We start from the raw sequence: 72,089 nt of genomic DNA, 5'->3' as shown, positions 1-72,089 counted from the left end.
GTGAGGCAAACTGAGGAGCTACTAGATTGAGAAGCAGCGGCTCCAGTCTAGGAAACTGACATACGGTCGGGAGAGCGGTGTGCTGACCACGTGCCCCTCCATATCCACATAGAGTGACGCCTGTGGGCCGTGGATGACACGGCAGCCAGTCGGTACCTTTGGGCCTTCATGGCCTGTGCGGGAGGAGAGTTTATATATTCCTTACCGATTCTGAGGACAACCTCCTCAGTATACTAATTTTCAACATACTTCTGTAGCAACACACCTCAAGGGATCTCATTGTCTTCTATAGCGGTTTTCTCACAATCCATGTCTCACTATAATACAGTGCCGTGCTCCAAAAGCACTCTCGCAGAAATTTCTTCCTAAAATTAAGGCCTTTGTTTGATTCTAGTGGATTTCTTCCCGGCATTCACTCACAGCAATGCGCACCTTCCTCATGGCACTTAACGCTGTATTAACGGCTGTTCAATTCCGTTTTTCAGGCGGTGTGAGTTGTACGTTAAAAGTAATACGCAGTTTTAGGGATTGGTTACCTGGTGAAGAGTTCACTGGTATGTGCCCCGTGTACGGGTTCAGTGACTGCAACAAAAGAGCACGACGCTATGCTTAGTTGATTCGTCTGTACTTTGTGGCCTTTTCTGTGATTTGTGTTGTACCTTTTTGTAACTCCATATTACAGCCTTCTCTACGTCGTGAATAATTTTCGTCTGAACAAAGGTAAGTAGGGAACAAATGGTGTAGGTCGTCATTACATCATTACTTTCTAACGAGCCACCATAGACGTGTGCCAGAAATCAACCCTGATCATCGTACGAAATTTTGACGGTGGGGTTCGTGCTCAATTTGTACATATTTTGCTTGTAAATGGTGAACAGAGACATATGACGGATTCTTCGGCCAATACCGCAATGAGGCGCAGTTTAATGGTCAAATCAACGTTACAAGGCGATCGACGTTATAATCAGCCGGTGGCAGGAATATGTCGACTGATTTCCATACTGTGATACGCTGATTGATACCTAGTCCCTTTTGTACAACATGATCTAGACTAAAATCCAGAGAGTGTTTGTCATAATGCGAAACGCTGTAACCCTTATATGATACGAACTTCGACCGAACAAAGGAATCTGTATTACTAAATGGCTAGCTTCAAGGTTAATGGTACACTTTACCAGTTCCAGGCTGCCTACCTAATGGTTTTCAAGCGCAAAAAAAATTTGATTTTCAGTATTTTGTATGATTACGGATCGTATTTAAAAATTGTTTTGTCATAATCCGCTCATTAAGAGCTATAATCTCATGTCAAATTTATAACACAATAAGACAAGTATTACAGCTATAAACTGTGTGTGTATCTTGAGGTCGGCCGGGGTGGCACAGCGGTTCTAGGCGCTTCAGTCCGAAAGCGCGCGACCGCTACTGTCGCAGGTTCGAATCCTGCCTCGGGCATGGATGTGTGTGGTGTCCTTAGGCTAGTTAGATTTAAATAGTTCCAAGTTCTAGGGGCTGATGACCTCAGATGTTAAGTCCCATAGTGCTCACAGCCACTTTTTTGTATCTTGAGATACCGTAACACACGGTGCGTAAATTAACCAGACTATTTTCATCCGCGACGTGAGGATCAGAGCACTTAGAAACTTTCAACAAAGCGTTCGACAATGTAAAATGTTGAACGTGTTCGAAACCCTGAAAAAATAGGGATAAACCATAGGGAGAGATGGGTAATATCTAATACGTTCAAGAGCCAAGAGGGAGTAATAAAAGTGAACGATCAAGAACGAAATGCTCGGATTAAAAAGAGTGTAAGACAGGGGTGTAGTCTTTCACTCCTACTGTTCAATCTGTACATCGAAGAAGCAATGATGGAAATAAAAGAAAGATTCAGGAGTAGGATTAAAATTGAGGATGAAAGGGTATCAATGATACGTTTCGCTGATGACATTGCTATCCTGAGTGAAAGTGAAAAAGAATTACATGATCTGCTCAATGGAGCGTCAGTCTAATGAGTACAGAATATGGATTGAGAGTAAATCTAAGAAAGGCGAAATTAATGAGAAGGAGCAGAAATGAAAACAGGAGAAACTTAACATCAGGATTGATGGTCCCGAAGTAGATTAAGTTCAGGAATTCTTATACCTTGGCAACATAATAACCAATGACGGGCGGAGCAAGGAGGACATGAAAAGCAGACAAGCACTGGCAAAAAGACATTCCCGGCCAAGAGCAGTCTACTAGTATCAAACATAGGCCTTAATTTGAGGAAGAAATTTCTGAGAATATACGTTTGGAGCACAGTATTCTATGGTAGTGGAACATGGACTGTGGGAAAGCCGTAATAGAAAAGGATCGAAGCACTTGAGATGTGGTGCTACAGAGGAATGTTGAAAAATAGATGCACTGATAAGGAATGAGGAGGTTCTGCGCAAAATCGGAAAGGAAAAGAATATATGAAAAACACTGACAAGGAGAAGGGACATGATGAAAGGACATCTGTTAAGACATCAGGAAAGAAATTCCATAGTATTAGAGGAAGCCGTAGAGGGCAAAAACTGTAGAGGAAGACAGAGATTGGAATACAAATTGGAAATTTATGATACGTTCATATGGGACCAAACTGCTGAGGTCATCGGTCCCTAGGCTTATAAACTACTTAATCTAACTTAACTGTCTGACACTAAGGACAACACACACACCCGAGCCCGAGGAAGGACTCGAACCTCCGATGGGGGGAGCCGCACGGATCGTGACAATGCGACTAAGACCGCGCGGCTACCCGATGCGGCGATTGGAATACAACCAGCAGATAATTGAGGACGTAGATTGCAAGTATGAAGAGTATGGCACAGGAGAGAAATTCGTGGCGAGCCGCGTCAAACCAGTCAGAAGACCGATGACACAAAAAAAAAAAGAGTGATGTACTGCGTCAAACCTAATCAATTTCTTGTAAAAGTGATCGCATTGTGAACATGCCTTCAAATCGTCGTAGAGTGGAAATAGTACGTTTCCGGACATGGGCTTCAATTCAAAATACCATGTAACCTCTACAAGTCCTAGAAGTTTGTAACGGGAATTTCCGAACATCCTGTGTACGTCTGTCACGAGTATGATGCTAAACGGCCAAATTTGCCTTATAAATTGAAGACTATGCTTCTGCTCCGTTTTACGTCGTTAAAGAAATAAATATCTAGCTCGTTGTCAACGAAATGAGAGAGAATAGGAAAATGCAGAACATTTCAGCGCTAGCCCAAAAAAAAAAAAAAAATAACTGTATGCTATGCTGCTTGAGGCCCTTTTTCGTCCTGCTGTACATCGAACCAATTAACGTTTGGAATGCACTAGCTGTCGTTTTATTTGGAATAGTTGCGCCGGCCTCCCGGCGTGTTTCATTACGCGGCCGTTAAATAATCAGGGGTAGCGAGATAAACGACCGGAGGTGCCGCAGGGGTGGCCGGGGACAGGAATGGAATAAAGATGGCGCCCGCGCTAACCGTCCGAGTGCCGAGTGGCTATAAATTGGGCCCGCTCGCGTTAAATCTGGTCTGCACTTCGGGCGGTGTGTTGTCTCGTACTGCATAGCCGGCAGACTCTGTGCGTTCAACGCCTCCGTCGCTGACATCCATTCGTGTGGAGATAAACCGACATAACAGCTAGTGTACATCGATATACATTTCTTGTAACCATCGACTGCTAGCGACGTTGTTGTAGAGTCGCGCAGCAGAAATTGGCCCTTACCTGCACAGACGACGCGAAAGAGGAGGGGATAACGTTGCTGCTAAGGGTCCATCGGGCGGTAGGCGAGGTGCAGTTCGACAGTTGAAACCTGTACACAGACGTTCAGGGTGTCTACAATCAAACTTGCGCTGCTTGAGAGGGCGTCCGTGAAAAACAAGTGGTCGTGGGACAATGAAACGGCGCGGAAACATTTATAAGAACAAGAGGAAGAGAAATAACAAATAAACAGTTAAAAGAGCAACATGTGAGTTAACGAGCATTTTGCTCTGATTTCAGCATATGGCCGAAAGAGACAGCCTTCAGGAATAGTGAAATGAACCCTGTCGTTCAGGACCCTGTGCCACAAAAAGTGCAGATTCGCCACGAGGTGGGCAAATTCACAGGCATCTATTGTGCTGAATGAGGCGTAAGTGCCGTAGTGTGCGAGTGAGATAGACGAGAATCCATGTCATAGGGAAACAGTAGAAGCTAATCATAGCGTGTAGGCTTTCACGGTCGGCGTCTTCAGTAATTAAAACTTCCAGGCTAAGAGGCCGTGGTCCAATAGTAAAAACACTTCTCCCTGACGTTTCGTTGCCAGCTGCGGGCAACATAATCTGAGGTGAGTCTACGACTCACATGCTGCGGGCAACATCATCTGAGGTGAGTCGTAGACTCACCTCAGATGATGTTGCCCGCAGCTGGCAACGAAACGTCAGGGGACTCACCTCAGATGATGTTGCCTGCAGCTGGCAACGAAACGTCAGGGAGAAGTGTTTCTACTATTGGACGGCGGCCTCTTAGCCCGGAAGTTTTAATTACTGACAGTAGAAGCTGTTTGTGGCCAGGGAAGCATAGCAGTTTAAATATGGCGGACCTAAGATCGGCCATAAAGGGAAACATTTACAAATATTATTAAATTCTGTAGTAATTAAGGGAATGAAGCCAATATTAATTTAGCATCCTTCTTAAAATGTTCAATGTGATCCCAATAAAACTTGAATATTGATCATATCTATATTAGTTTACAATTTACTGCTAAAGTGAAATTAACAAGTTTTGTAACAAAGACCTGAATGCTAAAATCTGACTGCTTTGGTCGATCTTAACGAAAAATATCAACTCTGTAACTTTATTCGCAGGCCGGTGTGGTCGAGCAGTTCTAGGCGCTACAGTCTGGAACCGCGCGACCGCTAAGGTCGCAGGTTCGAATCCTGCTTCGGGCATGGATGTGTGTGATGTCCTTAGGTTAGTTAGGTTTAAGTAGTTCTAAGTTCTAGGGAACTGATGACCTCAGATGTTAAGTCCCATAGGTCTCAGAGCCATTTGAACCATTTTTTGTAACTTTATTTGTCTAACATATATAGTAAATTCAAGTTATCAGCATTTTCAGTGAAGTATCAGATCATCATTTCCCCCACACAAAACACAATGAACGATGACAGCATGACAACTTATTGAATCATTAGATAATAGACTATTTGTTGAAAAGTTTAGTGCGTAATAGTTACTTTTATTCTACAATTATTTAGCAGAAAACACAAAGGTGCAGGGCTACTGGCCATGACATTCAGAGTTAAGAGGGAAACTGCACTGGTTTAATGTAAAAGAATTTAACGTTTATTATGTAATAGATATTATTGTCACTTTATTTAAAATGTGAAAGTGGTCAATCCTTGATTATTTAAATATGTTAAAAATATGCAAAATAATGTAGAATAAGCTGTAGCCAATCAGATGGGCGGCTTCAGGAAAGGGAACTGCACCAGTCAGTTGAGCGAGGATGTTCGGCGCGCGGGAAACGCGGCCGGGGACTGGCAGAGGGACAGTAATGGTGGAGACGCGAAAGTGGGCGGTCGGTCTTTAGGTAGCTAGGAAGTGAAAAGTCTTAGAAAATTTCGCGTTGTGTGGTATCGCGGGACTTAGTATCTGAGCGGTGAACAGCCGCGCCCCTGGTGTGAACTCTAACTTTTCGCTTAGTCAACGAGGTGGAGTATTGGACTTGTAATTTGCGATGAAATTGTGATTGATTGAACTGTGTGAAACTGATATGCTTTTCAGTCTAATAGAAATTCTAAATACTAGCACTTTCTCCATTTATTTTGCTTTGACAATAAACATTATTCTAACGAAATCGCAACTGTGGATCATTAATTTTATTCAAATGGCTCCGAACACTATGGGACTTAACATCTGAGGTCATCAGTCCACTAGACTTAGAACTACTTAAACCTAACTAACCTAAGGACATCCATGCCCGAGGCAGGACTCGAACCTGTGACCGTAGGAGCAGCGCGGTTCCGGACTGAAGCGCCTAGAACCACTCGGCCACAACGGCTGGCGATCGTCAATTTAGCAACGAATATTATTATTACTTTTGTTATATGTTATATTAACGTTGCACGTTTCATACAATTTCGCAAACTTGCCATCAGCCAGACAATTTAACCAAATGCTCACAAGTGTCTATTTTACGACGTGTAATGCGAAACGTGCAGTTCAACCCCTAGATGAGTTTGAGCCAAGATATTTCGACGAAGAGAAACCGCATATGAGCCAGAACATCTTTGGAATGTTAGCTCGCAAACGTTTTGCTTTCAACGTGAGTGGATAACGTTTGTTAATTGCGTACCATGCTTACATTGCAGGTTACAAACGTTCCTGAGTGTGACGACCATCCGCATCCACATTAGCCTGGAAGTTTATACACATAAGATTTCACATCTGTTCGCAGCAATTTTTGAACGATGGACCATAGAGTGTTCAGCTGTCGCCACACAGCCCGTGCACTTAGATCGCACACTGCGTCCAGCATTCTCTGCTATGCCAACAGCACCTTCTTTAAACATTTGTAGCGCAATTCCCAGGAGCAACTGCCAAGTCAGCAAGTTAATTGTAACTTCCGAATATATTCTTCAACGCCAGTTTCGAAAGAGGATTTCTCTATATTTCTTTAATGCGTCGGTAGTCGTGAAGAGCGGCAACACTATTACTGATCTTTTGACAAAACAACTTTACGAGTAAAGCCGTGCTCACCTTGTTTAGATCCGTGTTGACTGGCTACAACTATATTGCACACTCAGGCTTATGTGCCAACACTACGTCGCCTTGCCAGTGCGGGCGCCTAATGGCAAGTCATGATAGCAACGCCACAAACAACGCAAAACCAGCAGCTTGCAGTCTGAGCACCAACCCTATAAAGTTGGGTACTATGGCGCTCTATTTGTGTCGGCTCGATGGTGATGGTTATCCCAGTCTGGTTGACATGGAACAGTGTCCGCCGATCGCGACGGCTCCGATCTGTAACTGTTAAAAAGAAACTCCTCGCTTGGTTGATTAGTTTCAGACAATATCTCCCTGAGACTGATATCAGCGTATGGATGGAGCAGCACGCCGGAATGTGTAAGCAGCCCTTGTTTAAATTTGAAGCGCTGGTCTGCCAGTATCTCGTCTCCTACCTTCCAAACTTTACAGAAGCTCTCCTGCGAACCTTGCAGAACTGGCAGAAGTAAAGCTGTGAGTCGTGCATCGGTAGCTCAGTTGGTAGAGCACTTGCCCGCGAAAGGCAAAGGTCCCGAGTTCGAGTCTCGGTCGGGCACACAGTTTTAATCTGCCAGGAAGTTTCATATCAGCGCACACTCCGCTGCAGAGTGAAAATCTCATTTTGCGAGGATGTTTGGTTTATTAATTAATATAGCGTCGTCAAGGCGTCGCTACGGTGTTAATTCAACAACTAATGCGACGGAATTCCCGAGATAAAATACTCTTCTGAGAATGTACAGAAAGCGTTGAATTTCGGCGTAAACTTGCTGTTCACTTTCAATAAAATCGCTAAATCACCTTTAACTTTCACGTTCCATCAAGAAATAGTTATTTTCACAATTTACACGGTATATTTCGATTAAATGACGTATCCGACACGAAGCATTTAGGTTATATATTTACTAAGATGGTATCTGTCCTTTCGGACCAAGCCGCTCGTTAGAATGAAATTACAATGAAATGAGCACCCTTAGCTGCTTACAGGCGTTGACATACGTCAACGGGGACAGATGAAAATGTGTGCCTCGACCCGCACTCGAACCCGGGATCTCCTGCTTACATGGCAGACGCTCTATCCATCTGAGCCACCGAGGACACAGATGATAGCGCGACTGCAGGGATTTATCTCTGGCACGCCTACCGCGAAACCCACATTCTCAACGTATTGTCGCGCACTACATTTGTAGTGCTCTCGCCCATTATACTCATTACTCGCGGCGTGTTGCCGATTCCCGAAGGCTAAGTCCCAGCGTTAATAACGTATCACACGATTTACTCTTCCTTCACATATAGTTATTGTCAATCCGTAAACGTTATTTTACTTCAGTTCGAAATTCTGACTAATACGTCAAGTCGATACTGGATAAGTTTTAAAACTAGAGATCGGTTTGAAACAATCTAGTAGCGTTCAATAGGCTTACTACTATTATGACGTCTACAAGAGAGACTGAGTTAACATCTCCATTGCAGTGTTACATTGTAGTCGGAACGAACTTGCAGCTCGATGCGGCTACAACTTTCTTCTTGCATAAATGTTGCCTCTGATGTATTTATGGTCTGGGCTTTAACCTTTGTAAAGAATTTGTTTTGAATCATTTATTTAAAGTTTCAGGCTTAGTGTATCGAATAGTATTTCATTTAGTCCTTCGTTTATAATAAACATTATTATTTACATAGTATTCCTGTTAGTCAAACTAGCAATAGTGTGAATTTTGTTGTGAGTATCTCCCATCAATGTCAGGACAACTAATTTTGCTCTTTCTTTACTACCAAAGGGCTTTCAGTAGGGGTTACATATTTGGGGTGTTACAGTACTGTTTCCGTAAAGACGAGGGCGTGGTGAAAAGTAATGCCTCCATTTATATATGTGTAAACTATTAAAGCTTTTTAAATAAACCTTATTAATGTTCTTCATCTGCCAGCCGCGGTGGTCTAGCGGTTCTGGCGCTGCAGTCCGGAACCGCGCGACTGCTACGGTCGCAGGTTCGAATCCTGCCTCGGGCATGGGTGTGTGTGATGTCCTTAGGTTGGTTAGGTTTAAGTAGTTCTAAGTTCTAGGGGACTTATGACCTAAGATGTTGAGTCCCATAGTGCTCAGAGCCATTTGAACCATTTGTTCTTCATCTGTATTCTTCGTGTCTAGGAATTAATTTCTCAACTTATTCACCATGACTATGAATAATTTCCGGCGGCAAGATAAGAGTTCGTTGGTAGCATCAATGTAGAATGACTTTCTTGACAGAGCCACTACCTTACCTGTGGTTGCTCGGCTTCCTCACTATTCAAGTGAAGTCCTCGATAGTGTCCTTTAAGTTTTGGAAACAGATGAAAATCGGATAGTGTCAAGTCAGGACTGGAGGATGATCGATGACAGTCAAGCCAAGGCGTCTGGTTGTTGCAGATCTCGTGTGAGGTCTGGCATTGTGATGCTGAAGGAGAGAGTCCTCCAGGTATGGACGTTAAGAATAAATATGTAGAATGTTAAAAATATTTGTTTTACTTGAAAAGCTTTAACAGTTTTCACATAAAACATTTGGAGGCATAGCTTTCCACCATGCAATGGTAATTTCCAGTCTACAGAGACTTAAGTAGCGAAATTTTAGTTACAGCCTCCCTGTATTTATTGCGTAACTTCTGACCTACAGTTAATGAGTCCGAAAACGAACGTATAAATGATTCAAATGACTCTGAGCACTATGGAACTTAACTTCTGAGGTCATCAGACCCCTAGAACTTAGAACTACTTAAACCTAACTAACCTAAGGACATCACACGCATCCATGCCCGAGGCAGGATTCGAAACTGCGACCGTAGCGGTCGCGTGGTTCCAGACTGCAGTACCTAGAACCGCTCGCCCATAGCGGCCGGCCGAATGTATAAGCAGGTTGTGGCATCATGACGAATAATCCGATAAATGTAGATGCTCAGAATCAATAGTTTCTCATTGGAGCACTGAAAAACATAAGTCGCACAAACAATAGATCAACCGAAACGAAACGACAGCGACTGCGTGCTGACAGGACGATATCTCGTAAAATAGGAAAGGGGAAAGAAACTGAGCATAGCCGGCAATGATACTTACTACGGTACTAGCGGTGGGAAACACAGAACATGCATCACACGGACAATACATGTCAGTTCCCTGACGAACTGTACAGGAATATTAATTAAAATAAAATTTTCTTACCCTTATTCTGTGTCTAACGGAAATAGTGATCCCTTGGAAAGCGCTTCTAGCTATGTTTCCCCACCCTTCTTTATTCACTTTACTGAGCATATGGAATAGCTAACGGTTCCTGTAAACCTCTCAGCCACGGTTTTCAATGAGATCTTTGTTCCTTAGTTAGCGTCTTTAGACAAAAAATTAGCAGCACTGCACATAATCAGATGTGCCATATTTTGAAGAACTATCCCTGAAGTTAGGATGCAGGAAGACTGCGATGTCATGTTACAATGTGCAGCTACGTTAATGTGACCGATTGTGAAAAGCCTTAAAAGACAACTGTTGCACCGCGGACCGCTGTAAGTTCGAGTGTGCAACTGGGCAGCGTTCGTTGTAGTGGAAAGTGACGCATCATCAATTGTTGTTACATTTACTGTGGACATAATTATATCTATTGGCTCTTCGTTTAAATTTGAAATGTTACTGGTGGTTGACACGCACTGATTGTCTAAGATGGAAGAATTAGAACTGTGAGACTGAATATCTCTAGTATAATCAGTTAAACTATTCAAATCGTCGTTTTCATTCATTGCACTTCGCGGTATACTGTTTGCAGTTTCTCGCGGCATTTTCATAAGTAAAAACTGGACACAAAATCAAACAAAGACAAAGCGGACACAAGGTGAAGTAAGTACAATGACAACAAACAGCAATAATTTGCCGATGATCTGTGAAAAAATATGACAAATTAGCAAATGCGTTGCGCCAGATTCAAACTACACTTACCACTAGATAAGTAAGAGCAGATATATAGCTGACTACTTCTCAGAAAATTCTCAAAAATACAATCCTGGCCGGATGTCGCCAAGTGTAACCTACCAGTATATAAAAATTTCCGTTACAAAATTGACTGAGAATTGAAACTAATAAATTTTGGACGTACGCAGCGCTACGTCATGGCCCTGTGAAAGCAACCTGAATAAACTGAAAAAATCTTACCTCATGAAGGTGTCGCCGGATAACGCCGTCTATATATCTGCTCCTAAATGCCACAGACTAATACAATGCTGGCCTATCTACTACTACTGAACGACATTTGTCTGGGATTTGCGTCATTAAGAAAACCTGACTTTGCTTGTTGACACAGCTGCATAGCTGGTCCTCTGATTATTAAACAACACGTGACTTCGATCTGGGAAAATTTGTAAAATATTTAAATTCAAGTAAATGACTGGTAATAAATTATGTTCTGGAAAACCTTATTATTGAAAACATTTCTGCAAAGCAATACATAAAAAATTGAACATTACAAGTCTGACTTAATTAATGCTGACAAATCACAAAAAGATCGAAACAAAACTTCCTGGCAGATTAAAACTGTGTGCCCGACCGAGACTCGAACTCGGGACCTTTGCTTTGGCGGGCAAGAGTGCTCTACCATCTTTTTTTTTTTTTTTTTTTTTTTTTTTACTAATGAACCGCTGCAGGAGCAGGACGACGGGTAGGGCAGGGGTCGACACCCGAAGCCTGGCCATCCCGCCGCCACGCCCAAGCAACGTGTTCGAGTTCGAGGATCGAAGGATCAGGAAGAGGATGGAGTGGGTTTGTCGATGTTGTTCTTTTTATTTATTTAATTTTTATAACATCTTTTTGTATTATATATTTATTTTTGTTTCATTACAAAGAAAGATCCTACAACTGCCGTAGCCGAGCGTCCGAGTCGTCTTCTCGTCTGTTGGGAGGGGTTCCCCCGTATTCCGTCCGTAGAGGATCAATATGCTCCAGGATTCTTCTTCATTTTCAGCGTCTCATACCCGGAACGCCCCAGTGAGCAGGAGGATCCGCAAATAATGAACCTAAATAATTTGCGAAACGAGTTCTGTACTTCGGGTGGCGGCTGAAAGCTGCATGTGTCGTCATCAATAGGGACCAAAAGTCGAGTGTGCCTTTGGGAGCATCGCAAAATATGTAGTAAACGGCCATGCCTTTTAGCCAGTTAACGGCGTTCGTTCTGGTTGATGGAAAGTATACGACGTCGGGGCGCAATACGTCATCAGGGGAGATAGACTCCGGCAATCGCCGCAAGAGTAATGCCAGCATGCGCTGCGTCAGTAGCCAGCACTCGCTGGTCGCGGCACACGTCAGACGGTGTGCATCCGAGTCAGCGACTGAGCATGTCGGACACAAGGGGTCGTCCGTCAGATGTATAGAATGTAACCTCTGACGAGTAGCGAACTTCCCATTCACAACTACGTACCACAATGAACGCACCGTCGTAGGTAGAAAAGGCGTGTGTACCGCTCGCCACACCGTGTTCCAGGCAACTTCAGGGTGTCTGTGGGTGACCGTATTTACAGGTTGCCGCTGCTGATAGAGGCGATAATAGTCTTTTGTGCTGGGCTTCCGTGTCGTCGGACGTTCTGAACGTAAGTAGCTGAAGTCAATAAAGAAGTCTCTGATGTGGGTGAGTGCCGGTGAAATGTGTCCTACAGAAACCGGGGGATGCAGAGAGTGTGGTGCCACTTCCGCTATCAGGGTGCCCGTCAGAGTGGCGTGGGCAGAGGTCCACGTGCGACGCATAGTGTTGAGATAAAGCGATCGCGCACGGTTATATATGTGAATTAAACCGATACCGCCCGCCCGCTGCGGCAGTGTCAGGGTGGCGTATCGGACTTTAAAAACCAGACCGGTGCTTACGAAATGTCCATATGCTGCTTGAAATCTGTCGGCCATCGTAGCTGTCAAGGGAAGGATATGCGCAAAATAGTTCAGTTTTGAGACAAGATAGGTGTTGACATAACGTGTTCTGAGGAGCATATCCAAGCGACGCAGTTTGTTGTCCTGCAGCAGGGCACGTGTCTGGTGTAGGAGCCGGCGGTACGTAGCCGCTGCCGTGCGGCGGACGTTGCTATAGAATTGCACTCCTAAACACTTGAGTACGGGCACCTTGTCAAAGGGCACCGCCTTTGTGTGGGAAATCCCCCCTCCGACATCCATGTATTTTGTCTTCTTCACGTTGATGACGCTCCCAGCGACCGCCCCGTACTGGCGTAGCCACTGTAGCGCCATATGCATTTCATCCTCTGATCTGGCCAGGAACACCACGTCATCGGCGAATGCACCACAACAAAAGGTCACGTCCCGCAAGGAGATACCAGTTAATCGCTGCCGTAGACCATGTAAAGCTGGTTCAAGTGCTGCAGCAAATAATATGCCCGACAAGGGGCACCCTTGTCGCACTGACCGTCCAACAACAATGTGACCAGACTGATAACCGTTGACCATCATGCGGGAGCGCGCTCCGTGGACCAGTCGAAGGACCACCTGTGCAGACTCCGGAGAGAGGCCCATGCGATGCAAAACTGCGCGTAAGAAGCCGTGATCGACGCGGTCGAATGCGTGGTCAAAATCTACGGCGACAAGGGCGCCTCGTATTTTGCAGGCCGCCGTCAAAGCAATTACGTCGCGGTATGCTCCTAACGCCGTATGAATGTTGCTGACACCACCTAAACATGTCTGATCGGTGTGGATGGCTTTCCCGATAGCGGTGTGGAGACGCGCGCGGAGGATACGGGCGAAGATCTTGTAGTCGTTGTTGAGGAGTGTGAGTGGGCGAAAATCCTGCCACCTACAACCACCATTCGGTTTCGGAACTGGGATCAGAATGCCTTCTGTGAATTCTGTGGGGACAGTGAAATCAGGGCGGATCAGGTCTTGAAACATTTGGAGCCACTTGTCACCCATAAGGTGGTAAAAAGTGCGGTAGAATTCCAGGGGTAAACCGTCCGGTCCAGGCGACTTGTTCGGTGCTCCACGTGCCAAGGCCGATGTCAGCTCATCGGGTGTAATGGGCAACAGCAGACTGTCATCGGTTGCCACGTCTCGAGGGGCGGGAAAATCGTGTAACAGCTCGTCATAATCACGTACATTTCGCGGATCTTCCATGTACAAGGTCCCATAGTGTCTGGCGAACGTGTGCGCGATGTCCGTTTGTGTCACTGCGCGCCCGCCGTCCTCCGTGTTTACCGCCGTAATGAGCTGACGTTTGCGGTGGCGCCTCTCGCGCACAATGTGATACACTGACGCTGTTTCGTTGGGGATACAGTCTTGCATTCGCGCACGGATGCGGACACCGTCTAGCTGCTCTGTCCTGATGCGAAGTAGACGAGCTTTGATGAGTTGTACGGACATCTGACGTTCGGGAGACGGCGGTTGCGTCGCCAGCTCACGTAACGCTGTATAGTAAAATTCCGATGTTGCCCTTTGCCAGTTCGATCTGTCACGCCCGTAGGCCATCAAGGTCTTTCGGAGGGCAGGTTTGACACATCCCAGCCACCACAGCAACGTGGAAGCATACATAGGCAGGCGCCTGATACATCGACGCCACGTGTCAGTGACTGCTCGCCGACACGCTTCCTCGCGAAGGAGGGAGACGTTCAGCGTCCACGGACCCCTGCTGCGTCTTGTGAGTTGTCGGGGCAAGGTGACAGTGCAGATGTACGCGAGATGGTCCGTGAAGGCCGTCGGCCAGAGTTCTGCATCACGGGTTGCTGTGCGGAGGGCACGCGAGACGTATATCCGGTCCAGACGACTGGCAGAATGGCTGGTAAAGTGCGTATATCCACTCTGGGTCCCATGATGCAAGAGCCATGTGTCGTGGAGCGCGAGGTCACGTATCAATGCTTGCAGAGCCGGGCATGGGACGTAATGCGGTATCTGGTCCTCGGGCCGCAGAACACTGTTAAAATCGCCGCCCACTATGTAATGGTCCACATTTCCTTGCAAAAGTGGGGCCAACACCTCCGAATAGAAGACATGCCTGTCACCACGGTGCGAATTACCGGAGGGAGCGTAGACGTTAATGAGGCGCACTGCGCCAAGTGTGAGTGCGATGACTCGTCCGTTCGGCAAGTACGTCGCGTCCGTCGCGTCTATGCCATCTCGGAGAAGGATGGCCGTTCCTCCTGCGCCATCCATCTGAGCTACCGAAGCACGACTCACGCCCGGTCCTCACAGCTTTACTTCTGCCAGTATCTCATCTCCTACCTTCCAAACTTTACAGAAGCTCTCCTGCGAACCTTGTAGAACTAGCACTCCTGAAAGAAGGATACTGCGGAGACATGGCTTATCCAGAGCCTGGGGGATGTTTCCAGAATGAGATTTTCACTCTGCAGCGGAGTGTGCGCTGATATGAAACTTCCTGGCAGATTAAAGCTGTGTGCCCGATCGAGACTCGAACTCGGGACCTTTGCCTTTCGCGGGCAAGTGCTCTACCATCTGAGCTACCGAAGCACGACTCACGCCCGGTCCTCACAGCTTTACTTCTGCCAGTATCTGCCAGATGGTAGAGCTCTTGCCCACTAAAGGCAAAGGTCCCGAGTTCAAGTCTCGGTCGGGCACACAGTTTTAATCTGCCAGGAAGTTTCATACCAGCGCACACTCCGCTGCAGAGCGAAAATCTCATTCTGGAAACATCCCCCAGGCTGTGGCTAAACCATGTCTCCGCAGTATCCTTTCTTTCAGGAGTGCTGGTTCTGCAAGGTTCGCAGGAGAGCTTTTGTAAAGTTTGGAAGGTAGGAGATGAGATACTGGCAGAAGTAAAGCTGTGAGGACCGGGCGTGAGTCGTGCTTCGGTAGCTCAGATGGTAGAGCATTTGCCCGCGAAAGGCAAAGGTCCCGAGTTCGAGTCTCGGTCGGACACACAGTTTTAATCTGCCAGGAAGTTTCATATCAGCACACACTCTGCTGCAGAGTGAAAATCTCATTCTAGATTGAAATATATTCATATTAACATCTCAGACAACAAAATCTTGCATGGCGATGAAGAATAATAAAGTTAACCTTACACTACATGTCAATGAACTGCGCTACGCCAGCGGCGACTGCTATTGCTCTTACATGGCTAGCAACTGTACTGTAGCGGTGAGCTACTACGACTTCACCGTAACAGCGAGCTATTGCGACTGCTCCACAACAACGAAGTATTTCGACTGTTCTGTAGGAGTGAGCGATTAATACTGCTGCCGACATTGCTCTCACCTGCGATTCTATTGAAGCAGAGATGTTTTATATCGCAGGCAGCGTGTGAGCAATACATCGAAATTAAATTTGCTCCAGTAGGGTAGTGGACAGTAAACCTCTTACATAATTAACTCCTTACATGTTGTATTGTCCTGCTGGGATATGCCATCGCACCGAGGAAAAATAAACTGTGTCTAGGGAGGATATGGTCCCCAAGGATAGATGCATATACACTCCTGGAAATTGAAATAAGAACACCGTGAATTCATTGTCCCAGGAAGGGGAAACTTTATTGACACATTCCTGGGGTCAGATACATCACATGATCACACTGACAGAACCACAGGCACATAGACACAGGCAACAGAGCATGCACAATGTCGGCACTAGTACAGTGTATATCCACCTTTCGCAGCAATGCAGGCTGCTATTCTCCCATGGAGACGATCGTAGAGATGCTGGATGTAGTCCTGTGGAACGGCTTGCCATGCCATTTCCACCTGGCGCCTCAGTTGGACCAGCGTTCGTGCTGGACGTGCAGACCGCGTGAGACGACGCTTCATCCAGTCCCAAACATGCTCAATGGGGGACAGATCCGGAGATCTTGCTGGCCAGGGTAGTTGACTTACACCTTCTAGAGCACGTTGGGTGGCACGGGATACATGCGGACGTGCATTGTCCTGTTGGAACAGCAAGTTCCCTTGCCGGTCTAGGAATGATAGAACGATGGGTTCGATGACGGTTTGGATGTACCGTGCACTATTCAGTGTCCCCTCGACGATCACCAGTGGTGTTCGGCCAGTGTAGGAGATCGCCCCCCACACCATGATGCCGGGTGTTGGCCCTGTGTGCCTCGGTCGTATGCAGTCCTGATTGTGGCGCTCACCTGCACGGCGCCAAACACGCATACGACCATCATTGGCACCAAGGCAGAAGCGACTCTCATCGCTGAAGACGACACGTCTCCATTCGTCCCTCCATTCACGCCTGTCGCGACACCACTGGAGGCGGGCTGCACGATGTTGGGGCGTGAGCGGAAGACGGCCTAACGGTGTGCGGGACCGTAGCCCAGCTTCATGGAGACGGTTGCGAATGGTCCTCGCCGATACCCCAGGAGCAACAGAGTCTCTAATTTGCTGGGAAGTGGCGGTGCGGTCCCCTACGGCACTGCGTAGGATCCTACGGTCTTGGCGTGCATCCGTGCGTCGCTGCGGTCCGGTCCCAGGTCGACGGGCACGTGCACCTTCCGCCGACCACTGGCGACAACATCGATGTACTGTGGAGACCTCACGCCCCACGTGTTGAGCAATTCGGCGGACGTCCACCCGGCCTCCCGCATGCCCACTATACGCCCTCGCTCAAAGTCCGTCAACTGCACATACGGTTCACGTCCACGCTGTCGCGGCATGCTACCAGTGTTAAAGACTGCGATGGAGCTCCGTATGCCACGGCAAACTGGCTGACACTGACGGCGGCGGTGCACAAATGCTGCGCAGCTAGCGCCATTCGACGGCCAACACCGCGGTTCCTGGTGTGTCCGCTGTGCCGTGCGTGTGATCATTGCTTGTACAGCCCTCTCGCAGTGTCCGGAGCAAGTATGGTGGGTCTGACACACCGGTGTCAATGTGTTCTTTTTTCCATTTCCAGGAGTGTATGTGTTGGTCCATTCCGCCTTACAGAATAACGAGATCACCCAGGGAAAGCCACGAAAAATTTTTTCAGACCATAACGCTGGACCCTTCCGACGATTGTTGCAGGGTCTTTGCTTTCAGACGTATCGCGATGTACACGATTGTTGCAGGGTCTTTGCTTTCAGACGTATTGCGCTGTACACGATTGTTGCAGGGTCTTTGCTTTCAGACGTATCGCGCTGTACACGATTGTTTCAAGGTCTTTGCTTTCATACGTATCGCGCTGTACACGATTGTTGCAGGGTCTTTGCTTTCAGACATATCGCGCTGTACAGGATTGTTGCAGGGTCTTTGCTTTCAGATGTATCGCGCTGTACACGCCAACTTCCGATGGGGCATAAAAAGTGATTCTTCTGAAAAGGCCACCTATCGCCCGTCAGTGGACGCCCAATTACGGTATTGGCTTCCGAATTCCAACCTTCGTCGCCGTTGAACGGCTGTCAGAGTGGGTGCAGGAACCAGGCGTCTCTTGCGGAGGCCCATACACACCTATGATCGCTGAACGTTCCTTGTGGAGACGGTGTTGGTAGCCACTTGGGTCGCCTGGGCGGTTACTTGCTCAACAGTTGCAGGTCCACCGCTGCGTACACATCTCCGCACTCGACGTTCACCTCTGTCGTCTATTAGCCGTGGTGCACCACAGTTGCTTCAGCACCGGTTTCGAATAGAACCATTTCCCATGCTCTAGTTTAACTACTGTGGCACGTGAACAGTTAACAAACTTCGCCGTTTCGGAAATGCTTTCACCTTTGGGCCGAAAGCCATTGATGATGCCCCTTTTGGAGATTAGGTGAATCGTTCCGTTTCCGCATTAGGACAATGACTGCACACTTCTCCGCGCCGCACGATACGCTTTATATATCCTTCACAGCTAGTTCTGCCACCTCCCGGGAGTGAGTGGTTAATGCACGTTGATGTCGACGGTCATATTAATGTGACTAGACCTTGTATGTAGTAGATAGATGGCAACAAGGATGCTCGGAGTACACAGGTTTGTAGCGACATGCAACTGAAGCTTTCACCTCTTGGAAACGATGGGGTGGAATCGCCTAGCGCTCATGACGCACGTGCGTTTTTGCGCAGGTGGCAGGTCATTTTGCGCGGGATGGACTGTAAGTGGTGTTTTCCAAATACGAAACTGCCTATTTGATTAAAATAACCCATGCATTCTGTTGTTCTGAACAGTAACGAAAGTAATATGAGATGCATCTGAGCGTAAATCGATGAAATAGCTGATATACTCAGTATAGACCGCTGGCCATTAAAATTGTAAAATCAGGAGGGATAAGAAATAATTCAATTTTCCTTAGTTGATTACAGTATTGTAGGGGGATTACAACTAAACTACTAAACTCCACCGGAACAGGTCATTAAGTCCCAACGGTACCGACCGGCCGCCGTGTCATCCTCAGACTACAGGCGTCAGTGGACGCGGATACGGAGGGGCACGTGGTCAGCACACTTCTCTCCCGGCCGTATGTTAGTTTACGAGACCAGAGACCCTACTTCTCAATCAAGTAGCGCCTCAGTTTGCCTCACAAAGACTGTGTGCATCCTGCTTGCCAACAGCGCTGGCCACACCTCTATGGTCGCCTATACAAGTAGTAGCCCAGCACGACTGCGCTTAACTTCGGTGATCTGACGGGAACCATTCTGGCAAGGCCGTTGGCATTTTAGGGCGTTTACATGATTAAATCTGTAGGTGATTAGGGGCATAGAGAATCCAAAACCTGGTACACAGAGCTACCACTTGTGCAACCAACCACCGCCTTAACCTGGCAACGTTGGCATTGTAGGGAGTTTATGTGATTAAATCTGTAGGTGATCAGGGGGATTCAGAATCCAAAATCTGGTACACGGAGCTATCACTTGTGCCACCAACCACCGCCTTAACCCTGCAACGTTTGCCTTGTAGGGATATTACGTGATTAAATGTGTAGGTGATTAGGGGGATACAGAATCCAAAATCTGGTACACGGAGCTACCACTTATGCCACCAACCACTGCCTTATCCCGGGAACGTTGGCACTGTAGGTAGTTTACGTGATTAAATGCGTAGGTGATTAGGGGCATACAGAATCACAAATCTGGTACACGGAGCTACCACCTGTACCATCAACCGCCGCCTTAACCCGGCAACGTTGGTATTGTAGGGAGTTTACGTGACTAAATGTGTAGGTGATTAGGGGGATACAGAATCCATAAGCTGGTACACGGAGCTACCACTTGTGCCACTAACCACCACCTTAACACGCTAAGGCAGAGATGTTTATGGCACTTGGATGATAGGTAAGTGTGTCTTTCCATGCTGCTTCAACTCCATCGCAGAGATAATGTCTCTTGACCGACAATGATAAGATGGTGTCAGTGGGTGAGAGCGTGGTGGCTCTGTCAATAGCTGAAGCTAATCTGTATGGAGCTGAGTCAAGACAGCACGGATAATTGGCGGTCGTGCGAAATCTTGTTGAAAGATAATGTCACGCAGACTTAGAAAATAGGGAAAAATGACTGGCCTTATTACGTCGGAAATGGAATCGCTGTTGCCCAAATTACCAGTTATGCTAACCAGATGTGATAGTGTGGTGTACCTACAGGCGCCGCATTTACCATCCCGGTAGCAAATGTTTAGTATAATTCGACACACAGTAAGACGGTGACCGGTGGAACAAACAGCAGTCACGAGCGGTCGGTGACGACTAAGTTTTCGTAGCGAACATCTATCTAGAAACGGGGTAAAAAGCGCAACAAGGTTGTCCTAAACGTACAAAATCAGTCGAGAGTAAATACCGAAAGACATAAGACCGTGAAACAAAGAACTGTCGAACACTGAATGAAATGGTCAGTTTGACGACTTCAGGTGCTAACAAGGAGGTTTGAGCCATCTGCTTAGCCGCAGGGAACGTATCTGCTTGCCAGCTGCAGTATCTCAGACTCCACATCGCTACAGCGACTTGACGGGAAATCTGAAATAATGACGGATAATGATCGTATGCCATCATGGCATGTGCTTGGCTGGTCGGGTGTAAATACCTGAAAATTCGAAACTTAACTTTAATTACTTGCCAAGTCTACTAGAATCAAACGCAGGGCTTAATATAAGAAAAATGTTTCTGAGAATGTTCGTCTCGAGTAAGCACTGTATTGTAATGAGACTTGGACTGTGGGAAAACCGGAACAGAAGAGAATCGAGGTATTTGAGGTGTGGTTCTACAGAAGAATATTGAAAATTAGGTAGACTAGTAAGGTAAGGAATGAGGAGATTTTCCACAGAATCGGCGAGGAAAGGAATATATGGAAACGGTGACAAGAAGAAGTGACAGGATGGTAGGACACCTCTTAAACATCAACAAATATTTTCCATGAAACTAGATGGAACTGCAGAGTGTAAAAACTGTAGATGAAGACAGAAATTGGAATACATCTAGCAAATAAAAATAACAAAGGGTAAAAATAGTAGAGGACCATAGAAATTAGAATACATGCAGCAGATAATTGATGATATAGGTTGAAAATGCTACAGTGAGATGAAAAGTTTGGCATCAAACCAGTCGAAAGATTGTGACTCAAAACTACTAAAAAAAGGGAGAGAGAGAGGTCATATTTCCTATGTTTCTTCATTTAATGATAGTATTTGAACACGGGACAGGAGGAAAGCGATCAGCATTGTCGTGAGTGGAAAGCTATGAAGCCTGTATAGAGGAATGTCTTACGCAAGAACCTAAATAATATTGAATTACCATCTCCACATATTACCAATGGACCTAATGAAAAGCTTGAGTAAGCCTTATCCAAGGATGCCGAATGTTCGAAGTATGTCTGCGAGAAGTTCCCTCATCCATAATTCACAGTCCAGCTCACCATTAGTCACTGAAAATCATGCACACTACTCTGTCTCTCTCGCTGTCTTTTCCCTCCTCCCTCCTTCCTTCCCTCCCCCCTCTCTCTCCCTACCTCCCTCTCTCTCTCTCTCTCTCTCTCTCTCTCTCTCTCTCTCTCTCTTTCTCACGCACGTATACACACACACACACACACACACACACACACACACACACGCACACACTCATTCACTCTCTCACATGCCTGCGGGTACACACTGTTTTATCTGGCACAGAAGAAATTCGTCATTATTTCTCAGCTGTCTCTCTTGAATTTGAGTCTGCTCTCTGTGTAACGAATGAAATACTGAGCGTAGGTAAGTGTTAGTAAGTTCGTTTTAATCATCAGACGCTCGATTTTCCTACCATGTGCACTACATTATTGTCACACGATACTGTTTTATACAATTACAGATATTCTTTAACCCATTCATATTTTTACAACTTTCTGCTTCATAGTATCTAACTACTTCTCTACCGTAAATTTAAACCACATTTCAAATATCTCAACATTCGCAGTTTTCAGTTTCGTTTACTCCTTTTAAATCCACATGAAAATATGAGACAATGGAAATGTCAAAGCGGTATTATATGTCGTATGGCTTCAGTTATTGTTGGTAGTCAAAACATATAGCAGAATTTGACAACACTGTAGTATTAAGAATACAATGATAAAGGTGGATGGTTGTTTTCACAGTAGAAACTTGTGCAACTTGTCATGGCATTCAAAATGTTTTCTATTAGTTCAGAGAATTCAGTTCTTCTATCCCAGCAGAAGATCGTTTGCCACAACGGCCGCAACGTTTATTTCGTACAAAATTTATCTGTCGACTGGTACTGTGTCTTTGAAAATATCTGATAAACGTGTCAAGTGGAATTCTTATTCTGAGGTACATCAGTGTTGTACATATCACATTCCTAGAGAATTTTTAAGGACTGCAGACATTCAGTGGTGTGAACATATTGTATGAACTCATTTGTGTATATCAGAGTTAAGTATAGATACTTCAGTTATATGAACGAATAAAGATGTGATAAACTTTCGAGTTTTTTTCAGTCTTTTAGTTCTTTCATACAATGAAGCGAAAGTAACTACATTCTCGTGGGAAATTTACAGACAATTAAACGCGGAAGTACCGAAGTGCCATTAGAAGTAATGGTTCTCAAGGAGATAATTAAAAGGTTGAGGAGATAATGCAAGAGTGGGATGGAGGCGCTTGAAGAAGAAATTAAATTCATAATCTCTTCGTTGTGAAGCTGGCATAACAATCACTGCACTTAAGCTGGCGAAGTGCTTTCAGCGCTTTCGCACCAACATACGGCTACGCTGCTAGTTACAAGAACCTGAAGATACTACAGTATTCCGAGAAGTTGAACAGTTGTAGAAGACGACCAGTGTTGCTTTAGGAAAGGTAAATGCGCCATAGAGGCAATTTTGACGTTTCGACTGATAATGGAAGCAAGACTACAGAGAAATCAAGACACCTTCCCAGGAGTTTTCGACCTGGAAAAAGCGTTCAACAACGAAAAATGCTGCAAGATGCTCGAAATTCTAAGAAAAATAGGGATAACTATATGGAAAGACGGGTAATATGCAATACGTACAAGAGTCAAGAGGGAATAATAAGAGTAGACGACCAAGAACGAAGGGCTCGGATTAGAAAGGCTGTAAGGTGGTGATGTAGTCTGTCGCCCCTACTGTTCAATTTGTACATCGAAGAAAGAATGATGGAAATAGAAGAACGGTTCAAGAGTGATATTGAAATTCAAGGTGGACGGATGGCAGTGATACAATTCGTTGATGGCGTTATTGTCCTAAGTGAAAATGAAGAAGAATTACAGGATTAGCTGTGTGGAATGAACAGACTAATGAGTACAGAATTTGGATTGAGAGTAAATCGAGGAAAGACGAAAATAATTAGAAGTTGCAGAAATGAGAATAACGAGCAACGTAACATCAGGGTTGACGCTCACGAAGTAGATGAAATTAAAGAATTCTACTACCCAAGGAACAAAATAACCAATGACGGAAGGAGCAAGGAGAACAAATAAAGCAGACTAGCACTGGTAAAAGGGCCATTCCTGGCAAAGAGCAGTCTACTAGTATGAAACAAAGGCTTTAATTTGGGGAAGAAATTTCTGAGAATGTACGTTTGGAGCACAGCATTGTATGGTAGTGAAACATGGACTGTGGGAAAAACGGAACAGAAGAGAATCGAAGCATTCGAGATGTAGAGCTACAGTCGAATGTTGAAAACTGATTCGGCTGATAAGGTAAGGGATGAAGAGTTCAACGCAGAATCGGAGGGGGAAGGAATATATGAGAACATTGACATGAAGGAGGGACACCATCAGGGAGTAAATTCCGTCGTACTAGAGGGAGCTGTTGAGAGAGACATAGTGTGGAATATATCCAGCAAATAACTGATGACGTAGGTTGCAAGTGCTACTCTGAGGTGAAGATTTTGGGATAGTGGCACAAGGGAAAAAATTGAACTTGGAGAAATCCAGTGTTTCGTGTCCAACGGCGGAGGTGATTTTCAAGATGGTGTACAGCTTCTGTGAACGTCAGCTGCACACCTACGCCCACTGCTTACTGTTTACATGAATGTAATCTTCTTTCACGTAAGAAAATAATGTCGAGCGTGCTGTAAATGACTTGTCATAAAGTGTGATCAGTGCCGAACTTTAATGAATGTCACAGTTCACAGATGAAATCAAAGAATACTGGAAGTGGTTCACAGCCGTAGTTTTCTGCGGTCAGCAGCGACTTTCTGCAAATATCAGGGAATGAACTGCGAGAGGCCTTTAATAAATAATGCAACACGTTTTTTTCTCCACCAATTTCAGTTTAAAGATGCGGTGTTTCTTGTGGGACATGGTGGAATATTCCCACTTTGTCCCGTATAGTTTCATAAAATTCCGCTAGGTGACGGCCTACGGACTACGAGAGGCCTTTAATAAATAATGCAACACGTTTTTTTCTCCACCAATTTCAGTTTAAAGATGCGGTGTTTCTTGTGGGACATGGTGGAATATTCCCACTTTGTCCCGTATAGTTTCATAAAATTCCGCTAGGTGACGGCCTACGGACTACGAGAGGCCTTTAATAAATAATGCAACACGTTTTTTTCTCCACCAATTTCAGTTTAAAGATGCGCTATTTCTTGTGGGACATGGTGGAATATTCCCACTTTTTCCCGTATAGTTTCATAAAATTCCGCTAGGTGACGGCGCTGTTCTAGCCTTTAAAATGGCGTCTATAACAGAGGCGCGTTCAAGCAGAGAGCTGTCATTAAGTTTCTTTTGGCGGAAAACCAGAGAATCGCAGGTACCCATAGGCGTTTGGATCAAGACTACATAGGCGAGGCAGTGAATAAAAGCACGTCGAGTCGTTGAGCAGGGAGATTGTTGTCATCGCAATAAGGTTGCGCAAACCTGTCCGAACTCCCGCGAGCCGGCCAGCCGCACACAGCTGCGACCCGAAAGTGTTAAAACTTGCGGACACTCTGACACACTCGTCTATCAATTCGGGTGCTCAAAGGTGTGTGCCCGCTGGTTTCTTAACAGAAAACCATAAAGAGCAAAGAAGAACCACCTTTGCGGTATTGGTTGCGCTTTATGAAGCTAATAGTGACAGTTTTCTGCCGTACTTCGTCACAGGCGATGAAACTTGGGTTCATCACTTCGAACCGGAAACAAAATGGTAATCCATGTAGTGGCGCCACACCACCTCTTCTCGGGACAAAAAGTTCAAAGCCGCAAATTTAGCCGGTGTAGTCATGGTCTTCTGAGACCCTGAAGGCACTATTGTGTTTGACGGCTTGCATCATGGTGCAACTATCAACTCTGAAGTATGCTGAGGTATACCCTCAAGTATACTCAGGGAATTTAAGAAACGACTTCAGCGTGCTAGTCGCCACAAAAATGCAAACGAAGTTCTCGTTTTTCGTGACAATGAACGGTTTCACACAAATCTGTGCACCCCAGGGGCACTGTTCCACTCCACATGGTTTTGTAGCCAAAAGAGTGCGGTACAATATGGTGTAACGAAATCCTGAATGAAACGAACCTGCTCTCATGCTTCCAGAAAAAATGTGTGGCGTTATTTACGGAACGTCCCTCGTATTTATGCGTATTCTCTGTATCCGTGCTCCGAAAAGCTGTGAGTGGTTGGCAGGAGATAAATCCCGTTGTCCGATGTTTTCTAGCTTCTTCACGTCGCATTCACGTATAGAGCCCGAGAAGAATGTCGCTGCGCACACTGTATTAATGTAATCTTGTCTGTACGGACACTACGAGAGGGACTCGCAGAACACTGGTTGTTGGGGGCAGCTTTTCGCTGGATAGTGGATGTTATCCTCAAGCGTCTGCCACTTCAGGTTTTTCAGCACTTCCGTGACACTCTGTTGTAGGTCAGACGTATGTGTGACCTTGTGTGTTGCTAAATGATAATTAATTGCAACCCTCAGCTGCCGACAGGTGTTGCTGATATACCTCGATGGTGACAGCTGAAATTGTATGCCCCGACCGGGACTCGAACCCGGGATCTGGGTGGGCAAATGTCTATTATGAACATTACGTATGTAGATTGTGGACAGTTGGGAATGTGGGTCTCCCGGGAAGCGTGCATGGGATAAGTCCCTGCAGTCGCGCTGTTTATCTGTGTCCTCGGTGGCTCAGATGGACGCCCGGCACGGTAGCTCAGCGTGTTCGGTCAGAGGGTTAGCTGTCCTCTGTAATAAAAAAAAACTGAGTTAATGGATCAACGACGAACTGAAACGGATGTCTTGCGAAGTCCGCCCAGAGCAGATGCCTCGAACTAAAAAAAAAAAAAATGGACAAAATAAGATTAAAACAAAAAAGATGGATAGAGCGTCTGCCATGTAAGCAGGAGACCCCCGGTTGGAGTCCCGGTCGGGGCATACATTTTCAGCTGTCCGCATCGAGGTATATCAACAACACCTGTCGGCAGCTGAGGGTTTCAATTAATTATCATTTATTCTGGAGAAGCGGCACGGTCATCATTGGTATCTGTTCTTTCGAGAACAGTTATTACCTTCATATATTGTGTGTTGCTCTTCTTTGTATACGTTCAATACTCCCTTTTGTTTCTGATTGTTATGAGTCCCACAAACTTCCGCAGTATTCTAGAATGGGTCAAACTAGTGTTTTGTAAGCAGGTTCCATTGCAGAATGAAAGCATTTTACCAGTGAACCGGACTGCTTCCTAATTTACCTACGATCTTATCTAATTCTTCAGTTTCATATCCCCACAGATTGTTACACCATGGTACTTCCATGCCTTGAGTTACACCAATTGTGGTTCACTGATGTTACAGTCACGGAATGTTACGTTCTGTGTTTTGAGAAGTGCACAATTGTCCAACCTTGTGCCTGATTGCTTCCTTACAGGTTTGGCTCTGAGCACTATGGGACTTAACATCTGCGGTCGTCAGTCCCCTGGAACTTAGAACTACTTAAACCTAACTAACCTAAGGACAGCACACACATCCATGCCCGAGGCAGGATTCGAGCCTGCGACCGTAGCAGTCGCGCGATTCCGGACGGAACGCCTAGAACCGCGAGACCACCGCGGCCGGCTTTACAGGTTTGCTTAGCGAGAGTGTGACCCAGAAATATTCACCACTCTCTACGAGTTTTTTAGATTTAGATCTGAGTGTGTTATTATGCGGCATAAACCAGTTACCACAGTCAAATAAAAAAATACTGATTTTGAAGCCATTTTGACTATCTTTCGACCGTGACTGTCTTAAGAAATATGTAAAAGTTCTTTAAATTATCACTACCAGTCACAAACTTTGTTAACTATTGTATTACTTATTTATTTAGCGACAAAACACCTCAGCGCATCACCACCAGACTGCCACGCCAGAAGAACATAGTGAGTGACCGTTACAAAACATTTTCATGCAAACATTAGTCCAGCTTCCGAAGCGACATCGCCTCTTACTAAGTTATCTCTTCTTCCACAGGATATCCACAGCATTTATGAAGAGACTATGTAACATCAGTATGACCTTATTGAAATATTGTTTTTTTTTTGTGCCATTTAGCCTGAAGATGAGGTATTCCGTCGAAACATGTCGGTAAATAAATACGTAATACAATAGTTAACGAAGTTTGTGACTAGTAGCGGTAATTTAAAAAACCTTAACAACAGTGATTGTTTTGTTCACAATAACCTCACTACAAAACGCTTACAGAAAGGCGCATTGTAGCCCGGAAGCATTTACTTCCTTTCGTTATTTAACCTGATCTACACTCCTGGAAATTGAAATAAGAACACCGTGAATTCATTGTCCCAGGAAGGGGAAACTTTATTGACACATTCCTGGGGTCAGATACATCACATGATCACACTGACAGAACCACAGGCACATAGACACAGGCAACAGAGCATGCACAATGTCGGCACTAGTACAGTGTATATCCACCTTTCGCAGCAATGAAGGCTGCTATTCTCCCATGGAGACGATCGTAGAGATGCTGGATGTAGTCCTGTGGAACGGCTTGCCATGCCATTTCCACCTGGTGCCTCAGTTGGACCAGCGTTCGTGCTGGACGTGCAGACCGCGTGAGACGACGCTTCATCCAGTCCCAAACATGCTCAATGAGGGACAGATCCGGAGATCTTGCTGGCCAGGGTAGTTGACTTACACCTTCTAGAGCACGTTGGGTGGCACGGGATACATGCGGACGTGCATTGTCCTGTTGGAACAGCAAGTTCCCTTGCCGGTCTAGGAATGGTAGAACGATGGGTTCGATGACGGTTTGGATGTACCGTGCACTATTCAGTGTCCCCTCGACGATCACCAGTGGTGTACGGCCAGTGTAGGAGATCGCTCCCCACACCATGATGCCGGGTGTTGGCCCTGTGTGCCTCGGTCGTATGCAGTCCTGATTGTGGCGCTCACCTGCACGGCGCCAAACACGCATACGACCATCATTGGCACCAAGGCAGAAGCGACTCTCATCGCTGAAGACGACACGTCTCCATTCGTCCCTCCATTCACGCCTGTCGCAACACCACTGGAGGCGGGCTGCACGATGTTGGGGCGTGAGCGGAAGACGGCCTAACGGTGTGCGGGACCGTAGCCCAGCTTCATGGAGACGGTTGCGAATGGTCCTCGCCGATACCCCAGGAGCAACAGTGTCCCTAATTTGCTGGGAAGTGGCGGTGCGGTCCCCTACGGCACTGCGTAGGATCCTACGGTCTTGGCGTGCATCCGTGCGTCGCTGCGGTCCGGTCCCAGGTCGACGGGCACGTGCACCTTCCGCCGACCACTGGCGACAACATCGATGTACTGTGGAGACCTCACGCCGCACGTGTTGAGCAATTCGGCGGTACGTCCACCCGGCCTCCCGCATGCCCACTATACGCCCTCGCTCAAAGTCCGTCAACTGCACATACGGTTCACGTCCACGCTGTCGCGGCATGCTACCAGTGTTAAAGACTGCGATGGAGCTCCGTATGCCACGGCAAACTGGCTGACACTGACGGCGGCGGTGCACAAATGCTGCGCAGCTAGCGCCATTCGACGGCCAACACCGCGGTTCCTGGTGTGTCCGCTGTGCCGTGCGTGTGATCATTGCTTGTACAGCCCTCTCGCAGTGTCCGGAGCAAGTATGGTGGGTCTGACACACCGGTGTCAATGTGTTCTTTTTTCCATTTCCAGGAGTGTATAACACTGAGCCTTACTTTTACGAATACAGTACCTCAAGTTATTTACGTGGGTTGGACAAAATTACTGAAACACAGCGACGCATGCGTACTTGAATATAAATGTATATCCTAGAAAAGCCAGCAAGTTACGCTGTTGTATTTGACCGCTAACGACATCCGTGCATTGTTCTCAGAACACTGCAAGAAAATGCTAATCGTGGTCAAAACAGTCATCTGTGTAGGTGAGAGTGCGTTATCTCTGAGTTCAATGAACCAGAACGTGGGAGGAGGAGGGGACTAGGGTTTAACGTCCCGTCGACAACGAGGTCATTAGAGACGGAGCGCAAGCTCGGGTGAGGGAAAGATGGGGAAGGAAATCGGCCGTGCCCTTTCAAAGGAACCATCCCGGCATTTGCCTGAAGCGATTTAAGGAAATCACGGAAAACCTAAATCAGGATGGCCGGAGACGGGATTGAACGGTCGTCGTCCCGAATGCGAGTCCAGTGTGCTAACCACTGCGCCACCTCGCTCGGTCCCCGAACGTGGGCAAATGGCTGATGCTCGCACGCCGCGTGCTACCTTAATCACAGTAGACGAAGTGTTGGAACGTTTCAACAGGCACCGACCGTATCGACGATTTATACCGCATACTGGCAAAGAGTAAAGATAACTTCCGCCAAGTCACAACGTGGACAAAAGTGTGTGTTGAGTAATCATGACGGACGGCCACCGAATACGACGACGGCTGCAAAAGTCACTGCAGAATTGAATGTCGCGCACACTGTCAGCATCAAAATAACTAGAAGAGGGCTCCATAAACAAGGAAATTCAGGGAAGCTGGAATTACAAAACCGTCCACATCTAGGTGATTACTCTGCTATTCACAATTAAGTGCCTAACAGAGGGTTCAATGAACCACCTTCAAGCTGTCTCTCTATCGCTCCACTATCTAAAGGCGCGCGGGAAAAATGAGGACTTAAATTTTTCTGAGCGAGCCCTGATTTCTCTTATTTTATCGTGATGATCATTTCTCCCTATGTAAGCGGGTTCCAGCAGAATGTTTTCGCAATCGGAGGAGAAAACTGTTGATTGAAATTTAATGAGAAGATCCCGTCGGAACGAAAAACGCCTTCGTTTTAATGATTGCTACACCAATTCACGTATCATGTCTGTGGCACAATCTCCCCTATTGCGAAATAATGCAAAACTAGCCGCCCTTCTTTTTCAATATCATCCGTCAGTCCCACCTGATACGGAACCCACACCGCACAGCAATACTCCAGAATAGGGCGAACAAGTGTAGTGTAAGCAGTCACTTTAGTAGATCTGTTGCATCTTCTAAGTGTTCTGCCAATGAATCGCAGTCTTTGGTTTGCTCTACCCCAACATTATCTATGTGATCCTTCCAACTTAGGTTATTTGTATTTGTAATCCGTAAGCATTTAGTTGAATTTACAGCCTTCAGATTTGTGTGACATATCGCGCAATCGAAATTTAGTGGATTTCTTTTAGTATTCATGTGAATAACTTCACTCTTTTCTTCATTCAGCCTCAATTGACACTTTTCGCACCACACAGATATCTTATCTAAATCATTTTTCAGTTTCTTTTGGTCATCAGATGACTTTACAAGACAGTAAATGACAGCATCATCTGCAAATAATCTAAGAGAGCTATGTCGTTGTCTCCTATGTCGTTAATATAGATCAGGAATAATAGAGGGCCTATAACGCTTCCTTGAGGAACGCCGGATATTACTTGTATTTTACTCGGTGACTGTCCGTCTATTACTATGAACTGTGACCTTTCTGACAGGAAATCACGAATCCAGTCGCACAACTGAGGAGATATTCCATAGGCACACAGTTTCGTTAGAAGACACTTGTGAGGAACGATGTATAAAGCCTTCTGAAAATCTAAAAATGTGAAGTCAATTTGACATCCCCTGTCGATAGCACTTATTACTTCATGATTATAAACAGCTAGTTGTGTTCCGCAGGAACGATATTTTCTGAATCCGTGCTGACTATGTATCAGTAAATCGTTTTCTTCTAGGTATTTCATAATGTTCGAATATAGTATTGTTCCAATACCCTACTGCAAATCGACGTTAGTGATACGGGCCTGTAATTCAGCGGATTACTACTTCCCTTTTTGGGTATTGGTGTGACTTGAGCCACTTTCCAGTCTTTAGGTATGGAACTTTCTATGAGCGAGCGGTTGTATATATGAGGGCAGTTCAATAAGTAATGCAACACTTTTTTTTTTCTCTGCCAATTTTGGTTGAAAAAACCGGAAATTTCTTGTGGAATATTTTCAAACATTCCCGCTTCGTCTCGTATAGTTTCATTGACTTCCGACAGGTGGCAGCGCTGTACGAAGCTGTTAAAATGGCGTCTGTAACGGATGTGCGTTGCAAACAACGGGCAGTGATCGAGTTTCTTTTGGCGGAAAACCAGGGCATCTCAGATATTCGTAGGTGCTTGCAGAATGTCTACGGTGATCTGGCAGTGGACAAAAGCACGGTGAGTCGTTGGGCAAAGCGTGTGTCATCATCGCCGCAAGGTCAAGCAAGACTGTCTGATCTCCCGCGTGCGGGCCGGCCGTGCACAGCTGTGACTCCTGCAATGGCGGAGCGTGCGAACACACTCGTTCGAGATGATCGACGGATCACCATCAAACAACTCAGTGCTCAACTTGACATCTCTGTTGGTAGTGCTGTCACAATTGTTCACCAGTTGGGATATTCAAAGGTTTGTTCCCGCTGGGTCCCTCGTTGTCTAACCGAACACCATAAAGAGCAAAGGAGAACCATCTGTGCGGAATTGCTTGCTCGTCATGTGGCTGAGGGTGACAATTTCTTGTCAAAGATTGTTACAGGCGATGAAACATGGGTTCATCACTTCGAACCTGAAACAAAACGGCAATCAATGGAGTGGCGCCACACCCACTCCCCTACCAAGAACAAGTTTAAAGCTATACCCTCAGCCGGTAAAGTCATGGTTACAGTCTTCTGGGACTCTGAAGGGGTTATTCTGTTCGATGTCCTTCCCCATGGTCAAACGATCAACTCAGAAGTGTATTGTGCTACTCTTCAGAAATTGAAGAAACGACTTCAGCTTGTTCGTAGGCACAAAAATCTGAACGAACTTCTCCTTCTTCATGACAACGCAAGACCTCACACAAGTCTTCGCACCCGAGAGGAGCTCACAAAACTTCAGTGGACTGTTCTTCCTCATGCACCCTACAGCCCCGATCTCGCACCGTCGGATTTCCATATGTTTGGCCCAATGAAGGACGCAATCCGTGGGAGGCATTACGCGGATGATGAAGAAGTTATTGATGCAGTACGACGTTGGCTCCGACATCGACCAGTGGAATGGTACCGTGCAGGCATACAGGCCCTCATTTCAAGGTGGCGTAAGGCCGTAGCATTGAATGGAGATTACGTTGAAAAATAGTGTTGTGTAGGTAAAAGATTGGGGAATAACCTGGTGTATTTCAATGCTGAATAAAACAACCCCTGTTTCAGAAAAAAAATGTGTTGCATTACTTATTGAACTGCCCCCGTAATTGCTAAATATGGAGCTATTGCTTATGCATACTCTGAAAGGGACCTGACTGATATACCAACTGGACCGGAAGCCTTGCATTTATTAAGTGATTTAAGCTGCTTTGTTACACCGAGGATATCTACGTCTACGTTTCTCATCTTGGCAGTTGTTCTTCATTGGAATTCAGGAATATTTACTTCGTCTTCTTTGGTGAAGGAGTTTCGGAAAACGGTGTTTAACGACTCTGCTTTAGTGGCACTGTCATCAGTGACTTCATCGTTGTTATCACGCAGTGAAGGTATTGATTGCGTCTTGCCACTGGTGTGCTTTATATATGACCAGAATCTCTTTGGGTTTTCTGCCAGATGCTGAGACAGAGATTCGTTGTCGAAATTATTAAAAGCATCTCGCATTGAAGCACGTGCTATATTTCGAACATCAGCAAAAACTTGTCAATCTTCGGGATTTTGCGTCCTTTTAAATTTGGCATGCTTTTTTCGTCGCTTCTGCAACAGCGATCTGACCCGTTTTGTGTATCATGGGGGATCAATACCATCACTTATTAATACCTCTGAATTTTCGTCGATACTATCTATTTGAAACCATTCCACATCTTTTCTACGCGTACGTAATCAGATCGGAAAGAGAGGAGACTGTCTCTTAAAAAGGCGTTAAGAGCATTTTTATCAGCTTTTTTAAATGTACTTCGCGTTTCTTTTTGAACCACTCGCCAATGATGCAAACGCCCTTAATAGGAAATCGTGGTGCGGAAGCCATTAAACTTGGATTATGGAGCATTGGAAAAAAAAGTCATTTGGTCGTATCACACTTGTTGCACACTGTTACCAACTTCTGGCTTAGACCCCAGAGTGAAACGTGGGGGCAGTTGAATCACGATTTCGGCAGCCGTATCGTGGTATTCCGTGGCTCCTGACGCTACTCTGCGAGGTCCCATTATTTCCAATGATTATTCGACCATCTTGGCTGATCAGGTGCAACGTGCGTTAGTACCCCATTGGTGATGCTCTGTTCCAAGACGACAGGCCCCTGTGCAGACACCTCGCATCGTCCGGGACTGGTTTTGGGAGCATCACGATGAACTGTCGCATCTCTCCAGGCCACCACAGTTACAATATCCCAGTACTATTGCGTCTTTATGGTCTATTTTGGAAAGAGTGTCTATGATCACTGACCACTTTTTTATCTCAAGTTGTCATTATTTTGCAGGAAGAACGTTGTAAGACACCCTTGGAAACCATACAGGACTTGTGTTAATTTTTCTGTGACCGTTGAAAGTTGTTTTGAATACCAACAACCCATACACTCGATTTTTGAAAGTTCCCCATTGTATGCAAGTGTCGTACTGTGGTAGAATCATCACAGTTCATCACACTTGAGAGCTGTCCAGTACAATGACGTGGATCATTATGGATTAGTGCGTTTAAATAATCTTCATGAAACGCCGATGGTCTTCCTGAACATGGGGAGTATCTATCTAGTGTCAAAATGATCGTCCTTAAAACGAGAAAACTGCTTTCTTGCCGTGCTCTGTCAAATGGGTGCCTCCGCTGCTGTCGCAAATCTACTGAACTCAAAACGAAGAATATGAAGAAATGTTCCGATTTCTCTACTTTTGTAGCATCCACAGCTCCACTTACTACAACCAAGTAACAAAATGACATTATGTAAAATCCAACAGCAATAGTGAACTAAAATAAAAAAAATAACAGTCGATAAATGAACCCACACTTACCAGAATACCTATACCAAAAACAAAAACTCAACGAACTTATGCAGCAGCCTAATACTGTTGTCACTCATGATGCAACAAGTCAGTAAACTCGCATATCAGTGGCAATAATAGTGCGTTTACACACCACAATGACTCCCTACGTGACTTTACAAGATAAATCGGGACGCTGACTGATTTACAAGTGACACAGTGACTGCAGTCTTCTAATGTTTGCTGCCAACTGGTACTGTGTGTGGTCCCTATTTAAAAACACACATGGGGCAGATACCTACAACAAGATACCAAAAACTCACATTGCCTGAAATCTTTAATATTGTTAACAATTTTCTTAGTATGCTTTAATTAGTACAGATAATGCTTCTATTTTACGATGAATTCCTGACGACGATGATGGAGGGTATTGTCGAAAGCTTTGAATTTCATCCGAATTTGAAGCGGCAATTGAACAGAGAACTCTTTATGCACGCATAACTTTCAGCGTGCACTATCGTTTCCAAAATTATTTTGGAAACTGAATTTTTCTTACTGAAATGTTTCATAAACTAACATGTTATTGTAGGAAAGTCTTACATTTCTGGAAACAGAAAAATCAGAGATACAATACGAAACACTGAATGGGTGAAAGGATAGCATTCTCACATTCAAAGATTTTAGAAAGCGGTAATTTTACATAAAGGTAACTTTTGAATTGAACAGTTTGAGATTTTTTTTTTTTTTGAAAGAGTAGAATGATGGCGTCCAAATAAAGTCTGTCAAACTTTGTAACATTTTTAGTGGGCACCAATTTTGCCAGTATTGTTCTTCACGAGTTTTGAATATTTATCTCTGAATAAAGTTTCTTCTTCGACCATATAGACTACTCATAAACCCCAGATTCTATAAAACACGAAAAAAAACATCTTCATCTACCTTACAAATAAGTTCATGTGTTATTATTTGACTTTAAGCATGTAATAGAGAATAAGCTAAAAAGAGGTTTGACATTGTGCTTAGAGTTTGTTGGAAGTGCTAAGTACTCTTATTATGAAACAGTGGATGAATACAGTCTCGGTAATTTGCGCTACATATCAAGCAAAAGCTAGTTACCCACACGCCTCAATGAGTATGATGTCATATTTCTAATAGTATGAGTCTAAAAGGATAAATTTTGCAGGTACGTTCAGTTATATATGTAGATACTGACCGTGAAGAGTTTACGAATAGAGTTACCAGAGTTAGCGGTAACGAACTAGTAAATGAATACGTTATGCTTGAAGTTTTACTGCGCGTCATTTTAAACATAAGCTAGTTCTTCGCCTTATATAGAAGTGAAAATGGATGATAAACAATTTAGACAAGAAGAGAACAGAAACTTCTGAAATGTGGTCCTACAGAAAGTATGCTGAAAATTGCAGTGGTAAGTCAAATAACTAATAAGGAAGTACTGAATCGAACTAAGAAGAAAAAAAAAGAGGCATTACTGATCCAAAAGAAGTGGTTGGTTGGTAGGACACATCAAGAACTATGAAGGAATCCTCAAATTAGCAATGGAGAAAAGGGGGGGGGGAGGGAGGTTAAAAATTTTAGAGGCCAAAGCTTGTTTAAAACTAAGGAATTTCAAATGAGTGTGGATTTCAGTACTTATGCAGAGATGATAGGGCTAACTAGCGTGGAGATCTGTATCAAAGAAGCCCTCCAACTAAAAAGTGTACATATCATGAGAAATGGAATATTTGCCACTATTATCGTCTTTGGATGTCTGAACGCATGTGTGATACGTATTCTTTGACTACAAGAGATGGTAGTATCAATGAAACACGAGCGAATGAGTTGGCTGCAAAGTGAATGAGTGATGAGTCATCACTCAGTGAGGAGCTTCGATGGAGGACGTCCCGAATAGAGAATAAATTTTATTTCATGTGCTCCATGGTGTAATTGAAAATAGAGGATAAGGGTGATTTCGTAGACAGACGATACATTTGGAAAAAGGTAACATGGCAATATTTCTTATTTTCTGCAAACGTCAATCGCGAAATACTGAAGTATAATTATTACATTACATATCCGTGTTGTGGTATCCAGGGACAGTTATCAGTCATCTGTTCAGAATGTTAATTATAATTCGTCACTCTCCACTTGCAGCTGAACTATTTCATTTGAAACGTGAAGAGTAATTTGTGCATACTTTAAATACTGTTGGTCGGAATTTGTTTCCATTGTGTGTAACGATGCTAAGAAAAGACCATAGTTTGATGATAGTTCTATTCACTTCCGTGCGATTAAAAATACTTGAATTGCAAAAGAACCTTTTATTCAGTTGCATATATGTAACTGAAATCTATCCTCACAGTTTTAATTAAAATTGCAATATCATTCTTCTGTCACCTCTTGCACTAATTCGTGAACAGCTAGCTCCATTTCTGGGAAAGATAACAAAATTATCATTTACAACAAGCAGCTTAAAGCAACTGATAAGGAAATAAGCAATGTGATGATTTATTTCAGGATCCTGGAGTTCATCACTTCATACTGAAGAGCAGAGCTCAGTTATCCATTGCAAAAGGGTGAATCAATTGTAGGACCAAAACAGAATTTCTGAGATGAAAGTAGGAACTGTATTCATTTGACAATTTTTTTAAATTCTGTAGATGACTTTTTCTGAGCAACAATTATCAATTGTGCGTGACTTTGATGGGGAAGCCATCCAGTGTATTACTGATAACCATTTTTTGTATTCAGTTTCATTTACAAACAGTCAGATTCGGCTTAGACTCACTGGGATCACACACATCGAAAGAAATGTACGCAGTTAAAGGTCATTTTAAAAGACTTCGTAGCAAAGGCTGTTCTAGACCACAGTACATGGACGACACTGTAATCCAAAGTCAAAAGTCACACAGTTTTGAGCTACAAGTTGTACATACACGCGTATGTATTATACTTTCACAACCTAAGACCACAACTAAATGTAGCAATAAACTATTTAATGTGCCTCATTTTCTGGTTTTAGTGAGCTATCCAATTTTCATGGGTGATACCAATACAAACCAGAAACTTGTCATCATGTTACACAGTAGCAATATATCATCTGATTTGATATCAGATCTACGTTACTGTAAAACAAACAAAAGTGGACATTACAGTCCAACTTATTGTATAAAAGCAACACAGCATCTGTTTTAATCAGACCTATAAATTCACTTCCCACATATTATAAAACATATTTTGATAGTCAATGGAGACCTTCAGTGATAAAATCTCATCGTCATCTTGACGCCACATGCCGTCGTGTTTCCTGTTTGTCATCATCAGGCGAAGAGGATTATGTAGCTCGACTGATAATGCGAGAATGTTCGTCATAAAAACAGCGCATGTCTCGGAATTGTATCGTTGTAACCAATTGGCTTTAGCTGAACTGTGAGATTTCTAGCTGCTTTCTAGCAGATAGTTTATTGAACGAGTGAGAGACGTTTGCTTTGCGTGTTCTGTTTTATCCAGTGTGTGCTCTCTGTAGATCTCCAACAGAAGTATGTGTTTGACAACAAATACGACAAAGCTGGAGCCAGTAAAATTTGAACTCCCCCGTTACAGCGGGGTCTCAAAGGCTGTGCTTCGAAGTATTCCGCTAAAAGGGTCGGATAGAGACGTATTCCCTGGCGTCACGGAACAGAACATCTGGCTTTCGGTAACGCAAACCAAAGAGAAAATGCAGGGAAGAAGCAGAGGCCCTCTGATGTCCAGGTCGTTCTTCCTAACAAAGGAAAATTCTAGCGAATGGATGGTTTCTTCTGTTAGGTTTCTGAAACGTGAAGACAGATATATCTTACGAACAGAAGACAATTAGAAATCAAATACACAGAAACAGACCACTCGTTTACTTACTGCTTACCTTTTACACAGAAAAAAGTGGATAAATTTAAACTGTTGATACAAACATTAATACTACAATTTTTATAATGGCAAATATGTAAAAACATCACTATAATGGTGTCACATCAGTGAGCAGGCTATTTCTTTTTTCGCCTGACACTAAAATCATCGATAAATTCTATTTTTCATAAGGAGCAACGACTTTGGCAATCATCATCTGCGTTCTTACCCTTCTTTTATTTGCATATATTTGCAGTTTTCAATAAATATTTAAATACAAATTTATACCCTGGTAACAATACTTCCCCACGCTCACTATTACTAATTAAGAACATAACAGAACTTTCAGTGATGGCTGTCACCAAAGAAATACTTTAACATGTATATTTTGAACGCTTCTAATTTCTATGTAGAATAAAGTAAGATGTTGTTGTTGTGATCTTCAGTCCTGAGACTGGTTTGATGCAGCTCTCCATTCTACTCTATCCTGTCCAAGCTCCTTCATCTCCCAGTACGTGCTGCAACCTATATCCTTCTGAATCTGCTTAGTGTATTCATCTCTTGGTCTCCCTCTACGATTTTTACCCTCCACGCTGCCCTCCAATGCTAAATTTGTGATCCCTTGATGCCTCAGGACATGTCCTACCAACTGATCTCTTCTTCTAGTCAAGTTGTGCCACAAACTTCTCTTCTCCTCAATCCTATTCAATACCTCCTCATTAGTTACGTGATCTACCCACCTAATCTTCACCATTCTTCTGTAGCACCACATTTCGAAAGCTTCTATTCTTTTCTTGTCCAAACTATTTATTGTCCATGTTTCACTTCCATACATGGCTACACTCCATACAAATACTTTCAGAAACGACTTCCTGACACTTAAATCAATACTCGATGATAACAAATTTCTCTTCTTCAGAAACGATTTCCTTGCCATTGCCAGTCTACATTTTATATCCTCTCTACTTCGACCACCATCAGCAAAACTCCTTTACTACTTTAAGTGTCTCATTTCCTAATCTAATTCCCTCAGCATCAAACGACTTAATTCGACTACATTCCATTATCCTCGTTTTGCTTTTGTTGATGTTCATCTTGTACCCTCTTTTCAAGACACTGTCCATTCCGTTCAACCGCTCTTCCAAGTCCTGTGCTGTCTCTGAAAGAATTACAATGTCATCGGCGAACCTCAAAGTTTTTATTTCTTTTCCATGGATTTTAATACCTACTCCGAACTTTTGTTTTGTTCCTTTACTGCTTGCTCAATATACAGATTGAATAACATTGGGGAGAGGCTACAACCCTGTCTCACTCCCTTCCCAACCACAGCTTCCCTTTCATGCTTCTCGACTCTTATAACTGCCATCTGGTTTCTGTACAAATTGTAAATAGCCTTTCCCTCCCTGTATTTTACCCCTGCCACCTTCAGAATTTGAAAGAGAGTACTTCAGTCAACATTGTCAAAAGCTTTCTCTAAGTCTACAAATGCTAGAAACGTAGGTTTGCCTTTCCTTAATCTTTCTTCTAACATAAGTCGTAAGGCCAGTATTGCCTCACGTGTTCCAACATTTCTACGGAAACCAAACTGATCTTCCCCGAGGTCGACTTCTACCAGTTTCGCCATTCGTCTGTAAAGAATTCGCGTTAGTATTTTGCAGCTGTGACTTATTAATCTGATAGTTCAGTAATTTTCACATCTGTAAACACCTGCTTTCTTTGGGATTGGAATTATTATATTCTTCTTGAAGTCTGAGAGTATTTCGCCTGTCTCGTACATCTTGCTCACCAGATGGTAGAGTTTTGTCAGGACTGGCTCTCCCAAGGCCGTCAGTAGTTCTAATGGAATGTTGTCTACTCCCGGGGCCTTGTTTCGACTCAGGTCTTTCAGTGCTTTGTCAAGCTATTCACGCAGTATGGTATCTCCTGTTTCATCTCCATCTACATCCTCTTCCATTTCCATAACATTGTCCTCAAGTACATTGCCCTTGTATAGACCCTCAATATACTCCTTCCACCTTTCTGCTTTCCCCTCTTTGCTTAGAACTGGGTTTTCATCTGAGCTCTTGATATTCATACAAGTGGCTCTCTTTTCTCCAAAGGTCTCTTTAATTTTCCTATAGGCAGTATCTATCTTACCCCTAGTGAGATAAGCCTCTACATCGTTACATTTGTCCTCTAGCCATGCCTGCTTAGCCATTTTGCACTTCCTGTCGATCTCATTTTTGAGACGTTTGTATTGTAAGATAATGAGTTAATATAAAAAGAAGTCATCAGAGGTTATAAACACATGAATGAATACTTTATCATCCTGAAAAAAGACTTCTAGTCGCAAGTACGTCGCAGTTTCAAAATGTAATGCTTGTAAACAGTCAGCAGCCAGATGAAGCACTAACTTACAAAGCGCAGTGTATTTTTAAAAGGGTTGCCGTAAGCGCCGAAACGTCGTTGAAACATGACATTTACTGTGTGTTTGCATCTCTCTCTACATATCGTAGCGTGTAGTGTAATTGCGTGAGTTGTGTTGTACAATTTCAGCAAGATTACAATAAAACTACTTACTTATTATTAATGTAAGACGAAATTTTATTTAATCACTGCTTTTCATGGTTACTTTATTAAAGAAATTGCCATCTGGGAACGTGTAGCAACGTTGTTTGTCAAGCAATGTAAATGTCACTAAGTTCATTCACAAGAGTAATCATTTATAACTAACAAACAAGCTAAATGTATGATAAGTAATCTGAACTAAACAAGAATAATGATTTTTAATAATTTTGGTGCTGTTGTTTGAAAGTCTCTTCGCTAGTTGCTGATCGTTTATCAAAATTAACGTTACTGTTATCTCGAGGTGGAAACATTTTTCTTTAAGCAAAATGAACAGTTTTGTCAAAAAATACCGCACGTACACAACAATAATATATTTTCCTGTCGAAATATTTTATAAAAGTTGTTGCGAAATTACGACTTCATACATCAGCAGATAAGAATTTATCTCACGTAAGATGCTGTTTGCATTCATAGAAGTTCGATATGTTCACAGTATAACTGGAATTCATTAGCTCAGAGTGGGGTCCTCGGCCACTAATACAGAATTGTTATCGTAGTTATAATCAACAACATTTAAGTCTGTATCGAAAATCAGTTTAAAACTGCCGCTGCAATATTTCACAAAGATGGCGGCTAACATAAGACAATCACTTATAGATTCTGCTTCGGCTGTATTTTACTCGTAATAAATAATATGTTTTAAATCTTTTCTCGCCTTCACTATACACATAAACATTTGAAAATATTTCTCAGTGTTTCATGACATGTTAAAACTCACTGTTTATCAATAAACTGCGCTGTAGATCAATAGCGCTAAAGGCTGCGCTCTTTGGTAGCTGAGCAGAAAACTTAACATTTATATAGGACGAGAATTACAATGAAATAAAACTCCAAACAAAGAAGATTCATCTCAGTAACATATAAACACCATTGTCAAATATCAGTTAGCACAGTTTTCTTATTGACCTTTGTGTTACGAGACATCAATCACGTCCTATCAGTACAATAGTTCGAACAAGAAGGATTTTTTAACAAAAATAATAGATAACAGTAGATTGAAATTTTCATTGCCTTCTTACATGGGTATTTTCTGAGATATAATTTTTTTTAAAAAATATTAAATTACGTAGTTGACAATAATTATTTATTATTTTATTAACGATGTGGTCACTTTTATAAGTATCACAAGAATACGATGAAAGTTTAGTCACATTCCAGACACGTGAATATTATATTGAATAAAATGTGGGCATGGAAATTACAATATGTAACAGTTTTCTCAGTGTTGTTCACGAGTATTGTATCGTATTCGATGACAATATTCAGTTAAAGTCTCATCGCTGTGTTGTAAGCTGAAAACCGGTTCTCGGTTCATCATCAGCCCGCAAGTGTCACTGGATGCGAATACGGAGGGGCATGTGGTCAGCGCACCGCTTCTCTGGGCGTATGTCAGTTAACGAGATTGGAGCCACTGCTTGTTAATTACGCAGCTCCTCAGTTTGCCTACTAGGGCTGAGGGCACCCAGTTTGCCAACAACGCTTGGAAGACCGGATGTTCACCCACTCAAGTTCTGTCCCGGACTGACAGCGCTTAGCTTCGGCGATCTAACGGTAACCGGTGTTATCACTGCGGCAAGGCATTGGCTTCTTGCCAAATATACCTAAAATTATTACTGGCACCGTCTGTGATGACGGTCACAGGTGCTTCTGGTACTGTCATGACGATTTGTTGTTAATGTACTCTTTTAATTACGAGGGTGAGTCAAATGAAAACCTGAAATATTTTTTAAATACTATTTATTGTGCAGAAGTGGTACAAATCTGTATCAGTTTTCACCATAATCTGCCCCACGTTCGACGCATGTCCTCCAGAGCTTACAAAGTGCATAAATTCCTATAGAAAAAAATTCTTTTGGTAGTTCGCGCAACCACTCATGCACCGCGTGGCGTACCTCTTCATCAGAATGGAACTTCTTTCCTCCCACTGCGTCTTTGAGTGGTACAAACATATCGAAATCACTTGGGGCAAGGTCTGGTGAGTATGGTGGATGAGGAAGACACTCATAATGCAGGTCTGTGATTGTTGCAAAAGTTGTACGGGCAGTGTGGCCTCGCATTGTCATGTTGCAAAAGGACACCTGCCGACAGCAATCCACGTCGCTTTGATTTGATTGCAGGCCGCAGATGATTTTTTAGAAGATCTGTATATGATGCACTGGTGACAGTGGTCCCTCTAGGCATATAATGCTCCAAAATGACGCCTTTTTAGTCCCAAAAGAGAATCAGCATAACCTTCCCTGCTAATGGTTCTGTTCGAAACTTCTTTGATTTTGGTGATGAGGAATGGCGCCATTCCTTGCTCGCTCTCTTCGTTTCCGGTTGGTGGAAGTGAACAGATGATTCGTCCCCAATGACGATTATTGCAAGGAAGCCATCACCGTCTCGTTCAAAGCACCGAAGTTCTTCACAATCATCAAAACGTCTTTCTCTTATTTCAGGAGTCAGCTGCCGTGGCACAGTGAGTTTTAATATGTCATGAAACACTGAGAAATATTTTCAAATGTTTATGTGTATAGTGAAGGTGAGAAAAGATTTAAAACATATTATTTATTACGAGTAAAATACAGCCTGAAGCAGAATCTATAAGTGATTGTCTTATGTTAGCCGCCATCTTAGTGAAATATTGCAGCGGCAGTTTTAAACTGATTTTCGATACAGACTTAAATGTTGTTGATTATAACTGCAATAACAATTCTGTATCAGTGGCCGAGGACCCCACTCTGAGCTAATGAATTCCACTTTGTGAAACTGGAGCACATGATGCACAATCTGGTGTGCTGACCCATGACTAGTCTGTAAACATGCTGCAATGTCATTCAGTGTCACTCGGCGATTTTTCTTCACTATGGCTTCAACTGCTGCAATGTTCTGTGGTGTCACAACTCGTTGTGCCTGACCTGGTCGAGGAGCATCTTCCACTGAAGTCACACCATTTGTGAACTTCCTACTCCATTCGTAGACTTGCTGCTGTGACAAACATGCATCACCGTACTGAACCTTCATTCGTCGATGAATTTCAATAGGTTTCACACCTTCACTACGCAAAAACCGAATAACAGAACGCTGTTCTTCCCTGGTGCAAGTCGCAAGTGGGGCGGCCATCTTTATACTGACAGTGCGACGGTATGTGTGCATCTGCACTGTGCTGCCACCTAAAGGCCATTCTGCACGCTGTTTGTAGCACGCTTACAAACTTACAGGATAACGGCTCGAAATTTCGATTTGTTATTACAAACTTAAGGTTTTCATTTGACTCACCCTCGTATGTTTTAGATTCTAATCTGGTCAGATCTATTAGTACACCAGATTAGCTGTCGGAAAGTTGTGAAATTTTCTGTGTTGACACCCTTCGGTGTTGAAAGGCGAGATTCCTTACCTGATTCTTGCAGCCTGAGAGGGTCTGCGGGCCGTCTTGTATTGATATCTGACCATTATACGAGATTTGTCCAGAAAGTAAGTTCCGATCGGTCGCGAAATGGAAACCATAGCGAAAACCAGTAATGTTTTATTTGCAACAGTTAGGTACACCTTCCACCTACTTCTCTAAATAGTCGCCGCTCCAACTTCGAGTGTTTAGTGTTGTATATCCTCGTCGTAGAAATCAGCCGCCTATGCTTTCTGCACTGGTCTGCAGCTCGTTGTCTGTGGAAAAATTTTGTCTTCATAGCCAGCGGTTCTTATGAGCAGAGATGAGACTCTGGGGGAGCTAATTACGGGCTGTATTGTGGGTGATCAAACACTTCTCATAGGAAACGCTGCAGAAGCGTCTTCATTGCCCCTGCAGTGTGCGGCCGAGAATTGGCTTGATGAAGGAACTGCTCGACAGTTGTGTTATGTGGGCTGCATGACACAGGTGAAATCTCTAACCGGGCCCTCATGCTTGGCGGGAGACGCTATTCCCTACGCATCTTTTCGTGCCCACTGTTCACTCAAAACTGAAATGAGCGACATTACACGATCGACGGGCATACTAGAGACACTGCCCAACACATCGGTGCAAAGCTTTATCGGATTTTCCCAGTGGTTTCCATTTCGCGACTGATCGGAACTTACTTTCTGGATAACGCTCGTATTATTGTTAGAATCAGGATTTCAACGCGGAAATGAAGTTCAAAATTGTTATTTAAAAATCTACTCACACAATGTTCATAGCTCGGTTATATCAATCGGTTCTAGAGCTGCAGTCCGGAACCGCGGGACTGCTACGGTCGCAGGTTCGAATCCTGCCTCAGGCATGGATATGTGTGATGTCCTTAGGTTAGTTAGGTTTGAGTAGTTCTAAGTTCTAGGGGACTGATGACCTAAGATGTTAAGTGCCATGGTGCTCAGAGCCTTTTCGGTTATATCAATATTCTTGGAGACCGCGTCTGTAATTTAGAACCATTGTGTTAGTTTGGAGATTTAAATTTGTTTAAACATTATATCCGTTCCAAAATTGTGCTAGCAATAGTTACAAACTTTTAAAAATGTTTCTTAGAATTTGTCTGGTCTCTTAAAGGACCGTGTTAAATTTTGGGGTGTAGTTTAAAACCATTTTGCTAGCTTGGGACGTTAAACGGTTCAAACGTTTTACCTGTTTCTGAAGTTGTGCTAGTCGTTGTTACATTTAACCTTCAAAAAATTTGCTTTAAGTTTGTCATGTTTCTTATAGGACCGGGTTAAACTTTGAGTCTGTAGTTTTGGTTGGTATCATTTTTCTATCGTTATTAAATTTGTTAAACAACTGTGCTCACTGTTTTAAGAACTACTAATTTCTAAAAGATTATTTCACTATGCTGCAATATTGTTATCTCTTAAAAATTGTTTAATAAATGTGAATCACTTGGTAAATAATGAGTGACGTCATTCCCTGGGGCCCAGCCTTTCCATGAACTGCTGTTATCCTGGGTCTCCTGTCCTCACAGCTGTTGTGAAATAACAGGAAAAATCAGGGAAATTAGACATTTTCTAAAGCACACGATATTTCCCTGCTATTGACCGTGCGAAACTTTGTTCAAGCTTGCCATGTCAGGCAAAGAGCAGTAACACGAACAATTTGTAACAATGAACTTTAACACAGTCAAAACTGCGTAAATTCCTTTTGGCTATGCCGACTTGGATGGGTGATAATTTTCAACATAACCATGGACTTGGCTTAAGAGGGCGCGATAGTATTTCGAGTGTCACCCTAGATACCAGTTCCCACTGTATACGAATACAATAACGGATACAATTCGCAACACCAAGAAGGAGTTGTGTGACATAAACAAAATTTGGTTGGCCTGTTTCTACCTGTGAAAGATAATGTCTATTCAAATTTCGCGCCAGTCGCATAAGAGTGGCGTCATTAACCCTACTTTTTTTTCTTCTCCAGTCATGAGTCTTACTACTTGATTGATGCGGCCCGCCACGAATTCCTCTCCTCTGGCAACTTCTTCATCTCAGAGTAGTGCTTGTAACCTAGGTCCTCAATTATTTGCTGCATGTATTCCAATCTCTGTCGTCCTCTACAGTTTTTACCTTCTACAACTCCCTCTAGTACCACGGAAGTCCTTTCCGATGTCTTAACAGATGTCCTATCATCCTGTCCTTTCTTCTTGCCAGTGCTTTACACATACCCCTTCCCTCTCCGATTCTGCGCGAAAACTCCTCATTCCTTCCTTAACAGTTGGCATCAGTCCATCTAACTTTAAACTTTCGTCTGTAGTACTAGAACTCAAATGCTTCGATTCTCTTCTGTTCCGGTTTTCAGACAGTCCATGTTTCACTACCATACGCTGCTGTGCTCCCAACTACATTCAAAGAAATTTCTTGATACTATGAGAATGCAAATCAGGTTTGCTGTAATGTAGTATTAGTTACTTTTGACAATGGACGTGGTGAGTTGACCCCATTATCAACACCTTACTGAGTTTGAAAAGGGGTCGTGTAATAAGCACAAAAGCACTCCGTCATCAGGCCACAAGTGACCCATCGGGACCATCCGACCGCCGTGTCATCCTCAGCTGAGGATGTGGATAGGAGAGGCGTGTGGTCAGCACACCGCTCTCCCAGTCGTGACGATGGTTTTCTTTGACCGGAGCCGCTACTATTCGGTCGAGTAGCTCCTCAATTGGCATCACGCGGCTGAGTGCACCCCGAAAAATGGCAACAGTGCATGGCGGCCCCGATGGTCAACCACCCAAGTGCCGGCCACGCCCGACAGCGCTTAACTTCGGTGATCTAACGGGAACCGTTATGTCCACTACGGCAAGGCCGTTGCCTCGTGTAATAAGGAGTCCAAGAAATTACATGTACGTCTACATCCATACTCCGCAAGCCACCTTTCGGTGTGTGGCGGAGGGTACCCTGAGTACCTCTATCGGTTCTCCCTTCTATTCCAGTCTCGTATTGTTCGTGGAAAGAAGGATTGTCTGTATGCTTCTGTGCGGGCTCTAATCTATCTGATTTTACCCTCATGGTCTCTTCGCGAGATATACGTAGGAGGGGGCAATATAATGCTGGACTCTTCGGTGAAGGTATGTTCTCGAAACTTTAACAAAAGCCCGTACCGAGCTACTGAGCGTCTCTCCTGCAGAATCTTCCACTGGAATTCATCTATCATCTCCGTAACGCTTTCGCGATTACCAAATGATCCTGTAACGAAGCACGCTGCTCTCCTTTGGATCTTCTCTATCTCTTCTATCAACCATATCTGGTACGGATCCCACATCACTGAGCAGTATTCAAGCAGTGGTCGAACATGTGTACTGTAACCTACTTCCTTTGTTTTCGGATTGCGTTTCCTTAGGATTCTTCCAATGAATCTCAGTCTGGCATCCGCTTTACCGACGATCAACTTTATATGATCATTCCATTTTAAATCACTCCTAATGCGTACTCCCAGGTAATTTATGGAATTAACTGCTTCCAGTTGCTGACCTGCTATTTTGTAGCTAAATGATAAGGGATCTATCTTTCTACGTATTCGCAGCACATTACACTTGTCTACATTGAGATTCAATTGCCATTCCCTGCACCATGCATCAATTCGCTGCAGATCCTCCTGCATTTCAGTACAATTTTCCATTGTACGTGTTACTTCTGCGATATTGCAGAAAGACTTGGCGGAACTGTAGCCACTGTACATGACTGCTGGCAGCGGTGGTCAATAGAATATACTGTCGCAACAACGGGCTCCGGACGGCCACGTGCCTCTACCAAGAGAGCAGATCATCTAGTTCGGGTACGGCTCTGACGCATCGTACTGCATCTGCAGCAGTAATCCGAGCAGCAGTCGACACTACAGTAACGCAACGAACTGTAACAAGTAGGTTACTTCAAGGACAGCTCCGAGCCAGACACCATGTAGCTTGGATTTCACTGACCCCAATCCACCGCCATTCGTTGGTGATGTCAAGCGAGAGCTCTTTGGAGGGCTGGGTGGAGATCTGTTGTGTTTTCTTGTGAGAGCTGATTCTGCCTCGGTGCAAGTGATGGCCGTGTGTCGATTAGGAGGGGCCAGTTGAGGGCCTGCAACCGACCAATCCGCGTGCTGGACACACAGCTGGACTTATAGTCTGTGGTGCAAATTCCTATGACAACAGGAGCGCTCTTATGGTTATCCCACTCAACGTGAGTGCGTTTCTATACGGCAATTTGGTGATTCGACCTGCAGTGCCGTCGTTCGTTAACAGCATTCCAGTAGGTGTCTTACAACAGGGTAACACTAGCCTACACACCGCTGTTGCAACCCAACATACTCTGCGGATTGTCTACCTGTTCCCTTGGCCTGCTCGATCACCACCTCTGTCTCCAAGAGAGAAGTCCGCCGCTCGTGGTCTCGCGGTAGCGTTCTCGCTTCCCGAGCCCGGGGTCCCGGGTTCGATTCCCGGCGGGGTCAGGGATTTTCACCTGCCTCGAGATGACTGGGTGTTTGTGTTGTCCTCATCATTTCATCATCATCCAGGAAAGTGGCGAAATTGGACTGAGCAAAGATTGGATAATTGTACGGGCGCTGATAACCACGCAGTTGAGCGCCCCACAAACCAATCATCATCATCATCATCATCATCCAAGAGAGAACGTATGGGACATCATCGGACAACAACTCCAGCGTCATTCACCAAAAGCGTTAACCGTCCCTGCATTGACCAATCAAGTGCAACAGGCACGGAATTACATCGCACAAACTGACGCCGGCCGCAGTGGTCTAGCGGTTCTAGGCGCGCAGTCCGGAACCGCGCGACTGCTACGGTCGCGGGTTCGAATCCTGCCTCGGGCTTGGATGTGTGTGATGTCCTTAGGTTAGTTAGGTTTAAGTAGTTCTAAGTTCTAGGGGACTGATGACCACAGATGTTAAGTCCCATAGTGCTCAGAGCCATTTGAACCACAAACTGACATACGGCTCCCGTAAAACACAAAGAATACACGATTGCATCCTTCCTTTCAAAATCCTGGCTGTTATAGCGGCTATTGATGTACCAGCATTTCACATTTGCAATGACGTACCTTGTACTTGCATTAACATGTGATCTTGCAGTCTTACTCAAATATGTTATCTAGAGCCGGCCGGTGGGGGCGAGCGGTTCTAGGCGCTCCTGTCTGGAACCGCTCGACCGCTACGGTCGCAGGTTCGAATCCTGCCTCGGGTATGGATGTGTTCAAAAAAAATGGTTCAAATGGCTCTGAGCACTATGGGACTCAACTGCTGAGGTCATTAGTCCCCTAGAACTTAGAACTAGTTAAACCTAACTAACCTAAGGACATCACAAACATCCATGCCCGAGGCAGGATTCGAACCTGCGACCGTAGCGGTCTTGCGGTTCCAGACTGCAGCGCCTTTAACCGCACGGCCACTTCGGCCGGCAGGCATGGATGTGTGTGATGTCTTTAGGTTAGTTAGGTTTAAGTAGTTCTAAGTTCTAGGGGACTGATGACCTCAGATGTTAAGTTCCGTAATGCTCAGAGACATTTGAACCACCTAAAACAGCGCAGATTTTGGAGAAATGGTGTGTAGTTTTCATAGAATGGATTGGTAGTGAGGGGATCGAATTGTCAGCCAATGAACAGATTGTTATAGTACTTAAAATATATGTTTTGTGCAAATATATACTTTTTGAATGTAAAAAGCTACCGACTTGAACATATTCAAAGTATGGTAAATTTGAATGTAAGTGGTACCTGTTGTAGGATTCTAGTGCGAGTCGTTTATGAAGTATCATATTTTCAACAGATCCCACACCGACAATTGTGCAACACCTGTGGTTGCGCGCACTAAAGAACAATGCAAATGCATACACTCGTCACTTTCTGACCAGTAAAGAGACAACTGACCATCACAGTCAGTGTCCGAAATGACCACCGGCAGAGGCAATACACGCATCCTGTCTGGTAAGGAACGGATGATGCACTCAAGTTGGCGGAGATGTCCGAGCAGGAATCATCGGATGTAGCGGGTATGTCCTTTTAGAAAGCTCCTTTCAGCTTCCACCACAGAAAAAAGTCTACAGGCTTCAAATCTGGTGGTAGGGCCGGCAAAGATACGTGTCCTCTGCGTCTAATCCAACTGTTTAGAAACAGTTCTTGAGGACATACTGTAGTGGTTCGAGCACTATGTGCTGGACAGCCTTCATGTTGGTGGCAAAGGTTCCTCCTCGTCAGCGGAAGATCGTCTTTTAGCATACGTGGAAGATGGTCTGTTAGGAAGCTGCGATACTTCTGCGCATTCAGTGTTCCATCTGTGAAGAAAAGGCCTGCAAGCTTGTGGTTCGCTATCCCACACCAAACGTGTAGACTCCACGGACCCTGACGTCGCACCCGATGACGTCAATGGGGATTGTCAACGGACCTGTAGTACATGTCTGGGCAGTTTACTAGGTCATGATGTAAATGTGGCTTCATCATTAAAGAAGATACATGTTACATCTGCAATAGCCTGTCTTAATGCCCATATGCAAAAGTTAGAATGATTCTCATAATCGTTTCTATGCAGCTCTTGATGGAGGAGAGAGAAGAGACAGGGATGGAACAGACGTCGATGGAGAATGTATCAGACACTTGCCTGACTCATACCAATTGCTCGAGCTATTGCGCTGGAGCTAACGTGCGGATCAACTGCAACAGCAGCAAGAACATATTTCTCACTCCTCTGTCGGCATTATTTCCTTCTGGTACGTTGTCTTGATGTTACATTAGTACTTTAAAGTAACTGGTTGAAGACGTTCATATATACGAGGTGCATTCAAGTTCTAAGGCCTCTGATTTTTTTTCTCCGGACTGGAAAGAGATAGAAACATGCGCATTGTTTTAAAATGAGGCCGCGTTCATTGTCAATACGTCCCAGAGATGGCAGCACCGTACGGCAGATGGAATTTTACCGCCACTTACAATGGTGACGTTTTCCTTACTTGAACAGCGTGCAATCATTCGTTTTCTGAATTTGCGTGGTGTGAAACCAATTGAAATTCATCGACAGTTGAAGGAGACATGTGGTGATGGAGTTATGGATGTGTCGAAAGTGCGTTCGTGGGTGCGACAGTTTAATGAAGGCAGAACATCGTGTGACAACAGACCGAAACAACCTCGGGCTCGTACAAGCCGGTCTGACGACATGATCGAGAAAGTGGAGAGAATTGTTTTGGGGGATCGCCGAATGACTGTTGAACAGATCGCCTCCAGAGTTGGCATTGCTGTGGGTTCTGTGCACACAATCCTGCATGACGACCCGAAAATGCGAAAAGTGTCATCCAGGTGGGTGCCACGAATGCTGACGGATGACCACATGGCTGCCCGTGTGGCATGTTGCCAAGCAATGTTGACGCGCAACGACGGCATGAATGGGACTTTCTTTTCGTCGGTTGTGACAATGGATGAGACGTGGATGCCATTTTTCAATCCAGAAACAAAGCGCCAGTCAGCTCAATGGAAGCACACAGATTCACTGCCACCAAAAAAATTTCGGGTAACCGCCAGTGCTGAATAAATGATGGTGTCCATGTTCTGGGACAGCGAGGGCGTAATCCTTACCCATTGCGTTCCAAAGGGCGCTACGGTAACAGGTGCATCATACGAAAATGTTTTGAAGAACAAATTCCTCCCTGCACTGCAACAAAAACTTCCGGGAAGGGCTGCGCGTGTGCTGTTTCACCAAGACAACGCACCCGCACATCGAGCTAACGTTACGCAACAGTTTCTTCGTGATAACAACTTTGAAGTGATTCCTCATGCTCGCTACGCACCTGATCTGGCTCCTAGTGACTTTTGGCTTTTTCCAACAACGAAAGACACTCTCCGTGGCCGCACATTCACCAGCCGTGCTGCTATTGCCTCAGCGATTTTCCAGTGGTCAAAACAGACTCCTAAAGAAGCCTTCGCCGCTGCCATGGAATCATGGCGTCAGCGTTGTGAAAAATGTGTACGTCTGCAGGGCGATTATGTCGAGAAGTAACGCCAGTTTCATCGATTTCGGGTGAGTAGTTAATTAGAAAAAAAATCGGAGCCCTTAGAACTTGAATGCACCTCGTATAATTGTCTAGATGGTTCACTTCTGTTGGGAAATCTTGCCGTATACGCAGTAGAGGAACGAACTGCATTCTTTCAACACTTTCCATATAACATGAACCTGTCGACTTTTTCTGCATTAGTACATCCCATCGTCCACTCACGCCTTTCTGCTTGGACTGTCACACACTAACTGACCAGCAAGTGCAGCGCACTGAAGGAATACATAGGCACACTGTAAGCAAACGTTAACAACATCACACCTAGCAACTACGAAGATTGAATGGCAGAATCAAATGTTGGTGCGGTAACATTTCAGAACACAATTTGCTGCATATAAAAGTGGTCCAGACAACAGAGTTCCGGGGTACAAAAGAACACAGCAGGTATTGAAAGTGACCACAATTCATCCCTTGACACTTCTGGACCATAGTCACCAAGTTGCAGGAGGCGAATCTAAGCTGGACTGCTGGAATCGCCGCAGTCTCATCCCAAATATTCTTCTGAAATTCTTGAAGACTACGATTCTCGCGACACGTCTTTGACTTGGAGGGTCCCCCCACAAAGTATTCACACGCTGCTGACAGATCAGGTGACCAGAGTTTCCAGCTAGGAGGGACCCGACCAGACAGGCCTCTAATAACAACAGTCAGGCGTGAAGATTGTGCAAGTGTGCTCCAGTGTTCGGTGGGCACCATGGACAGTTGCTTCACCCTGTTGGAAGTAACTGCAAGTCTTTACCCCCTACGTTATGCAGCCACAAGTGGTTTCAAAATGTTGGCAGTGTACCGCACCGAAGTCAGCGTCTGATGAAAGAAGACGGGACCATTAAAGCGGCGTACAGACACTGCACATCAAATCCTTAACCTTTTGATCATGCAGTGGTTTTTCGTGGAAGTTACGTGGATTCTCCGCTGCCCGGAACCTGTATTTGTGTGAGCTGATATAACCATTCATGTGAACACAGGCTTCATGAGACATACAGAACAGATCCATGTCAAGCCATTCATTGTTATCTCGGTGAACAGCCGCTCATAAAACTGGAGCCGCTGAGTCGCATCTGCTGGTCTTAGTGCATGGACAACAGACACTCGGTAGGGATGCATGAGCAGATCCAGGTGGAGTATTGGCCCACATGATCGACATGATACGCTGGTCCCTTGTGACAGGCGCCGGATTGATTTAGTAGGACTCTGGAGCAGAATTTTCTGATGAACTCCAGCCACATTTCCTGGTGTGCGGGCATGTTCAAAACAGATCCTGTCAGACGCCATTTTCGGACTAAGCACTGCATGGCAGTCTTCGCTGGCACCTTGAAACCAATAAACTTTTTAGCGAACAACCTATCACACCGTATCCACGACTTCGTTTTCACGTAACTTTCCACAAAGAACACCCATTGCTCCATTGTAAGTACCACCGCTCCCTTTGCAATGCTCCACTCGCACTGTCACAGTCCGTACTAGGTCCTGAACCGGTATGTATCACGTGGCTGACACACACGTGGTGTGTGCGTCACGGGATGTGGCTATACGCTCGAATTCACGTCCAGTCGTATCCATTCATGCGGGCCACTTTTATTTGCTCCATCCTGTACAATGTATCGCAATATCGCAAATCACTCGATTAGAATGCTGTGACAAATACCATTTACATTATAATTTACCCTACTTTTAGCTTGCTGATTTCGATTGGCATTGTTCCATTTAAAAAAAAAAAACTGAATCTGCAAAAAAAGCACAAAAAATGCACTAGCTAGTGTTATTGCTATCTGTTGATAGGCTAACAATATGGGCCCCAGGCTACCAATCCATTATGTGAAAACCGCTCATCAATAGCACTTTCCATTTCCGCAGTACTTGCGGTGCAAGTTTTAGGTGATTCACCTTGTATATACCGGGTGACCAAAAAGTCAGTATATATTTGAAAACTGAATAAATCACGGAATAATGTAGATAGGGAGGTACAAATTAACACACATGCTTCGAATGACATGGGGTTTTATTAGAACCAAAGAAATAAAAACATTCAAAAAAATGTCCTACCGATGGCGCTTCATCTGATCAGAATAGCAATAATTAGTATAACAAAGTAAGACAAAGCAAAGATGATGTCCTTTACAGGAAATGCTCAATATGTCCACCATCATTCCTCAACAATAGCTGTAGTCGAGAAATAATGTTGAAACAGCACTGAAAAGCATGTCCGGAGTTACAGTGAGGCATTGGCGTCGGATGTTGTCTTTCAGCTTCCGTAGAGATGTCGGTCGATCACGATACACTTGCGACTTCAGGTAACCCCAAAGCCAATAATTGCACGGACTGAGGTCTGGGGACCTGGGAGGCCAGGCATGACGAAAGTGGCGGCTGAGCACACGATCATCACCAAACGATGCGCACAAGAGATCTTTCACGCGTCTAGAAATACTTTGTTTTATATTTTGCTTCTAATAAAACCCCATGTCTTTCCAAGCATGTGTGTCAATTTTTACCTCTCTATCTACATTATTCCGTGGTTTATTAAGTTTTCAAATTTATACTGACTTTTTGAACACCCGGTATACACACAACCAAACGTGTTCATAAGCACAGATCACTGTTTAGGATAGAATTAATTCAAATTGATTCTACGAGGGGTAGTGTTACAGACTGAATTACCATCCAGAAAAAAATTGAGTTATGCAGTTGTTTGTTCTTTTGAGGGTTTAATGCCTGCAGCCCTGGTAAACACCGAAATTCCCGCGCCACAGCAGGATAGTCCGTCGCTAGTAGAGCCAAAACAAAATGGCAGGGCTCACCTCCACTTTATCAGCCGGCCGCTGTACTCTGGCGTGGGAAATTTAATGTTTACCAGGACCATGTATCTGCTAACAAATAAAAATATAATTACGTAAATTCGTGTTTTCCAGGTGATAATTAAAACTGTATGAGTACCTTTTCTTATTGCTTTACTAGAACCATTGGTTGACGAACTCATATATTAATCAATGTAAACTTTCAAAACAGGAAACCACAGCGCCGGGCGTTTCAGCTGTTTGTCTTCGTATCGGAATCCCACCAACGGCCAGCGGTGCACGTAAGGGGCGGCTGACACGCCCATCCCACCCCACACCTCCCCCTCCGCGCGGTGCATTTGATTATTAAAATTTTAACGCTGTTTTGGTCAGGTATTGCAGACCAGAGCCGGTGGCCGCAGATTTTAATATTCAGCACACCCCTCTGTTAGTTTGATGCGACTGAACTTTTAATCCGTGCGGCCACAGAAGCGTAACAATTTTCAGCTTTTATTTTGTTTGCTGCGGTCGCCAGCGCGCATGGCAGTAGCGGCGCAGTTAGAGGGCCGAAAAGCATTGTCCGCTAATAACGTGGTTATTTTCGTTTTAATGCCGCGCTTGGTCAATGGGAACTGCTCTTGGGCACTGTTCTCATAAGTAATGAGCATTTGTTGACAAGGTCTATTTCTCCCAAAACGGATTAATTTTTCTTTTCTGGGTATGTTTTCAGGAAACTAGGGAACTGCGTCGCAGAAGCTGCTATGACATTCTCTGTTCAGTGAGACACTTCTGAATATAAGCTGACAAAGCAAGTTAACGGATTTCCCGAAAGTATCTATCACAAAACAAATTGTTACCTTATGGGACATAGTATTGGACAAATACTCAAGTATTGTGACTACTACACTACTGCCTATTAAAATTGCTACACCAAGATGAAATGCAGATGATAAACGGGTATTCATTGGACAAATATATTATACTAGAACTGACATGTGATTACTTTTTCACGCAATTTGGGTGTATAGCTCCTAAGAAATCAGTACCCAAAACAACCACCTCTGGCCATAACATCGGCCTTGATGCACCTGCGCATTGAGTCAAACAGAGCTTGGATGGCGTGTACAGGTACAGCTGCCCATGCACCTTCAACACGATACCCCAGTTCATCAAGAGTAGTGACTGGCGTATTGTGACGAACCAGTTGCTCGGCCATCATTGACCAGACGCTTTCAATTGATGAGAGATCTGGATAATGTGCTGGCCAGGGCAGCAGTCGAACATTTTCTGTATCCAGAAAGGCCCGTACGGGAGCTGAACCATGCGGTCGTGCATTATCCTGCTGAAATGTAGGGTTTCGAAGGGATCGAATGAAGGGTAGAACCACGTAACACATCTGAAATGTAACGTCCACTGTTCAAAGTGCCGATAATGCGAACAAGAGGTGACCGAGACGTGTAACCAATGGCACCCCATACCATCACGCCGGGTGATAGGCCAGTATGGCGATGACGAATACACGCTTCCAATGTGCGTTCACCGCGATGTCGCCAACCACGGATGCGACCATCATGATGCTGTAAACAGAACCTGGATTCACCCGAAAAAATTACGTTTTGCCATTCATGCACCCAGGTTCGTCGTTGAGTACACCGTCGCAGGCGCTCCTGTCTGCGATGCAGCGTCAAGGGTAACCGCAGCCATGGTCTCCGAGCTGATAGTCCATGGTGCTGCAAACCTCGTCGTAGTGTTCGTACAGATGGTTGTTGTCTTGCAAACGTCTCCATCTGTTGACTCACGGATCGAGACGTTGCTGCTCGATCCGTTACAGCCATGCGGATAAGATGCCTGTCATCTCGACTGCTAGTGATACGAGGCCATTGGGATCCAGCATGGCGTTCCGTATTACCTACTGAACCCACCGATTCCATATTCTGGTAACAGTCATTGGATCTCGACCAACGTGAGCAGCGATGTTGCGATACGATAAACCGCAATCGCGATAGACTACAATCCGACCTTTATGAAAGTCGTAAACGTGATGGTACGCATTTCTACTTCTTACACGAGGCATCACAACGTTTCACCAGACAACGCCGGTCAACTGCTGTTTGTGTATGAGAAATCGGTTGGAAACTTTCCTCATGTCAGCACGTTGTAGGTGTCGCCACCGGCGCCAACCTTCTGTGAATGCTCTGAAAAGCTAATCATTTGCATGTCATAGCATTTTCTTCCTGTCGGTAGCACGTCATCTTCATGGTGTAGCAATTGTAATGCCCAGTAGTGTATGTATGGGCTGGCGTAAAAGTCGGAAGCTCTGTGGGACTGTGAGAGGTTAATGCTGCTGTATATGACAAAGCCGCAACGCCAGAAAACTGTAAAAAACTACATGAAGTCGACTTATGGTGCACCGACTAGCTGTTGATCCTTAACAAAAATAAATACATGGGTAACACGTGGGATGCCTCCTATTTTTCTACTCCGCAGTTGATGATCATTTACAAAACCCGGAAGTAACCTTAGAACATCAAGGATGTGACGTACTAAAGAAGGTCCACATAAAATTCTTTTTGGCCTATAAAAACCTCAATGGAAATTCGACCAGTTACACGGGTTTGTTGACGTTATTCTTGCTGCTCACCATTTTATATTGACGCTGGGGACGTGAGGAAATGATAGTACCATGTGCTACTTAAGGCTGTTGTTGTAGACGTATATGAATGGAAAGAACAGGGTTTGGAGAAGTGAAGTAACAAAAGATTTTATCACGGAAATCAGGAACGCGGTCCAAGGCGCTGCAGTCATGGACTGTGCGGCTGGTCCCAGCGGAGGTTCGAGTCCTCCCTTGGGCATGAGTGTGTGTGTGTTTGTCCTTATGATAATTTAGGTTACGTAGTGTATAAGCTTAGGGACTGGTGATCTTAGCAGTTAAGTCCCATAAGATTTCACACACATTTGAACATTTTGAATCCAGGAACTATCTGTAAAAAGTTAGAAAGAACTGACTGTTATAAAAAACATACTAGGTTTAAGTTATATAAGCCATAAAATGAAGAAGGCAATATCATTATGAGGATAAGTAATTAGCAACATTTTGTGGCTGGAGGGTGGGGATGATTGGAAGATGGTAAAAATTTACTGAAAATGCGTTAGCACGAGGGATGGGTGTTGAAGTGGGATCCTCAATAGCTCGGTACCGAAAACAAGAAACAGGAGAATGCTGGTAAGTTCTTTAACTGTTGATTAACCTGTACAGTTTCAAAAACAGATAATTAGAAATTGGATAAGGTATTACGAGCATCAGTCAAAGAAGCAGATACGAACAAACATTCTAATTATTCGAAAGTCTGCAATCAATAAAACTGCAGCAATATTTACAATACTAATTTTTATGACTTTTGCGTGTGGTTCGTACTCAGAACTGAACGATTTCACGAATACCAACCAACATGTCATTTGGAAAAATAGAAAGATGGTGCTGTTTACTTGCTACTGTAACACGACTTCTTGAAAAATCTTTCTAAGGAAAATTAGTCTACTGATGAAGCTTAGGTTTGACATAAGATATTACGCACTACAGATTTTATGGATCCTATGCAGGGTGTTACAAAAAGGTACGGCCAAACTTTCAGGAGACCTTCCTTACACACAAAGAAAGAAAATATGTTATGTGGACATGTGTCCGGAAACGCTTACTTTCCATGTTAGAGCTCATTTTATTACTTCTCTTCAAATCACATTAATCATGGAATGGAAACACACAGCAACAGAACGAATCAGCGTGACTTCAAACACTTTGTTACAGGAAATGTTCAAAATGTCTTCCGTTAGCGAGGATACATGCATCCACCCCCCGTCGCATGGAACCTCTAATGCGCTGATGCAGCCCTGGAGAGTGGCGTATTGTATCACAGCCGTCCACAATAGGAGCACGAAGAGTCTCTATATTTGGTACCGGGGTTGCGTAGACAAGAGCTTTCAAATGCCCCCATAAATGAAAGTCAAGAGGGTTGAGGTCAGGAGAGCGTGGAGGCCATGGAATTTGTCCTCCTCTACCAATCCAGCGGTCACCGAATCTGTTGTTGAGAAGCGTACGAACACTTCGACTGAAATGTGCCGGAGCTCCATCGTGCATGAACCACATGTTGTGTCGTACTTGTAAAGGCACATGTTCTAGAAGTACAGGTAGAGTATCCCGTATGAAATCATGATAACGTGCTCCATTGAGCGTAGGTGGAAGAACATGGGGCCCAAACAAGTTATCACCAACAATGCCTGCCCAAACGTTCACAGAAAATATGTGTTGATGACGTGATTGCACAATTGCGTGCGGGTTCTCGTAAGCCCACACATGTTGATTGTGAAAATTTACAATTTTAACACGTTGGAATGAACCCTATACGTAAAGAGAACATTTGCACTGAAATGAGGATTGGCACATTGGTGGATGAACCATTCGCAGAAGTGTACCCGTGGAGGCCAATCAGCTGCTGATAGTGCCTGCACACGCTGTACATGGTACGGAAACAATTGGGTCTCCCGTAGCACTCTCCATACAGTGACGTGGTCAAAGTTACCTTGTACAGCAGCAACTTCTCTGACGCTGACATTAGGGTTATCGTCAACTGCACGAAGAATTGCCTCGTCCATTGCAGGTGTCCTCGTCGTTCTAGGTCTTCCCCAGTCGCGAGTCATAGGCTGGAATGTTCCGTGGTCCCAAAGACGCCGATCAATTGCTTCGAACGTCTTCCTGTCGGGACACCTTCATTCTGGAAATCTGTCTCGATACAAACGTACCGCGCCACGGCTATTGCCCCTTGCTAATCCATACATCAAATGGGCATCTGCCAACTCCGCATTTGAAAACATTGCACTGACTGCAAAACCACGTTCGTGATGAACACTAACCTGTTGATGCTACGTACTGATGTGCTTGATGCTAGTACTGTAGAGCAATGAGTCGCATGTCAACACAAGCATCGAAGTCAACATTACCTTCCTTCAATTGGGCGAACTGGCGGTGAATCGAGGAAGTACAGTACATACTGACGAAACTAAAATGAGCTCTAACATGGAAATTAAGCGTTTCCGGACACATGTCCACATAACATCTTTTCTTTATTTGTGTGTGAGGAATGTTTCCTAAAAGTTTGGCCGTACCTTTTTGTAACACTCTGTATACATTGAGTTTTTGTACTTGCTTCTTCCATCCTTGTTTGTGACTGGAGGTCTTGGGACTACCACTGTTCACTTATGTAGAGATTGAAACACCTACAGCCGTCCTTATCATGTCATTTATTGTATGGCCACCAGTTTCGGTGCTTCAGTGCACCATCTTCAGGCATTAGCTGGTGCAGAGTGGTTAACACCATCCGTTGATGGCTGATAGTTGGGGAGACAACATCGCGGTTAGAGGTAGCCTTCGAAAACCAGTTACAGATGTTTTCCGCTGATGTATCGTGTATAACATTGGTGTTAAGTCCCTCTGCACCAGTTAAGGCCTGAAGATGGTGCTCTGAAGCGTTGAAATTGGTGGCCATACATTACATGATTATCGTAAGGACGACTGTAGGTCTTTCATTTTCCTACGTATATTCATTGGGGACTGTATGTAAGCTATTGATCTGCAGGTGCCCGTAGTAGACATCCAAATAAAAGTCTAACGGAAGAGCTGGGATGTTTTTTAATTGTTTGTTGCAGCCGAATGCTCATTAGCAAACTTTTTTCACGACGTGAACGTAAATCTAGGATCTCTCTTGGCTGTACTGTAGGCCATCAATTATTCTGCCATTGTGGCTGCCACAAAGGCCTAGAGTTAACCAACTGACCACCTGCTGAGCAACTTGTACCAACGCAAAAAAAATTTTAAAAAATGCTATGGGAGAGTTTCCGACCTTGTCCTTGGTAGTCATTCCATGCGATTTCGTGAAGTTGCCAGTGCAAACGGAAACGTCAGACGGTAGTCTATTTCAAAGGATTCTTACAGCGAATGTCAGTCTCATACGTGGCTTTCCTACAACTTGATTTGTCAACAAATCTTTAATTGCATCAAATACTTGAAGTGTGTTACTTTACGACGAAAACATAAGGATCTGCTGTTAGTGTTTGCTCCAGGAATTGCTTATAAGCATCTCTTCTTGCACGATACTCGTCGTGACACTTCGGAAAAGAATGTGCAACTGGAGTGGAATTAAAGATATAAAAAAAGGGCTCTCGTCCCGACCGTTAAGGCTCAAGGAACGTCTATCGGCCGCACTGTCACCCTCTGCCTTGAGACTACATGAGGAACCGGTAAGGTGGGCCATGTGGTTAGAACGAAGCTCTCCCGGCCCTTTTTCGGATTTCCCAGACCGTGGAAGCGCTATTACTCGGTCAAGTAGCTCCTCAGTTGGCAGCAAGAGGATGATTGCACTCCGTACCAGTCCTTACACGAAGGAAAAATCCTTGTCAGTACCGGGAATCGAACTCGGGTCCTCCTCGGGTCACCTACACTGTCTCATCAGCAACAGAGGTGGACTTTTTTTTTTTTGGTCATCAGTCTACTGACTGGTTTCATGCGCCCCGCCACGAGTTACTTCTCTCCTATGCTATCCTCTTCATCTCAGAGTAGCACTTGCAACCTACGTTCTCAATTATTTTCTGGATGCATTCCAATCTCTGTCTTCCTCTACAGTTTTTGCCCTCTACTGCTCCCTCTAGTACCATGAAAGTCATTCCCTCATGTTACTTATAATCCGTCTTGATTGCAAAATGTTTATTCGTATGACCGGTTTCGGTTCCTCTAGAACCATCTTCAGCGAGACGCGGCATGTGAAAGTTGCTGTGTTTGGACGGGTTACTCCTGTAACCGAAATATCAGATCTGAAGATGGTTCTAGAGGAACCGAAACCAGTCACATGAGTAAAAATTTTGCAATCAATACGGATTATAAGTAACATTGTAAAATCACTGATTGCGGCTATCCTATTAGACATTATGCCTGTTTTTGCAAAGTTTGTGTCATTCCCTCACATCTTAACAGATGTCATATCGTCCTGTCCCTTCTCCTTGTCAGTGTTTTCCACATATTCCTTTCCTCTCCGATTCTGCGCAGAGTCTCATTCCCGATCTTACGAGTCCACCTAATTTTCAACATTCGTCTGTAGTAACTAATGTCAATTGTTTCGGTTCTCTTCTGTTCCTGTTTCCCCACAGTCCATGTTTCACTACCATACAATGCTGTTCTCCAGACGTACATTCTCAGATATTTCTTCCTCAAATTAAGGCCTATATTTGATATTAGTTGACTTGTCTTCGCCAGGAATGCACTTTCTGCTGTTGCTATTCTGCTTTTGATGTCCTCTTTGCTCCGTCCGTCATTGGGTATTTTACTGCCTAGGTAGCAGAATTCCTTAACTACTTCGTAACCATCAATCCTGATGTTAAGTTTCTCGCTGTTGTCATTCCTTATACTTCTCATTACCTTAGTCTTTCTTCGATTTACTCTTAATTCATACTCTGTACTCATTAGACTGTTCATTCCGTTCAGCAGATCATGTAATTCCTCTTCACTTTCACTCAGGACAGAAATGTCATCAGCGATACGTATCACAAATACCCTTTCATTCTCAATTTTAATCCTACTCCTGAACCTTTCATTTATTCCCATCATTGCTTCTTCGATGTACAGATTGAACAGTAGGACTGAAAGACTACACCCCATTCTTACAGCCTTTTTAATAAAAGCACTTCGTTCTTGGTCGTCCACTCTTATTATTCCCTCTTGGTTGTTATTGTATTTGACCCGTCTCTCCCTATAGCTTACCCCTACTTTTTTCAGAATTTCAAACATCTTGCACAATTTTACATTGTCTAACGCTTTTTCCAGGTCGACAGATCCTATTAATGTGTCTTAATTTTTCTGTAGTCTTGCTGCCATTATTAACTGCAACGTCAGAATTGCCTCTCTCGCGTCTTTATCTATCCTAAAGCCAAACTGATCGTCATCTAGGGCATCCGCAATTTCCTTTTCCATACTTCTGTATATTATTCTTGTAAGCAGCTTCTATGCATGAGCTTTTAAGATGACTGTGCGGTAATTCTCGCACTTGTCAGCTCTTGCTGTCTTTGGAATTGTGTGGATTATGCTTTTCCGAAAGTCAGAACGTATGTCACGAGACTCATACATTCTACATACTGTGGGGCGGCGGGTGGATTAATAGAATAAATGTTTTGTATTTACGCTGTTGTTTGCTGTTCTCAACACTGGCTCTCTAACTACAATATTGGCAACCAGAAAGTGATTAGCAAAACGTGAAGCCTGTAATTAGAATTCCTAGTGCCCACTTCATCTGAGAAATACATTTATAGCTACAGCTTATAGCTCTGAGGAATTAGGAAATTGTCTCGGATTCATAATCAAAAACCGTTCTCTCTAAAATGCTCACTATATTCTGAAAGTCACGGACAAAAAAGAATCCATACAATCCAACTACCAGAGCAGTTCAGAGTGTAATGCGCTGATGCCACTATAACTGTTCAAATTAAATGTTTAAGTGGATGCTCGCCATAATTTGATGATAATGTTCATCAAACGCCACGCTAAATAATGGTAGAATGTCTGTCCCGTGGCGGTACGTGAAAATACGACATATGCAAACTGAAGATAGATCGTTAAAGTCATCCCAGAATTAACACTTCACCCGAAAACGATTTCATGGTTACGCGTATCCCGAGTAACTTATTACGGCATCCGAGGCTGTTTATAGCAATGATACCGACGCGACGCGACTCCCGGCACAGGTGGTGCGCTAAACAGCGTCTGGAGAGAACTGGGGCCTTGCTTTCTCACGTAGCCTTCTTATATATAAAGCCACGGTGCGGAAGGATAAGGGAACGCCTGATCAAATCCGCTCTCCCGACTAGCCGCTGGGCTAGTAATGCACCACTTTAAGTTATCGAATAAATCATTGCTTCCTTTGCTGATGGCCGATGAAGATCTCAATTTAAATGTGCAATCAGCACACAGGTAAGTAATCATAATAAAAGTGTGATGTGGCTAAGTCAAATATTTTGGGCGAGAGAATTAATTTAATTTCACTACACGCAGTAGACGAGCTCTGAACTTGCCCTTTGGAGATACGCTATCGCTATAGTTTTATAGTTGTTCTGTTGAAACTTCATCTTTATGATTATAGCGGATCTCCCTGCTACTTAAATTTAAACATCCTAGCCTTATTTATTCGCCTACTTACTCTATCTTGCTTCCTTCATTTCTAAGACAAAAACCAGAAAATCACGAATTTGGACTAAAATTTTAATTTGTGAGATCCAGAATACTGCTTCTACTAAATTATTATGCAAAAGGAATCTAAATATAAATTTTTAAGTTTCTAGCTCTTTTCTGTTGCGCCAATGATTTTTACAGAAAAACGTCCAAATTTCGAAAATGGTTAAAGTTATTGAACTGATATTCAACACATATTGATTTAGCATTACTCCTGACATGCGAGAAACGTTTCAGGTTATTTACTTGATTTTTAAAGTAGTGCGCAACATTTATGACGTCAGAACTAGTTACAGCGGACTAGGCTGGCACTCAATGGAAAGGCTGATGTGAATTTTATACGGAGTGAGTAGGCTGCTTCCCTGCAACACAAAGGTGAATAGTCGATTTGTTGCCACTTCCCCCAACGATTTTAGAAATTCTGATGGAATGTTATCTATCCTTTCTGCCTTACTTGACCTTAAGTCCTCCAAAGCTCTTTTCAATTCTGATTCTAATACTGGATCCCCTATCTCTTCTAAATCGACTACTCTGTCTTATTCTATCGCATCAGACAAATCTTCCCCTCATAGTGGCTTTCAATGTATTCTTTCCACCTATCCGCTCTCTTCACTGTATTTAATCGGGGAATTTCCGTTTCACTCTTAATATTACCACCCTTGCTTTTAATGTCACCAAAGGTTGTTTTGACTTTCCTGTATGTTGAGTCTGTCCTTCTGACAATCATTCCTTTTTCGATGTCTTCACATTTCTCCTGCAACCATTTCGTCTTAGCTTCCCTGCACTTCCTGTTTACTTCATTCCTCAGCGACTTGTATTCTTCTATTCCTGAGTCTCCCAGAACATTTTTGTACTTCCCCCTGTCATCGAACAATTGAAGTATTTCTTTTGTTACCCATGGTTTCTTCGCAGTTAACTTCTTTGTACCTATGTTTTCCTCCCCCAGTTCTGTGATGGTCCTTTTTAGAGATGTCTGTTTATCTTCAACTGTACTGCCTATTGAGCTCTTCCTTATTGCTGCATCTATAACCTTAGAGAACTTCAACCATATCTCGTCATTCCATAGTACTTCAGTATCCCACTTCTTTGCATATTGATTCTTCCTGACTAATATCTCACACTTTAGCCTACTCTTCGTCACTACTATATTGTGATCTGAGTCTATATCTGCTGTTGGGTACGCCTTACAATCCAGTATCTGATTTCGGAATCTGTCTGACCATGATGTATTATAACTGAATTTTTTTAGTATTACCCGGCCTTTTCCAAGTACACCTCCTCCTCTTGTGATCCTCGAACAGAGTATTCGCTATTACTGGATGAAACTTATTACAGAACTCAATTAGTCTTTCTCCTCTCTCAATCCTTGTCCCAATCCCTTATTCTCTTGTAATCTTTTCTTCTACTCCTTCCCCTCACTGCATTCCAGTTCCCATGACTATTAGATTTTCATATCCCTTTATATATTGTATTAGCCTTTCAGTATCCTCATATACTTTCTCTATACTTCATCTTCAGCTTGCGACGTCTGCATGTATACCAGAACTATCGTTGTCGATGTTGGTTTGCTGTCGATTCTGATAAGAACAATCCTGTCACTGAACTGTTCACGGTAACACACTCTCTGCCTTACCCTCCTATTCATAACGGTTCCTACCCCCATTATATCATTTTCTGCTGCTTTTTATGTTACCCTATACTAATCTGACCAGAAATCCTTGTCATCTTCCCATTCCACTTCACTGACCCTTACTATATCTAGAGTGAGCCTTTGACTTTCCCTTTTCAGATTTTCTGGTTTCCCTACCGCGTTAAAGCCCCTGACATTCGACGCCCCGACTAGTAGAAGATTTTCCTTTCGTTGATTATTCAATATTTCTCTCATGGTAACCTCCCCCTTGGCAGTCCCCTCCTGGATATTCAAATGGGCGACAATTCCGGAATCTTTTGCCAATGGAGAGATCATCATGACACTTCTTCAGTTACAGGCCACATGTCCTGTGGATACACATTACGTGTTTTAATTCGGTGGTTTCCATTGGCTTCTGCATCCTAATGCCGTTGATTATTGTTGATTCCTCCGCCTTGTGGGACAGTTTGGTTCCAAATGGTTCAAATGGCTCTGAGCACTATGGGACTTAACATCTGTGGTCATCAGTCCCCTAGAACTTAGAACTACTTAAACCTAACTAACCTAAGGACATCACACACATCCATGCCCGAGCCAGGATTCGAACCTGCGACCATAGCAGTCGCGGGGTTCCGGACTGAGCGCCTAGAACCACGAGACCACCGCGGCCGGCGAGGGACAGTTTCCCACCCCTAGGACAAGGGAGTGCCCTGAACCTCTGTCTGCTTCTCAGCTCTCTTTCACAAGGCAGTCCGCAGAGTGAGCGTGACTTGTTATGGCGGAAGTCTTCTACTGCCACTGCTGGTTATTATTAATCAAAATTTAAGGAGCGGCGGGATTCGAAACCGTGGCCGAAGACATTCTGATTAAGAGTCAAAGACGCTGCCTCTTTTTTTTAGCATTTTTGTAAAGCTGTCAGGAATGGGGAAAAGAAATACAGTAGAAGGAGAATGGGTAGCTTTGAGGGATGAAGTAGTGAAGGCAGCAGGGGATCAAGTAGGTAAAAAGACGAGGGCTAGTAGAAATCCTTGGGTAACAGAAGAAATAGTGAATTTAATTGATGAAAGGAGAAAATATAAAAACACAGTAAATGAGGCAGGCAAAAAGGAATACAAACGTCTCAAAAATGAGTTCGACAGGAAGTGCAAAATGGCTAAGAAGGGATGGCTAGAGGATAAATTTAAGGATGTAGAGGCTTATCTCACTAGAGGTAAGATAGATACTGCCTACAGGAAAATTAGTGAGACCTTCGGAGAAAAGAGAACCACTTGTATGAATATCAAGATCTAAGATGGCAACCCAGTTCTAAGCAAAGAAGGGAAAGCAGAAAGGTGAAAGGAGTATATAGAGGGTCTATACAAGGGCGATGTACTTGAGGACAATATTATGGAAATGGAGGAGGATGTAGATGAAGATGAAATGGGAGATATGATACTGCGTGAAGAGTTCGCCAGAGCACTGAAAGACCTGAGTCGAAACAAGGCCCCGGGAGTAGACAACATTCCATTAGAACTACTGACAGCGTTGGGAGAGCCAGTACTGACAAAACTCTACCATCTGGTGAGCAAGATGTATGAGACAGGCGAAATACCCTCAGACTTCAAGAAGAATATAATAATCCCAATCCCAAAGAAAACAGGTGTTGACAGATGTGAAAATTACCGAAATATCAGTTTAATAAGTCACGGCTGCAAAATACTAACGCGAATTCTTTACAGACGAATGGAAAAACTAGTAAAAGCCGACCTTGGGGAAGATCAGTTTGGATTCCGTAGATATATTGGAACACTTGAGGCAATACTGACCCTACGGCCTATCTTAGAAGCTAGATTAAGGGAAGGCAAACCTACGTTTCTAGCATTTGTAGACTTAAAGAAAGCTTTTGACAAGTTTGACTGGAATACTCTCTTTCAAATTCAGAAGGTGGCAAGGGTAAAATATAGGGAGCGAAAGGCTATTTACAATTTGTACAGAAACCAGATGGCAGATATAAGAGTTGAGGGGCATAAAAGGGAAGCAGTGGTTGGGAAGGGAGTGAGACAGGGTTTTAGCCTCTCCTCGATGTTATTCAATCTGTATATTGAGCAAGCAGTGAAGGAAACAAAAGAAAAATTCGGAGTTGGTATTAAAATCCATGGAGAAGAAATAAAAACTTTGAGGTTTGCCGATGACATTGTAATTCTGTCAGAGACAGCAAAGAACTTGCAAGAGCACTTGAAAGGAATAGACGGTGTCTTGAAGGGAGGATATAAGATGAACATCAACAAAAGCAAAACGGGGATAATGGAATGTAGTCGAATTAAGTCGGCTGATGTTGCGAGTCTTAGATTAGGAAATGAGACGCTGAAAGTATTAAAGGAGTTTTGCTATTTGGGGAGCAAAATAACTGATGATGGTCGAAGTGAAGAGGATATAAAATGTAGACTGGCAATGGCAAGGAAAGCGTTTCTGAAGAAGAGAAGTTTGTTAACATCGTGTCGTGATTTAAGTGTTAGGAAGTAGTTTCTGAAAGTATTTGTATGGAGTGGTGCCACGTATGGAAGTGAGACATGGACGATAACTGGTTTAGACAAGAAGGGAATAGAAGCTTTCGAAATGTGGTGCTACAGAAGAATGCTGAAGATTAGATGGATAGATCACATAACTAATGAGGGGGTGTTGAATATGATTGGGGAGAAGAGAAGCTTGTGGCACAACTTGACTAGAAGAAGGGATCGATTGGTAGGACATGTTCTGAGGCATCAAGGGATCACGAATTTAGTATTGGAGGGCAGCGTGGAGGGCAAAAATCGTAGAGGGAGACCAAGAGATGAATACACCAAGCATATTCAGAAGGATGTAGGTTGCACTAGGTACTGGGAGATGAAGAAGCTCGCACAGGATAGAGTATCATGGAGAGCTGCATCAAATCTGTCTCAGGACTGACGACCACAACAACAACAACAACGTAAAGCTGACTTGTTCTAGGTTTCCAGGCGATTACTAGTTTCTGACAGAACCCACAAGTCAAATTATAACACTGCTGTTCGACGTTTAACTAGTTATGTGTTCAGAAGACGAAAATGTACTTTCGTCGTTCTGTGTATGTAGTTTCCTCGGCATCCTTTCGTTTTGATTAACAACTAATGAAAAAGTGAAATATGAATAACTAAGACAAGTAGTCTTAAAATTTTTTCCCTGCACAAATAAATATTATAGGTTTGATTTCTAGTTATCCTAGAACGTAAATTAATAACTACTGTGGATTAAAATGTTTAAAAACGCGGTTTTGGTTCTGTAATACTTAAAAATATGTTTCCATAATGTGTGATAATCATTAGGGAATGATGACAGTGAATGTTATGTTTAAGATACAGGCATTGAAATCAATCTATACTACTGATTCTGATTTTCCACAATAACAGAGGACACGAAAGTATTAGCGAAGTTACAGTTCAGCTCTACATAGTAGTTTACCAGACTGTGTTTTTATTTTGACTATATTTTGAAATACAAAAAAAAGATTTTGTACATTAGTCTTCAGCAAAGGATGTAACGATTCCGGCACAATGGAAATTCACACTGAATCTTATACAACAATACCGAAATATATTTGAATATGTTTATAAAATTGCTGTTGTGTGAGAACGGCTGTCCGCTAAACACTTGTGAAGTCACTTGCTGTACGATAAATTGTAGGAAAAAAGGAAAATTTATTCTTTGGTGAGGTAACCATATCAGGAAGGAACTGGTAACACCGTGAATACCACAAAGAAAAATCCAAGTGAAATAACGGTTATTAGAATGTAAATAATTTTCTTCTTTCTCTGAATGAACCAAATGGATGTCGATTGGTGTACACTGCTATGATTTTCGGAAAAGCGAACTCGGTTAAATTCTGGCGATGGGATAAGCTATCAGCGAAATGTAATATACTTTTAATGCGCAATGCTTGTTAGCCAAATAGATGTGAAAGTCGGGTATCGTGTGTTTTAGACAATGGTACAAACGTTCAGTTCGTCAATTCTAAATGGGCCACTTTAATACGTTTTAAAGAATTAAAAAGCTAACAAAATGTGAAATGAGTGCCGTAATTACTTTAGGCAATGTTCTGCCAGAGCTAAGGCAAACAGTCTGCGTAATTACTTTCACTTGAAGCACCACAAACAGAAGCGGAGCCAGTTTTATAAAAGTTCCGCAACGGCCGACCGCTAAAATTACTCTGCCACGCAGTACAGCCGCCGAGTGTAACAGCCCTCCGCTGTCGAAAATACTGGAATTTCATCGTTTTCATCTCACAAGCCTCTATTTTTATCTCAATTATTCTAACCCACGTTTTGAAATTCCACTGAACCTTTCAGAATGTACTGCTTTATTTTATTAAACTTTGCTACAACAACCAAATGGTATACGGTATACCTTGGCAATATGGTCTGAATATGGGCAGTATCGTTATACTCACCCTAGAAGTAATTATCTGAGCCACACACATATAAAATGTCTTATACATAACATGAATTACTCCATCGTAATATAAACACTATTATTGTACTATTAGCTCAAGGAACTTTCATTCACTCTGTTAGATGAACCTGTCAGACGAAATTACACATACGCGAGATGATCCACAGATCTGAGTACAAGTAATATGGTCTTCATCACTACGCATGCATCTACAATAAAACAAGTGCGAGCCGCATCCTGATTTAATGTCGTTCAAAGAGTATCAATCATATCATCTATATCGTCATACGGCCATAAAATATTAACTGTCTTAAAGAAAATTATTCGGTAGTCTAATTAGAATACCAACGATTTCGCCACTTGTTTACATTTGGCAATACAAGTGATTACTCGAAAACACATTCACGTAAGTAATCTAAATACCTCCAAGCACAATTGATCTGATGAAGTTATATTTTCCTCGAGACATATTGACTGTATCCTCATCGACTCTCCAAGCACGGAAACAGGTTCTGGATATAAATTTTAAGTATTACACCTGGAAAGAATTCTCAGTATCGTATTGAACTACAGGAATTCGATCTTCTCTTTTTGAGTACTAGTCTGTGGATTATCTAATAATATAGAAAAATAGGACCACATATACATTTAAGAGCTGCATGCGTCAGCAGAGAAGGTACATTCATTTTTGAAAAACGTGTGTGAAAACCTTACTTCAGCGTTCATACGTATAGTTAAGTCAATATGTTCATCATGTAGTGCCATATTGTAATACAAATATTCACTATAAAAGGTTATTTCTCAATAAAATTTCTCAATAAAATTTCACCTACCTAATGTTATAGTGTTGGGTTAATTAGCCAAGCCACGAAATAATATACAGATTTAAGATTATAATCAGTCACCTTCGAGTACAAACTCAAAAGAGAACTAAACATCACATGAAATCCTGATGAGCACGATTTTGTTATTAAGAGTATACATTGTTTTTTAGTACCATGGCGTTTCTGATTGTAACAGGGAACATGGCGGTTAAGTACAAAATGGTTCAAATGGCTCTGAGCACTATGGGACTCAACTGCTGAGGTCATTAGTCCCCTAGAACTTAGAACTAGTTAAACCTAACTAACCTAAGGACATCACAAACATCCATGCCCGAGGCAGGATTCGAACCTGCGACCGTAGCGGGCTTGCGGTTCCAGACTGCAGCGCCTTTGACCGCACGGCCACTTTGGCTGGCTTGGGGTCAAGTACAAACACACGTAATGTATATTGCTAAATAGCTGCCCCAGTTCACAGTTCATAGTTAAAGATTCATTGGTTCCTGTTTCATGGTTATTGTGCATCATCCCAGCTGCAGGTTGCCTATCGAGCGGCTTCTAGGGGCAACAATATTTTTCCAGTGTTTCATATAATTAGTGACCGAATTTAAAAATTTAAAATGACTGGTAATAACCTCTCCATTAAAAGGTATAATCTTATGTGGATAGTTTAACACACTGAGTCGGACATTTAAATTAGAAACTGTGTATTTGTCTTGGGGGATCATAACTCATGGCGCG

Source organism: Schistocerca serialis, chromosome 1 (genome assembly GCF_023864345.2).
Source record: "Schistocerca serialis cubense isolate TAMUIC-IGC-003099 chromosome 1, iqSchSeri2.2, whole genome shotgun sequence".
NCBI lineage: Eukaryota > Metazoa > Arthropoda > Insecta > Orthoptera > Acrididae > Schistocerca > Schistocerca serialis.
Note: the sequence above shows the minus strand (reverse complement) of the source record.